General features: G+C 33.4%; 3 protein-coding genes and 1 pseudogene across 4 annotated transcripts in view; 1 reads left to right on the top strand and 3 right to left on the bottom strand.

The window, feature by feature from the left end:
- LOC148194012 (uncharacterized) overlaps positions 1 to 7,821 on the bottom strand; it is an 8,584-nt gene extending 763 nt beyond the window's left edge. The window contains exons 1-10 of the mRNA XM_088097089.1: positions 6,151 to 7,821; positions 4,712 to 4,748; positions 4,163 to 4,668; positions 3,897 to 3,960; positions 3,667 to 3,786; positions 3,530 to 3,617; positions 3,299 to 3,404; positions 2,701 to 2,856; positions 1,051 to 2,619; positions 328 to 699 (exon numbers count right to left, since the gene is read on the bottom strand). Of these exons, the coding sequence (XP_087953215.1) occupies positions 328 to 699; positions 1,051 to 2,619; positions 2,701 to 2,856; positions 3,299 to 3,404; positions 3,530 to 3,617; positions 3,667 to 3,786; positions 3,897 to 3,960; positions 4,163 to 4,668; positions 4,712 to 4,748; positions 6,151 to 7,821 (4,689 nt within the window). The remainder of the gene's footprint in view (positions 1 to 327; positions 700 to 1,050; positions 2,620 to 2,700; positions 2,857 to 3,298; positions 3,405 to 3,529; positions 3,618 to 3,666; positions 3,787 to 3,896; positions 3,961 to 4,162; positions 4,669 to 4,711; positions 4,749 to 6,150) is intronic.
- A 33,194-nt stretch (positions 7,822 to 41,015) lies between these two features.
- Positions 41,016 to 50,715, bottom strand: HCAR (coenzyme F420 hydrogenase family / dehydrogenase, beta subunit family). 2 transcript variants are annotated; one of them, XM_047321362.2, is made up of 19 exons: positions 50,557 to 50,715; positions 50,371 to 50,458; positions 50,055 to 50,139; positions 49,488 to 49,599; positions 48,039 to 48,123; positions 47,885 to 47,926; positions 47,703 to 47,781; positions 46,833 to 46,884; positions 46,673 to 46,735; positions 46,419 to 46,516; positions 46,196 to 46,231; positions 46,050 to 46,111; positions 45,884 to 45,911; positions 44,988 to 45,067; positions 44,504 to 44,573; positions 44,370 to 44,427; positions 44,132 to 44,196; positions 43,950 to 44,044; positions 41,016 to 41,399 (listed from the first exon to the last, which is right to left on the bottom strand). In XM_047321362.2, exons 1-19 carry the CDS (start codon positions 50,663 to 50,665, stop codon positions 41,309 to 41,311), a joined length of 1,398 nt encoding a protein of 465 aa, XP_047177318.1. In that variant the 5' UTR covers positions 50,666 to 50,715; the 3' UTR covers positions 41,016 to 41,308. The 2 variants fall into 2 exon arrangements, with proteins under 2 accessions (XP_047177318.1, XP_087951738.1); XM_088095612.1 differs by lacking the exons at positions 41,016 to 41,399; positions 43,950 to 44,044 and having other exon boundaries at positions 44,156 to 44,250.
- Positions 50,716 to 50,880: 165 nt separating this feature from the next.
- Positions 50,881 to 53,077, top strand: LOC124844425 (protein HEAT STRESS TOLERANT DWD 1 pseudogene; annotated as a pseudogene).
- Positions 53,078 to 54,785: 1,708 nt separating this feature from the next.
- BLI (protein BLISTER) lies at positions 54,786 to 70,912 on the bottom strand. The gene is made up of 13 exons (XM_047321363.2): positions 70,460 to 70,912; positions 67,788 to 68,481; positions 67,174 to 67,643; positions 65,759 to 65,878; positions 65,293 to 65,358; positions 63,457 to 63,567; positions 61,649 to 61,725; positions 60,637 to 60,704; positions 59,604 to 59,708; positions 56,564 to 56,742; positions 56,326 to 56,394; positions 55,798 to 55,953; positions 54,786 to 55,494 (listed from the first exon to the last, which is right to left on the bottom strand). The coding sequence occupies exons 1-13, from the start codon at positions 70,535 to 70,537 to the stop codon at positions 55,414 to 55,416; spliced, it is 2,274 nt and encodes a 757-aa protein (XP_047177319.1). The 5' UTR covers positions 70,538 to 70,912; the 3' UTR covers positions 54,786 to 55,413.
- Between the last annotated feature and the right edge of the window lie 1,177 nt (positions 70,913 to 72,089).

The following is a 72,089-nucleotide window of genomic DNA, read 5'->3' as shown; positions in this document are numbered from 1 at the left end:
CCTTTGCTTGGTTCTATTGATTTAACTTCTTGTATGGCTCAATCATAGTCTCCAAGATTTATTAATTCCTACAAACAAAGTATAAGTGCTTTAGTTAAGAGAAGAAGGATTTTTATAAGTAACCTTACATAGAAGTAAAATGTTAGGTGATCCTTCTTCTTCTTGAATCTTCCTTGTCATTGCTCTAGTAAGAGGTCCAATGTGATTTCTTGATGGTTTTCCATCAGACCCTCCCTCTTGAAAAAGATCTGTCCTCAGATCTGCTTCATCCTGTTGATCATCTCCTGTGAAAGGAATTAAATCACAGATGTTAAAAGTAGGACTGACACCATAACTTTCAGGAAGGTCTAATATGTATGCATTATCATTTATCTTTTTGACCACCTTGAATGGACCATCTCCTCTTGGACTAAGTTTGGATTTCCTTTGAGAGGGAAATCTTTCCTTTCTCAAATGAAGCCAAACTAGGTCTCCTTTTTCAAAAACTATTTTCTTTCTCCCTTTGTTGTTGTATTCTGCATATTTTTGAGTTTGTTTTTCAATTTGGATTTTAACTTTCTCATGTAACTTCTTAATAAACTCCGCTTTAGAAGCACCTTCTTTATGAAGAAAAGAAGATGATTCTGGAAGAGGTAGTAAATCAAGAGGTGTCATAGGGTTAAAACCATAAACAACCTCAAAAGGAGAAAGATTAGTAGTCTTGTGGACTACTCTATTATAAGCAAATTCAATATGAGGTAGATGTTCATCCCAAGATTTGTTATTTCCTCTTAATATTACCCTTAATAATGTAGATAAAGATCTATTTACTACTTCAGTTTGCCCATCAGTTTGTGGGTGACATGTAGTAGAAAATAGAAGTTTAGTTCCAAGCTTTTCCCATAAAGTTTTCCAAAAATGGCTTAGAAACTTCACATCTCTATCAGACACTATAGTTTTGGGTAATCCATGCAATCTCACTATTTCTTTAAAGAAGAGTCTAGAGATATAGCTAGCATCATCTACTTTGTGGCAGGGTATAAAATGAGCCATTTTACTAAAACGATCTACTACCACAAATATAGAATCATATCCCCTTTGAGTTCTTGGAAATCCTAAGACAAAGTCCATACTTATGTCCTCCCAAGGGGTATTAGCTATAGGAAGAGGTGTATAGAGTCCATGAGGCATAATTTTGGACTTAGCTTGTAAACAAGCTATACATTTAGAACAATGCCTTTGAACATCTACTCTCATGTGTGGCCAATAAAATTTACTTTTCAAAATGTTTAGAGTTTTATCAACTCCATGATGGCCCATGAGTCCTCCTCCATGACTCTCTTTGATAAGAAGTTTTCTAATGGATCCTGGGGGTATACAAAGTTTTCCTTTATTAAAAAGATACCCCTCAGAAAGATAGAATCCATCAAAAGGCTTCTTAAGACATGATGAATAAGTGGATGCAAATGTTTCATCATTTTCATATAACTCTTTTATGTCATCAAATCCTAATATTTGGGATCCTAGGGTTACTAATAATGCATGTCTTCTAGATAAAGCATCCGCAACAACATTAGTACTCCCCTTTTTGTGTTTGATGACATAGGGAAATTGCTCAAGATATTCCACCCACTTTGCATGTCTTTTGTTTAGCTTTGCTTGCCCTTTAATGTACTTAAGAGATTCATGGTCAGTGTGTATGATGAATTCTCTAGTTACCAAGTAATGCTCCCAAGTTTTTAAAGCTCTAATGAGGGCATACAACTCTTTGTCATATGTAGGATAGTTTAAGGTAGGCCCCCTAAGTTTTTCACTAAAGTAAGCTATGGGATGTCCTCCTTGTATTAAAACAGCTCCTATTCCTACTCTAGATGCATCACATTCTAGTTCAAAGGCTTTGGAAAAATCAGGCAAAACTAGAATAGGTGCATGTGTTAACTTGTGTTTCAAAGTCTCAAAAGACAACTCTTGCTTATCACCCCAAATAAAAGGCATATCTTTCTTGACTAGCTCATTTAAAGGAGCAGCTATGGTGGAGAAGTCTTTCACAAATCTTCTATAAAAACTTGTTAACCCATGAAAACTTCTCACCTCTCCTACATTTTTAGGGGTTGGCCATTCTTGTATAGCCTTGATCTTCTCTGGATCAACATGTACACCTTCTTTTCCCACTTTGAATCCAAGGAAAATCACACTTTCTTGACAAAAAGTACATTTGTCAAAGTTGGCAAAGAGATTATGTTCTCTAAGAAGAAGCAAGACTTTTCTGACATGGTTAAGATGTTCTTGAAGGTCTTGACTATAGATTAGGATATCATCAAAGTAGATCACTACAAATCTGCCTATGCATTCCCTAAGCACATGATTCATTAATCTCATGAATGTACTTGGAGCATTGGTCAAGCCAAAGGGCATGACTAACCATTCATACAAACCAAACTTGGTCTTGAAAGCAGTTTTCCATTCATCTCCTTCATGAATTCTTATTTGATGGTATCCACTTTTAAGATCAATTTTGGTGAAGAGATTTGCTCCATGTAATTCATCCAACATGTCATCTAGCCTAGGAATGGGATGCCTATACTTGACAGTTATGTTGTTGATGGCCCTACAATCTGTACACATTCTCCAAGACCCATCCTTTTTAGGGACCAACAACACAGGCACAGCACAGGGACTTAAACTCTTTTGGATCCACCCTTTGTTCAACAAGTCATTAACTTGTTTCTCTATTTCTTTTGTTTCCATAGGGTTGGTTCTATAGGCTGGCCTATTGGGTAGGCTTGCCCCAGGTACCAAATCTATTTGATGTTCTATTCCCCTCAAAGGTGGTAATCCACTTGGTACCTCTTTGGGAAATATATCATCAAATTCCTTTAAAAGTTTTTGCAACCCCTTTGGTAGAGAACGAAGTTCATGAGTGATTGAAACAAATGCCTCTTTGCAATAAAGAAGGAAATGAGGTTGTCCAAGAAAAAGATTTTTGGAAATATTCAAGGTTTGAGGTTGGACAACTTCATGGGCTGAGGCATGGGTTACCAAATTCTTTCTTTCTTTCTGTCAACACCCAATTTCGTCCGGATGAATAAATAATATAGGTCTTTCTTTTTTATTGCATCTTATTTTATTTTATGTTTTTTTATGAATTTTATTATTATTTTATTTTGTTTTTTTATTAGTTCATTTGATTTTCCATATAAGTATTTAAAAAAAAAAAAGAAAAAAAGCAAAAAGAAAAAAGAAAGCAGAACCCGCCACGTACACTGCACCGAATTCAGAAAGAAAAGATTGGGAAAAACGGTTCCTCCCTCACGCACACTGGCAGATGCTCCATAGCTCTCCACTCCTCTGCTCCTCTAACCCGTAACCACCCAACAACATTTCCTTTCACTCCCAATTCCCCACCTCCAAGAGATCCATCACCTCTGACCAATCTCCAACAATGAATACCACGGCCTAACCTCCAAACGGCCCATCAATCTTCATCCCTTCATGGCACTGACCCCTCTCTACTCATGATCCCCATCTTCATCTAACCATTCTCCATCACCTCCAACAACCATCATCTTCATAAAACTCTTCATTCATCTCCAACCCCACGGCCACTCCAATAACATCCCAGACACCACGCCTCAGTGCTAAAAAAAACACCATTCCCCCAATCTTCATCACCTTCATCTCAAACACCATCTCCAACATCATCAACACGTCCACGGCCAAACACCCATCCTCCATACTCACACTCACAGCCCATATCCCTCACATCATCCTTATTACCATACGGCCCATCATTTTGATTTTCTTCTTCTTCATTTTCATCACTCACGGTTACTCGAAATTCCCCAACCATGGCCTAATTTCAAACTCCTCTCTACCCTTTCCCATACTCTATCAACACCGAAAGAACCCCTTATCACCTCCAATCCAATTATCATCATCAACCCTGACTTCTAATACCAAAATCCCCCAAATACCTTTTTCCTGCAAAGAAAAGAGAATCAATCCAAGCACTCAATCAATACACAGAGCATAATAGACCCATATGCGCACAACACACCATAATCGTTCCCAATCCAGTAGACAAAATATCAGACAATACTGAACCAATCAATAGTTGATAAAAAAAAAAAAGGGGATGGGAAGAAAGAATGATGCCGCGACGGCCTGCGGTGGTTGGCCTCACTGAGGGTGGCGTCGAGGGGCGAGAGTCTCTCTCGCACGCGAAGAGGCGGAGAAGAGAAGGAGTTGGCGGAGCGGAGTTTGGGCTGACGCTGGCTCCGGCGTGCGCGTGGTTACCGGCGACGCCACGAAGGCGGTTCACGGTGGTCTGGTTCGAGGAAGCTTGGCGCGGCAACCAGTGGAGTCTGTGTCGGCGATCAGCGCACTGGTGGCGTCCTAGTTTGCGGCTGGCGGCGGCCGATTTGGCGGAGGCGACAGTGTGCGTGCGGAGGTGACCCCCTTCATCGGAGTTCTTGGCTGGGAGAAGAGAGATTTGGTTCGTAGTGGGCATATGGAAAATGGAAGAATGAAGAAGGTATGAACAGACCCCTAATGGGATTTTGAATAAAGAGTCTTTGGACCTAGCTATTGGGCCGCGTCCTTTTCCTCCTGCCACATGCACAATTCCATTCACACCCCCACTGCCCACTCGCACCCCTGTTCCGTTTTGGGCTTCAGCCCATTCTGTTTCTGCAAACAAAAATAAAAGAAGAAGAATTGGGCCTGTGCACACTATTTCGGGATGCGCCTCCAGTTTCACCCTTACACCCCTGACAGATACAAAGTTGGAGAAAAAGGTTTTGGCCCAAACTAAAGAGCCTCAACTTTACGTCGCACCTCTGGTTTTTAATCTCTACACCCCTATTCTTGTTGGGCTGTTTCTCTTGCTTCATTTTTATGCTTTTGTTTCTTTATTTTTATTAGCATTTGTTTGGTTATTAGTTTTTACTGTATGTAACCCCTTTATATGATAACCCCACTCCTAGATCTTGTCTTTTATTTTTTATTTTGGTTTATTTGCTGCATTTTAAACACGAAAAAGACGATAATAAAAAATAATAATAAATAATATTAATAACAAAAAAATATGTTTTGAAGGTTAAGCACACGTGTGATCGCTCGCATCGTCCTTGTGCTAAAAACCTTTCCTCTTTCTTAAATAAAAATTACAAAAATCTGTTTCAAAAGTTAAGCACACGTGTGATCGCTCGCATCGTCCTTGTGCTAAAAAAAACCTTTTCTTTTCTTAAATAAAAATTACAAAAAGTATGTTTTAAAGGTTAAGCACACGTGTGATCGCTCGCATCGTCCTTGTGCTAAAAACCTTTCTCTCTTATTTAAATAATTAAATAATGATATAAGTACTCGTGCGATCGTTCGCATCAGCCTAGTACTTAATATCTTCAATCTAAAAAATTTAAATAATGATATAAGTACTCGTGCGATCGTCCGCATCAGCCTAGTACTTAATATCTTCAATCTAAAAAATTAAATAATGGTATGAGTGCTCGTGCGATCGTCCGCATCAGCCTAGCACTCAATACTCTTAAGTCTTCCTAAATAAGTAGATAACGGTATGAGTGCTCGTGTGATCGTTCGCATCGTCCTAGTGCTTAATATCGTTATTTCTCTTTTAAAAAATAATTAAAAATATTTAAATACCATTCTAAAGGTATGAGTACTCGTGTGACCGTTCGCGTCGGCCTAGTACTCATTACCTTCTTTTTCTCGAAAATGTCAAAAACAAAGATATAAAATTTTCAAAAACTAAAAACATCAATACTCTCAAACAAACAAACAATCTTTCCGCTAGAACTACGTAACCCTGATTTCTCATTTTGAATGAGAATACGTAGGAGCAAGGTCAATCCTTGTCGGGCCCAAAAAACTAAAAAATATGTTTTGTTTATTTAGAATTTTGATTTTAGGGGATAATTAAACATTTTGAAAAACCACATCATATTCGTGCATTTAGTTAAAGGTACTGCCTTAGGGCAGGCGTTGTGGGGTGCTAACACCTTCCCCACGCGTAACCGACTCCCGAACCCAATCTTTGGTTTCCGTGGACCGTGCTTTATCGTTTTGAGGTTTTTCCATAGTTTTCCATAATAAACTATGGTGGCGACTCCAAATCTCTTTTCAAAACCCGTTTCTTTTTGGATCGTCGTCCCGCCGCGATTCCGGTTGCGACACTTTCTTATTTTCTTTTTTCTTTTCTCCATCCATCTTTTTCTTAAGAATTATTTGGTCCTCTCTTACTTGTGAAGGTGTAAGAGGACACAAAATAATTTTCTTTCCCTTGTGTTGAATGGTGATTTTGTTGGTGACTCCATCATGTAAAGCTTGTTTATCATATTGCCAAGGTCTTCCAAGTAATATGTGCCCAGCTTCCATTGGTACTATATCACAAACAATTTGATCTTCATATTTGCCAATGGAAATAGGTACACTTACTTGTTCTTTAACTACTATTCCATCATCCTCTTTGATCCATTGAAGTTTGTAAGGTTTAGGATGAGGAGTAGTGGTTAAGCCAAGCTTCTCTACCATTCTAGAACTACAACAGTTGCAACAAGAGCCACTATCCACTATCATTGAACATGTCTTTTCTAAAACTTTGCATCTTGTGTGGAATAGATTCTCTCTTTGTGACTGTTCTAATTCTACATGTTTACTTTCCAGGAGTCTCCTTACCATAAGTAAGTCACCATCACAAGGTAAAGCTTCTTCTTCTTCAGAAGTGGATGTTTCAGACTCACTATATGAAGAACCCTCACTTTCACTCTCATGCTCAAGGATGTAAGTTGACCTTCTATTGCGGCACTCAGATGCATAGTGCCCTTTTTCCCCACATCTAAAGCACTTAGTCTCCTTACTCTTATGATCTCTTGAAGGTTCTTTGACTTTTTCTTTTCCTCTCTCTCTCTCTCTTTCTTCATATCTTGGCTTGGTTTGACTACCCTCCCTCTTATACTCTTTCTTATGGTAAGAACTATGAGGGTAATCTTTCTTGGTGGAGCTTTTCCTCTTTAGTTGTTGCTCTACCCTCACACAAAGTTGGACTAACTCATTGAGATCATTGTAAGGTAAGAGTTCTACCTTATCTCTTATGTCATAATTAAGTCCACTTTGGAACCTAGCAATTGTTATCCTTGGTTCCTCTCTTATCCCAGCTCTTAACATGAGTAACTCCATTTTTTGCCTATATTCTTCAACACTCATGTTTCTTTGTTGGAGTTTATGGAGCTTGTCCATTAACTCCCTATCATAGTAAGCTGGCACATGCCTTCTTCTTAAGGCAGACCTTAACTCATTCCAATACCTAATGGAAGGTAGGTTTCTCAATCTCAGATCTTTGACCAAGGCTGTCCACCAATATAAGGCATAGCCTTGAAAGCTTAAAGAGGCCATAGTTACTCTCCTCTCATCATCTATTTGGTGACACTCAAACAATTGCTCAACTTTCATCTCCCATTCCAAATATTCTTCCACATCATCTTTTCCATGGAAAGGAGGAAGATCAATTTTGGGTTCCCTTGGGTGATGCTCTCTCACTCTATTATTTCTCCTAGGAGGTATTTGATAGTGGTCATCATTATGATGACTGCTATAATGCTCAGGCTCACTAGGTGGAGAGGATGTATCTCCAAGGTATTCTCTTTTTCTATGTGTAGACCCTTCTTTCTTTTTACCCTTGTTTTGATTGATCAAAAGTTGACCAATCATATCCTTGAGCTCACTAATCTCTTTGTCCCTTTGTTGGAACTTTTGCTCAAATTCCTCTTTTAGTTGTAAGCTCTCACTTTTAGGTTTTACACTTCCTTGGACACTAGATTGACTCATTCTTGACAAGTGGATAGAAATTATTTTCACAAGGTTTTCAAAGACTTGCACAAGTAATGAGTGAAAAGATTTTCACAAACTTTCTTTGTTTTTTTGTGAAAATTTCTAAAGAGATTCTAGAGGCAAAAGATGTCTCTAAGTAGCTCCCAGGAAGAAGAGGTGAGTCACAAATGGACAAGCTTAGAAACCAAGTTCTTCCTTAGCCAAAGTTTCCTTAGAGTTATCTTTTACCTTAGTTTCTAAGTAGAAATTCTTCAAATTCTTTTCAAATGTTATGAAATGAACCTAAAACCAAAGAAAGGTTGACTAAATGCTATGCAATCCTATATACCACGGAGACTTAAAAAAACAAAAAAATTAAGCAAGAAATTAAAGAAAGCAATAAAGATGCAAGAATGTAAATGCTAGACGGCCCTAAGTGAAAGTGCAAGTGACACTTGGAGCCCCTTGACACACTTCCACACTAAGAAAACGAAATTGCACTATTACAATGTTTAAATGTGATCTTGGAATTGCTTCAAGAGCATTTTCCCAAGTCACTTAGCCAAGAAATGAAAATCAACTTTAAACAGCAAAGGTTCCGTGATATGTGGTGTAAACAAACTTAAAAGAAGGCCTAAAACTAATGTAAGCTTCACTCTCTTGCTGCTGCAGATTGCTACTCCAAAACAGGTTGCACTTCAAGCTTTTCTGGTGTATGTTTTTTAGCTGCTGGAACAGTAGAGTTACAGCTGCTCAAAAGCTCCCTTTTTGTTTCCACTTCAGCCCCCTTTTCACTTCCTAATATGCTACCTCAGTAGGTGAAGGTTTCTGCTTCTGGATGCCTCACAATAGTTACCACAGCACCTCAAGATTCCACTCAAAACACACCAAACAGAATTAGCAAACTGCACCAGAATTTCAAACCAGATTTTTGAATGTTTGACAATTTGGAAGCCAAGAATGGGTAAATCAAATGGGGACAGGGGTGGAATAACAGAAAGCACTCAAAAGGATCCTAATAAGGGTACTAGAACAGATTAAGAAAGCAACAAAAACAGAAATAGCAGATCACAAACTCATCCAGACCAAACTGTTTGATATTTTACCAAAGTGTTTGTTAAAATGCCCCAATGAAAACCAGATTTTGTGTTTTGGGGTTTTTAACTGCCAAAAACTGGATTGCACGATTCAACAGGCTTTTTAACACTTGTTCTGACTTATTTTGATCATTTACTTTCAATTTAAAATAATGAACCAGCTCTTACTACAATCCAGAAATGAATTTGAACAAGAATGACCAAAACAGTAGCTGGAAAATGAATTCTGCACTAGAAAAAGTGGATTGAAATGGTGGTTTTAAACCCAAAATTGATTGGAAGTGATTCAGCAGTTCAATTGATGCATCAAACAACTTTGTATCTTCATTTTAAAGATGTTTAAACATTGAAACAGCTAGAAAACAGATTGCAATGTGAATTCACTGGTGCACTTCCATTTTAAAGACAATTTTAAGGTTTAAAAAGGCAAATCTGCATATAGGCTAGAAAATGACCAAATGAACAGTGCAAACAACTTTGGAATGACAATTTAAACTTGCTCAAATGTTGTAAATGCACAGAAATAGCAAGATTCAACAATTCACCCTTGCTATAGCCTATTTATGCAGAAAATTCCCACCAAAACTGCACCAGATTTAAGAAACTTGTGGAGATAAGGTTGGACAGCACACACAATGACTCCAGAGAATGTTATTACACTGAACTAAGCTAGAATTAAAGTGCTTAGTATGAATAAACTCAGACTGGACTAAGTAAAGAATGATAGCACGGTGAAAAGCTAGAACAGAAAAAACTGGACAGCAAAGGCTTCTGGTTTTTAAGGCAACCAAGCTATGCTAGATGCATTTCCTTGCTTTTAATGGTCTGCCACACCTTTAGCCACTTCCAATAACAGCAAACAAATTTTTTCCAAGCAGCAGAATCAAATAAAATCAGCTGAAACAGATTTCAAATTTTAAAACCAGATTTGAATTTCTTGAGCAGATTTGAAACCAGAATTAGTTTCTAGTGCTTTTGCTTCTATCACCAAGGCTAGAACATGTTCTCATTGCCTTATTTGGTTGATTTAAAGCTTTTATAGCACTTGAACTCAAGCAAAACGAATTAAATCAGCAGAAAAGAATACCAAAGCAGTGACAGAAATTAAAAACTGCAATATTCACTTGCACATGACCAAGACAACACTGAAATTGAAAATTAAAGTTGGAAATGACTCAAACAAAGAAAATTCACCGTTTAAAATAAAGGATAAACATGATAACAAAATGGAAGCACACTTAACAATGATTAAACACAACAAATTAAGAAGAATAGAACCAAAACAAAATGGAAACAATGCTGGAACAAAAACTGGACAGAATGCAAAAAACAGGACAGAATGCAAAAACAGAAAACAGAATTGGAATAAAAATGGATGAAATAGCTTAGCTCTTGGTGCGTGGACAACCTAAGCTCATGATACCACTTGATGGAATCCAATTCCCAGCTGGAAACGTGTAGGAAGAGGCTCCAGACCAGAGGAAACCAGTAATGAATAATGGTGCAGCGGATGGATGAAATGATGCAGTGTTTGAGGTGTTTTAATGGAGGAAAGGTGTATGGGTGAAGCCTCACAGCTCAGAGGGCCTTCCTGCAGAGGAAGGAAGCTTGAGGAAAGGAGAAGAAGTAGTAACTTAAAGGTGACTTAAGAGCACAAAAGCTGGAAAACCAATTCTGCAGCATATCATTAAGCCAATACAAAGAAAAGGCCCTCTTATTTATAGGTAAAGAGGAGCCTAATTTCTGATTTTAATTCCCTCCTAAATTCAAATTATTCAGATTTATTTTGATCAAGCAAAGTCCACGCCTCTTTCCAGCTCAGCCAGCAAGGTGTATGCTTCCTTCCAATTCACCCAATTCACGTGGAACATGCTGGTGCATGCCGTAAGCACCTCCTTTTTGGCTCCTTTGCTTGGTTCTATTGATTTAACTTCTTGTATGGCTCAATCATAGTCTCCAAGATTTATTAATTCCTACAAACAAAGTATAAGTGCTTTAGTTAAGAGAAGAAGGATTTTTATAAGTAACCTTACATAGAAGTAAAATGTTAGGTGATCCTTCTTCTTCTTGAATCTTCCTTGCCATTGCTCTAGTAAGAGGTCCAATGTGATTTCTTGATGGTTTTCCATCACCACCTTTAATAGTAGCGGTGACACAATCATCATCGTGATCATTCTCTCTATGCTTCCCCTTCTTGCCTTTGTTGTCCTTTTTTCACTTAAAACAATATTCCCAAATATGCCCAATTTTATTACAATAATAGTACTCTATATTCTTCTATCTTGAATTGAATTTGCTTCTACTCTTCTCTCTAGCACCTTTTAGTTCCTTTTTCTGATTTATCCCCCTACTTTCTATGACAAACATATCAAACTAAGACAAAGAACTATGCGTCTTTGATAGTGCTAAATTTTACCATTATTTAAGCATCATTTTAGTAGCAAAATCAACTCCTTTCTAACTTATAACTTGTTTAATCCTCTTCTTTTGTCTTGTTTTCTGAATAATTGTGTTTTTCGCTACTTTGATGTAATTTCATCAATAATCCCTTATTTTGTAGCTAATAATGAGCTTGGAAGAGTCTCCAACAATGTATAGAGCTGAACCAAAGCAAGCACATGCAGAAACGCTCGTCCACCAGCAAACGAACGCTCGTCCAGTGAGCTGAAGTGGACGTTCGTCCAGCTAGCAGAAGTGGACGCTCGTCCAGCTACCAGAAGTGGACGTTCGTCCAGCTAGCAGAAGTGGACGTTCGTCCAGCTAGCAGAAGTGGACGCTCGTCCTGCAAGCAAAAGAGGACGCTCGTCCAGGACGTTTTGAAGAGGACGCTCGTCCAGAAGACGCTCAGCGGACGCTCGCCCAGCGAGAAGAGGACGCTCATCCAGAGAAGACGCGAGAAGAGGACGCTCGTCCAGGACGTTTAGAGAGGACGCTCGCCCAGCAGAAGTGGACGCTCGTCCACTTTTAGTTCCAGAGAGTTTCACGCCCGGGCGTGAGAAATGGGGCGCCCGGGCGTGACTTTTAAGAGAGTCTCACGCCCGGGCGCGAAACAAAGCGGGCGCCGGGCGCGATTTTTACTGATGTGGCAGACAGAGCTTATTTAACCCAGAAACGCGAAGGGGTTTGGGTCTTTGGTTCTTTTGAGGCGCGATTTCACGTCTGGAGCTCATGGAGGGCGCGAGGAGCTTGTGGGAACATCTCCTCCTCTTCCTTTGGGTCTCCTTCTTCTTCCATCTTCCATGTTTGTAAGCTTTAGGGTTCTCCGTGGAAATGGAGAACCAGATTCATCTTGTTAGGGATAGTTGTAGCCTTTGAATTCTTGTGTAATTGTTGAATGATTTGATTATATATATGCCTTTTCTATCAATTGCTAGTATTCTTGTTTCCGATCTTAAAGCTTGCATGTAATGGGGACGTTCATGACTTGATTTTGGGGTTTTATGGATTGTGGGGACGTAAGATGAAACCTTGAACTGTAATAGGAGTCCTTGTGGTTCATTGATTCTAGGGATGGAAGATTATTCACATGTTGTCTTAAGATCCTAGTTCTTAATGCGGGTTTGCTTGTTAGATTGTCCAAGGGATTGGAGTTTGATAATGAAAACCTAGGCTCTTTCACCTAAGGGATTAGGGCTAGAGTGTTTTAGTGGATTGACTTTAGTAAATTGATAGAGAGGAGATGAAATTGGTTATACACAAGAGTGCATTGGTGAAAACTAACCTTAACAATATCATTTCATACCATTTTTAGTCTTTTTCATTTCCAAGTGCCTTCAATACCAAAGTCCAACCTTGCAATTCTGTATGAATTTATGTTTCTGCACTTGTTTGTAAATTGATGTTATGTTGTGGAGTCTACATGAGTTGTTAATCGCACAATTCTTTAGTATTACGAGTCTCTTGGGAAAACGATACCCGGTCTTACCGGTTTATTAGTTGAACGATTCGGTGCGCTTGCCGAAATCGCCTAACAAGTTTTTTATGGCACCCTTGCCGGGGAACGAACCCGAGTCCCGACAACGCCTAACAAGTTTTTGGCGCCGTTGCCGGGGACTCGTGTCAATACTAGACTTTTGTGAGGTTTCTAACTTATGTAGACTTGATTTTGTATATAGAACTAACTCTTTTGTTGTAAATAGATTTTCACTTTTATTTGGGCTAATTTGTGGCTTTAGCCTAGTTGTGTCTAAGTGTATGCAGGGAGATGTTCACATAAGGAGGACTGCAGCCTCAAAAGCATCATGAAGACCCTGAGATTGAAGGAATTATAGGACACAAGGAGACAACTATGTTGAGCATCACAAACTGCCCCAAATTCTTCCTCCCTTGAAGATGCTCCAAGTGCTAAGTGAAAGATGAAGAAAGGGAGAAGGAAAAGAGAAAGACTAGTCACCACCACCATTTGATGAGAGACAAGGAACTCAAGCCTAGCAAGCCAAAGTTGATCAAGAGGATTGAGTATTTAAAGATGTCAAGGTAGTGGAAGGGATAAAAAGAAGAATTCAAGCTGTGAGAGTTGATTTGGTGACTAGAAATTGGTTCAAGAAGAGTTGGTGGAAGGAGCACACCAACAACAACATTCGCACTTCATTGAGTAATTCGTCAAGCTAATGACGTTAAACAAGCGTTTTTGGGAGGAAACCTAGTTTTCTTACCCTTTTTACTTGTGTTTGTGTGATTTTTGTGTTATTTACATTAGTAACTTGTGTTTTGCATGTTTGTGTAGTTTTGCATTGTTGTGATTTTTGAGTTGTGATGTTGTTTTTATGGTTTGTATAAGTGTATTAGGTTAGTTTTAGCTTGTTTGGTGTGTGAGTGCATTGAATGAAGGTCTGGAACCAAAAATCACATGGTGAGTGGCCAATTTCGCAGAAATCTGCATTATGCAGAAAACTGATATGGCGCCCAGGCGCCTCCTATTGAGGGGCGCCCGGGCGCGAGCTGCATCAGGGCCATCCTGCACCCAACTGACTGAGTGGCGCCCGGCGCCCTCTGTTGAGGGGCGCTCAGGCGCGAGCTGCACCAGGGCCATCCTGCACTCAATTGGCCGAGTGGCGCCCAGCGCCCCCTGCACCAGGGGCGCCCAGCGCCAAAAATTCTGGTTCTGCACTTTTGTTTTTCTTGATTTATGATGAGTTTCCCATTCTTTTGCACTCTTTCACACACTCCTTTTGTTGTGTTTTTAAACCTTTTTGTATTTGTGTACCTTTGGGAAGTTTAGTTCTAAGACTTCCCTCTATGTTCTTGTACTTTTGTCTTTGTTTGTTTTGGCTTTCATTGTCTTGTTTCTTTGCTTTCTTTTGCATATTTGTTTTAGTATGTTTTATGGATTCTTCTCTTCAGTTGTTGACTATGGGATACTAATTTTGCTTTGAGCTTTCTTGTTACAGGATAAGATCTTCCTTAGGAATTAAAGAGTTTAAAACCACCATTGTGAACCTTTGAGGCATGCGTGAGTTGAGCAACCATATGACTTGAAGATTTTGCTGCTCGTGCAGCATGGCCTGGGGGCCAGGCCCCTACTGATGGGGGAGTTGGAGCAGTTGTGGAGTATAAGCTACTGCTGGAGGAAGATGTTTCAGATGGAAGTGAAGCTAGTGTTCTACAGTTGTGAAGTTGCAAAGAGTCCATTTTGATCGGTTTTTCAGTTTTATTTTGAAGTTTTATTTGCTTTCAGTTTTTGAATTTTGATTTCTTTTTTACTTGCCTTGTGGATAGTTCTTGTGCAATTGTTCTGGTGATTTGAGTGAATCATTTGTTAAGCTTGAATTGAATGCAAATCTCTTGTGCTTGCTCTTTATCCATGAGAATTGTTTTGAAAATCTGATTGAGATTATGTGGTTGAGCTTGATGAACAGAGATTGTGGTTGCTTGTATCTGTTTAGATAGATGCTTGTTTTTAATTGTGATCAATATTCTTGGCATGATGTTTATCAAATTTTGGAACCCTGAGTAAACCTGTGAGATGTTGTGCCTCAGAGTTTATTGCTGAATGCTATTACTTTGGAATCACAGTTGATTTTGCCTAAGTTTCTCTATTTGAACTAGTTACTTGCATTTTAGAAATGATCAAGGCCATCTTGTTCTTCCACCTCTTCTACATTTTGAACCTAAAAGCCAATGCTAAACCTTTGAACCTTAGAAAGAAAACTTTCTCACCACTGGAACCTTAAGCTTATTGAAAAATCCTTAACCTCCTTACCTTGAGTTGAGATGAACATATATGTTAGAATGAGGAGAATGGTTTAAGTTTGGGGGAGTTCTTGTCAAAAGGGGAGCATTGAGAAAACAATAAGTTGAGTTAAAAAGAAAGAAAAAGAAGAAAGAAGAAGAAAGACAAAAACATGAATTCAATGAAAAAGAGTTGGGAAATAAGTTGAGAGTGGTTTATTCAATTTTGGAGAAAAAGAGATATTATGCTATATCATGAATTAAATTGTTTGGTCTCTTATCTCAAGGTGCTTTATTGTCCAGAAAAACCAATTTTTCTTCTTAGCCCAGCCACAATACAAGCTTCAAAAAGTCCTTGTGATGTAACTTGCTTGTTAATGTGTTTGATATTGTTGAAACAAAAGGCATAGTTGATTTGTGTAACATTGTGATAGTTGAGAGTTAGACACACATCCTTATACACCATTGTGCTTGAGTGAAACACTTTCCTTGGTGAGGATTGGTTCCATGCATTCAATGAAAACATCTTGCCATTTTTGTTGATCTATCAATTGCATCTATCATGTGATTTTGAACTGTTAGCACCATGATTGAAGTTTAGCTTGCTAAGACTATATTGTCTCTTGAATGTAATTTCTAAGTTGAGCAAGCATGATTGATTTTGTTTATTTGATTGAAACTATGCTTGAGTTGCTAGACCATTGTGATTGAATTGTTTGTTAGGTGAAGTACTTTTGCTTGAGGACAAGCAAAATTGTAAGTTTGGGGGTATTTGATAATGCTAAATTTTACCATTATTTAAGCATCATTTTAGTAGCAAAATCAACTCCTTTCTAACTTATAACTTGTTTAATCCTCTTCTTTTGTCTTGTTTTCTGAATAATTGTGTTTTTGGCTACTTTGATGTAATTTCATCAATAATCCCTTATTTTGTAGCTAATAATGAGCTTGGAAGAGTCTCCAACAATGTATAGAGCTGAACCAAAGCAAGCACATGCAGAAACGCTCGTCCACCAGCAAACGAACGCTCGTCCAGTGAGCAGAAGTGGACGTTCGTCCAGCTAGCAGAAGTGGACGCTCGTCCAGCTACCAGAAGTGGACGTTCGTCCAGCTAGCAGAAGTGGGCGTTCGTCCAGCTAGCAGAAGTGGACGCTCGTCCTGCAAGCAAAAGAGGACGCTCGTCCAGGACGTTTTGAAGAGGACGCTCGTCCAGAAGACGCTCAGCGGACGCTCGCCCAGCGAGAAGAGGACGCTCATCCAGAGAAGACGCGAGAAGAGGACGCTCGTCCAGGACGTTTAGAGAGGACGCTCGCCCAGCAGAAGTGGACGCTCGTCCACTTTCAGTTCCAGAGAGTTTCAAGCCCGGGCGTGAGAAATGGGGCGCCCGAGCGCGACTTTCCAGAGAGTCTCGCGCCCGGGCGCGAAACAAAGAGGGCGCCGGGCGCGATTTTTACTGATGTGGCAGACAGAGCTTATTTAACCCAGAAACGCGAAGGGGTTTGGGTCTTTGGTTCTTTGGAGGCGCGATTTCACGTCTGGAGCTCATGGAGGGCGCGAGGAGCTTGTGGGAACATCTCCTCCTCTTCCTTTGGGTCTCCTTCTTCCATCTTCCATGTTTGTAAGCTTTAAGGTTCTCCATGGAAATGGAGAACCAGATTCATCTTGTTAGGGATAGTTGTAGCCTTTGAATTCTTGTGTAATTGTTGAATGATTTGATTATATATATGCCTTTTCTATCAATTGCTAGTATTCTTGTTTCCGATCTTAAAGCTTGCATGTAATGGGGACGTTCATGACTTGATTTTGGGGTTTTATGGATTATGGGGACGTAAGATGAAACCTTGAACTGAAATAGGAGTCCTTGTGGTTCATTGATTCTAGGGATGGAAGATGATTCACATGTTGTCTTAAGATCCTAGTTCTTAATGCGGATTTGCTTGTTAGATTGTCCAAGGGATTGGAGTTTGATAATGAAAACTTAGGCTCTTTCACCTAAGGGATTAGGGCTAGAGTGTTTTAGTGGATTGACTTTAGTAAATTGATAGAGAGGAGATGAAATTGGTTATACACAAGAGTGCATTGGTGAAAACTAACCTTAACAATATCATTTCATACCATTTCTAGTCTTTTCCATTTCCAAGTGCCTTCAATACCAAAGTCCAACCTTGTAATTATGTATGAATTTATGTTTCTGCACTTGTTTGTAAATTGATGTTATGTTGTGGAGTCTACATGAGTTGTTAATCGCACAATTCTTTAGTATTACGAGTCTCTTGGGAAAACGATACCCGGTCTTACCGGTTTATTAGTTGAACGATTCGGTGCGCTTGCCGAAATCGCCCAACAGTCTTCCTTCTCATCTTTTCATCAAGAGCACCGCTCTTTTCCATATGAAAATAAACAATGTCATTCGGAATTGAGTTTGTAACTAAGACTTGAAATATCTTCCAAAACTCTGGTAGAGTACTCAATAGCCATAGTCCCAAAACTTCATCATCAAAGTTTATGCTCATTCTTGACAATTGATCTAGGAGCCCTTGAAATTCATTTAAATGATATAAAATGGAAGAATTCTCCTTATACTTGAAATTCATCAAGCAAATCAACAAATATAGTTTATTATTGTCTTGCCTTAGATAAATAAAGACTCAATCTTTTCCCACAAAGTTCCACAAAGTTCTAGTAGGTATCTTGTAACATCTTAAATTTATACTACAATAATTCAGTATTTTAACACTTAAAATTCTAGAATACATTACATTTCATATACAATTAATGTATTAAAGTTATATTATTTATATCTTCATTTTTTTACAATATATATATATATATATATATATATATATAAATATAAGTGAAACTAATTTCTTGGTAGGAAGAGATTAAGTCACTAATAATTCCTGCAGGTAAGATGCAATGAATGAAGAAGATTGACTGTAAATTCTTGGCTCAAATCTTAGAAGATAACTTAGGTATCCTATAAAAGGGGTTGATAGCGGAGTGGAAGGAAAAAAAAAAGAAGATGAAAATTATTTAAATATATATATGAAAATAAAACATTAAACCACTTATATTGTTATATAAATAAAAGACAAATTAGCTAACTTATGGATACAATGATTTTCTTACAAGAAACATAAAAAACTTTGAACTGAAGATGGTTTACAAAAATTAAAATACCAGCGTTATACCCTTTTAAAGACTTAAAAAAGTTATTATTTAATCTAATACATTATGATAAACTAAAATAAAATCATTTTCCAACTAAAACTTCTAAAATATATCAATATTTTATTATAATATTGGTTAATATTTTATTATAATATAATATGTTATTAAAAACCAAGTGTCAAATGTTTGTTATTTATTAACAACGTCAAAGAAAGATTTTCTATAACATATAATGACCAAAATATTTAAATTAAATCAATGTGAAAAAACTATTTGATTTATTTACTCCCTTATACATACATAGATGAGTTTCAAATGCACGAGAAAAAAAAAACAAGAATAATAAACACAATTAAATAAATTTTATAAATGAATGATAAAAATTAAACTATAAGTTAAATATTTTTTAGTCTTTAAATTTGGACACAAAATTAAACTTTGTTATTGTCTCAAACTTTGATATATTTTGGTTTTCAACTTTAAAAATAAATTCAAATAGTTCTTTTAATTCAAATGCATTAATTTTTTTTACGTGTCAAACACATCTTAGGATGACGTTTAAGTTGTTTTTAGTCCCTCCACTTTAACATAAAATTCTGTCTAAAAACTTTGATATATTTTGATCCCCAAATTTTAAAAATAAATAGATATATTTCTTTAAATCGAATTACATTAAAAAAAAATTTACGCATCAAATATTTGAGTTGTTTACACTTTTTAACATTTTCTCGCTTAAATGTCAATTGGAAAACACATTTGACTTATTAAAAAAATTTAATGTAATTAAATTAGATAATATATATTCATTTTTAAAGTTTAGAGACAAAACATGGACTAATTCTAATTTTGTATTTAATTTAAGAGACTAAAAATATATTTAATCTTTTGAATGTTTCATTTTTTCTTTAATCTTTATATATGCATCTTAAATTTGGCATAGACATATAACATATTTTTTATATATAATTTGACTAGTTTCGTTGAGTGATGTACAACTCTATCAACCATTACGTACAGAAAGACAACTTGCATGGCCTTCAATGGCTACCTTACCTTATCAACTTTAAAAAATGACTACTTTTAAGAAAAACCACAAGCCCACATAGACATTATCCAAACCCGTTATTTTGAATTATATCATTTTCATGTTTATTGGAAATACATTTTGTTATTTTTCTTTATTCCTTTCATTTCATATATTATTTTTATATTTTTCTTAAATATATAAAAGTAAATTTTTATGCTTCTTTTTCTACCACACTAAACACTATCTTGGTGACAAGTGAAAGAAGATAAATGTCAAAAAAGATTTAATTGACTAATATCTCACTCAATTCAATTGTATTTTTCCTTTCTCATTAATTTGAGAGAAAATGTGAGAAATGTGTTAAAGTAGAATGTAAAATGTATACTGAATAAAAATAAACATATTGAGCAATATATATTTCTTCATCATATTTTTAAAAAAAATTCATTTCCTTGTATTTTTACAAAAATATTACATTAATTTCCTTTTATTTATTATACTAATTTTAAATAATTCATATATGTATTATTGTGTGTATGGAAAGAGAAAAAGAGTAAAATAGAAAATTTCGTAAGTATTTGATTGAATGAAAAAGTTATTGAATTTCTTGATTCCTATAAAAAATGATTATTTTGGAAATATTTGGATGGTAGTTAGTTAGGAGAGAGAGAAGATCTTGTGCATAATTTGGCAAAGCAAGAGTGTGATGTGAAGTTTGTCATTTATTCCGTACTTGGAGACACCATAATCATCGTCTCCTTTCTTTGCCTTCCTTTCTATCAATCAAATTATCTCAACCAATCAATTCCTCTATCTCTCATCCATATGTCTTCTCCTTTTAGACATTCTCCTATTTCTTTATCATGGATAAATATATTTTAGAGGATGAACTCAATTCATTCATATTTTATTCTATGGTTATTCCGATTAATGAATTAATTTTCTAGTTATATATAGTTCAATTTTTCTGTTCTTATAAACTATTACAACTTAATTAAAGTTAGTAAGACAATGGTAAATAAGAAAATGATGAATGAGATACATAGAAAAGAAAAATGTAGAAATAACGCTATAAAAAAATCATTAAATAATAATTAAATTTAAAGACCAGAAATATTAATTATTATATTGATTAAATTAAACTATTTTATAAATTGAAAATAAAAATAATCGATATTTGAGTTAGTTTCTATTATTAATAAAAAATATAATTAATATACTATATGGTGTGGACGATCAGTATCGGGCATTGTGGACGATCTACCGAAGGCGACCAACACAACAGAAAATAACCTATCGGTAGGCAGTTAATCGCATTAATATGCAATAAAGGTGAGTAATTCATATATCGCGAAGGGTATTTATAGCTAATTAATTAGTATCAAGCACATTATGCTGAATATAAGGAGGTTAGCGAATGATTAGGCACAAGATGTGTGGCATTAAAGGGCATTTAATGACGCCCAATGGGCCAGATAATTACAAAGCCTATAAATAGAGCACTGATAACCAGTTACATTTGATTTTTCTGAGATTATTGAAGACCTTGGAGGACACTCCACTAACTTGAACGTCATAGTGTTTTCTTGCAGGTCGCACTGGAAGAGAGGAGACACGTGGAGCAAAGACCTCGGACCCGCATTAAACATAAACAATTAATATGAAAATTCGAGTCTAAATTATTTTTTAGCATCACCAACCAAGATTTTAATTTTTTACTATTAATTTTAAGTTATAATTTGAAAAAGTCAATGGGTAAAAAAGTTGTCAAACCGTTACATAATGTTTAGATCTCGATTATTTGCTTGAACCAACATTTTTAATTGTTTTATAAATTAAAATAACAGTGTAGTGCTTTGCGTCACTGTTCATAATTCCATGCGATTTGTTTCTTTCAATCCTTCAAAATGTTTATCCAACATAAAAATCACAATCGCGTAGCAGGCCATGATAGTCGAATGTATTTAGATTTTTAATTTAATCATTTTAAAGTCCCTTCAGTTTTTTAAATAGGTTTCTTTTTTAATTTTTTTAATTGGGTTCTTAAAATAAAAAAATCATGAAATATGTGTAATTAAAATAACAGTTTCTAAAAATTAAAATTAGGAGATCACGAAATTAAGATTCATTATCTTTAACATTTTCTCGAATTAGAAACCCTAGCAATTATAGGGTTCCTGTTTTGATTGCTTGGTTTTTTTTTGCAAGTTTGATGCTTAGGAAAGAAGATGAAACTCGCGATGAAGGGGATTAATTTTGTCGGTTCGCAATTGGGTTTGGAACATTTTCTCGAATTAGAAACCCTAGCAATTCTAGGGTTCCTGTAACTCTGTTTTGATTGCTTGGTTTCTTTTTGCAAGTTTGATGCTTAGCGAAGAAGATGAAACTCACGATGAAGGGGATTAATTTTGTCGGTTCGCAATTGGGTTTGGAAGTACGATGACAGCATGATTCAAAGAAACCAAGCAACTCACAATGTGTGAAGAAGATTTCGCGATCTGTGTGATGAATACGAAGGAGTTTTGCGATTTGGGTGCTTTTGCGTTTTGGATGCTTCTAAGCTTCTGGGTTGAAGGAGATTGACTTGAGTTTCTATAGGTCTGGAATTTGGGATTTGTGCGAGAAGGGAGAAGAAAAATCGCCCAAATGGTGGCGCGATTTTAGGGTTCCTGAATTGGGGATTTTTCTAAATTTCTACACGTTTAGACTCGCTGCAAAGTTCTCATGGTACTTGTGGTTTGAGTTGCTTCTTGGCGCGAGGATGAAGAGAAAACGAACCTAGTTCACAGTGATGGCGCATGGACGTTGGTTGGCATGATGGTTCTGTATATGCTTTACGGGTTTCACGATTGTGTGAAGAAGATGAACAAGTTTTGCGATGGTGGTGGTTGTGTGGAGGCGCATGGAGGCAAGTGGTGACGTTTTTCGGTGGTTACCATGGACTGTTAGGATTTCTGATTTGAGAAAAGGTTGAAGATAATGACGTGGCAGAATGTGGTGACAACTCAACTTAATGTGATGATCTGCATCTGCCACATCAATTAATGCTTACACCTCACAACTAGGGATGACAACGGGTCGGGTCGGGCACAGATAGTGCCTACCCGCAACCTTGCTCGAAAAAAAAAATCCACTCGCTACCCGACCCGCTACCCGCACGGATACCCGCTTAAAAAATATCTGCGGGTATTTTAAAACCCACAGATACCCGTGGATATCCGCGGATACCCACAAATATTTAAAAAATATATATTTTAATAAATTATTAAAATAAAATTTAAATAGAATTACAAAAAATATAAAATATAATATAAATTAAATTAAATATAAATTTTAATTCAATTTTAATTAAATTTAATCTTGTAAAATATAAATTAATGTTAATTTGAATTAAATTTAACTTAATAAAATATAAATTAAATTTTTTATTTTTATTTTTTACGGGTAGCGGGTATCAGCGGGTACGGATAGTATAATACCTGCACCGGACTCGTTTATAAGCGGGTATTAAAATATCCGCTACCCGCGGGTTGCGGGTAGTAAATATCCGCGGGTATCAACTATCCGTCGCGGATTTTATCCGCGGATATCCGCGGGCGCAGATTTTTTTGTCATCCCTACTCACAACTCAGCTTAAATTTAACCTGTTAAACCAATTTAATGGCAAAGAGTCAATTGCACTGACTTTTTCACTTTTAGAGCCCAATTGAGAAAGAAAATAATAGACTTATTTGAGAAAACCCGACATAATTAGGGACTATCAGAATGATTAAACCAATAAATTAATACCAAATATTAACTTTAATTTATTGTAATTAAGAGGCCTTAAACTTAATAATATTCTCTCTTGTATTCAATTATGTAAAGTATGTAATTTATAAGTGATAATGATTTAAAAGCAGTGAATTTTCATTATTTTAATATTTAATAGTTTTAATATAAATAGTTTCTTTATGAACGAATTTTATTTTAAAGTTATGTGACTTCTCTCTAGGGGTTCTTCAATTTGCGAGATTGAAGAACTAAGATAGTAAGATTAATCCTTGCAATGAGCTTTTCAATTTGAACCGACCAATTTCTTCGTTTGTGTAAGTTGTGTTTCAACTCTTTTTCTTAGTCTTTTTATGTTATTTGTTACATGTGAGTCTTCTTTCACTTGCATGCGTCTTTTTAATCATCTATACAAGTATATGTTGATCAGTGATTCTAATGGTGTGTTCTAATCATATTTGTGTTATTCATAGGTATAAATAGCACATCTTATGAGCTTGAAGGGTTTTTGGGTTTCTTAGAGCAAAATCGTATGTTTCTCAAGTAAAGAAAGCTAATTGCATTTCTTTAAGTTATAAATATATTGAAATGTTGTTTTGAATGATTGAATGTATGATGATGTTTGATTTGATGAACTTGATTTGTGTTGGATGTTTGTTATATTGTTGTCTTGGTTGAATTGATGTTGATATAGAAACTTAGGATCTGATCATTTGAGTCACTTGGTATCTGCCTTTATATTAAAAGCTATTTTTGACCAAATTACTAAAACGGAAATACCAATTTGACCACTTTAATAGGTTTTATTTTTCCTCAATCATAGAATTTTGTTTGTTGTTTTCTGATACGGCGCTAAGCAGTGGTAGATTGACTTTGAGCGCTAGTTCATTTAGCATGTTTGGGAGCATTTTAGCTCTAGGTCATTGAAATATATTGAAATGTTGTTTTGAATGATTGAATGTATGATGATGTTTGATTTGATGAACTTGATTTGTGTTGGATGTTTGTTATATTGTTGTCTTGGTTGAATTGATGTTGATATAGAAACTTAGGATCTGATCATTTGAGTCACTTGGTATCTGCCTTTATATTAAAAGCTATTTTTGACCAAATTACTAAAACGGAAATACCAATTTGACCACTTTAATAGGTTTTATTTTTCCCCAATCATAGAATTTTGTTTGTTGTTTTCTGATACGGCGCTAAGAAGTGGTAGATTGAATTTGAGCGCCAGTTCATTTAGCATGTTTGGGAGCATTTTAGCTCTAGGTCATTGAAAGCTAGTTTTGAACTAATAAGCGTTATATATTGTGAATGGTGTAGCGTTGAGCGAAACCAATGTGTTGTTGAACGCCCATTTTTGTGAATGGTTTAGCGTTGAGCGTATTTTAGAGCATTTTAACTTCAAAGTGTTGAGCACCAAAAAGTGTTGTTGAGCACGACTTGTTGCTAGAAGAATGGTGTTCAGTGTCATGACTAGCGTTGAGTGTTATCTTTTGCAAGAAGTCTAGTGTTTGGTGCCACTTTTGAGTGCCAGTGTGTATCTATGAATCTTTTTGTCTTCTTTGACTGTTTAAGATAGATTTAAAATTGACTTTATGTATGTGTAATAGTATTATGATGATCTATTGAGGTGATGATATTTTGTGGATATGTGCGGTGATGGTGTTGTGAGAATTTCAAGAACAAAATATTTGTAGTGATGTGATTGTGTATGCATTGACATTAGGAGTCCAGTAAAGAGGTATCCTAATATACTACAAATCATTCAACTCATATAGAGAGAAATCGGGTTGGGGGGGAGAATGACAGGAGGTCCTAGCCATTGGACTGTTTTGGTCCTAGGTGCGAAGAGGACTAAGTTGAGTAGTAGAGTGATAATCTCTTTGATAATCTCTTTGAATATGACTGTGAAGAGTATAAACACTACTACAAGTGTAGGCCGATACCGAAACCCAATGTCAAATCCATGTATCTAGATAACTAAGTCTAGTGTCAACCTTTTATGTGTGTTTATATGAGTTATGATATTTCATAAATATTTAGTTTATATCATATATGATTTAATTGTTTTCTTGTGGTGTATCTTGTGTATTCGTTTATTTCTTTTGCGATGATTACCTTATTAATGTGAGTAGATGATTAGGCATTGAAACATTTTTAGTGAACGATGGTGATGCTGCATAGTATTCTACATTGGTAGATTAGTAGTTTCTTTTAGTTGGTTTAGATGTTTTTATTAGTAGAGTTCTTTTGTTTTTAATAACTGTAGTAATATCATATGTTTATAATTTTAGACAGTTTATTTTGAAACAATTTATTTTGTTTGATAAATTTTGTAACGTCTTGTTTTACCAGTTGTAAGCCGTTAAAATTGAAATATTATATATTAAGTAAATTTTTAAAGAATTGAAAGAAAATTAATAGATCGAAATTTTGTATCAATACAATTTTTTCCTAAATATTGTACTAAAAGCAAAATGTTTCAATATTTATTATACTTAATACATATTTTTATCCCATATATGTTTTGGAGAATGGATAAATACATTTATTTCAAAATTATTTTAAATTATTGAAAGTTTCTATGAATCCTTTCCTGATTTTAAATATTTTATAAAGTGATATTTAAATTCTATTCTATTCTATATATATATATATATATATATATATATATATATATATATATATATATATATATATATATATATATATATATATAATTGTTTTAAGTAATGACAGAATTGGAAGCTACCTTTGTTTCAAACAAGGAAAGACGAGTTACTCACATTTCATTTTATGGCCAAAACCGAATTAAAAGGTAATTAGTTGTGGTAATTCTAAGAATTCTCACTAAAAAAAAAGATGTCCAATATCATTTAGAGTCATTCCGTTTGAATACATAAAAAACAAAACATAAGCCAAATGAAGGAGTAGGAATACCTAAAATATAGAAGATCATAACATGAGCCATAGATTTGGATTTTTGTATACTCACTTATGTAATACTTCATTGTGCGATATAATATATATTATTTCTATGTTATGTGTTTAAGGACACAAAGGTTAAAGTAGATTTTTTTATTAATCAAAACTTCAAATTGTACAAGTTTTTTACAAAACATATAGCTTTATGGATGTAGATAATATATATATATATATATATATATATATATATATATATATATATATATATATATATTTATTTATGGGGTTTGCTAACTTGCATACGCTTGGTTTTGTTTTTCAGTTGGTACATTTTAGCAATGTGTACCGAGTTTTAGTAGACAAAAATACCCTAATATATCATGGATTCTAAGTTTTAAGGTTAAGGCTATTTTAATAATTTTAATTTTCAAAACTAAAAAAAAAAAAGAAACCTCCAAACCATTGCTCACCTATCTCATTTTTCTCAACCCTTTCTCTTTTATCTCTTTCACTCCAAGATTTTCTCTGTCATCCCTACGCTAGTCTCAATTGAAAAAAATCAGAAACACTCGTCTAACCATCAACCAATCCATAATGGAATCGCTACTTCCATTTTCAATGTCAAGTTTTTTTCTCCTAAAATTTTCTACAATCCCTAACCTAACCGCCTCTCATAGTAATAATGAAGAAAATATCCAAACACCAAGTAGGGTGTTTAAGTGTATAAGAAGATAAACTACTAATTCTAAAATTGAAAAACGAAATTTAATAATAATCAGAAGGAAAAATATATAACACAGCACTTCAATAAAAAATCAACATTAACATCATCAATTATTTTGTTATTAAATTGGAAAACAAATGAACAAACAGAGAAAAAACAACAAATTGCGATGTTGCGGGTTGTTGTGTGTGGGTGAGGGAAAGTATGGAGATGAGGGAGAAACAAATTGGATAAGTGAGGAAGGTAGATTAGGGTTAGACGAGTGTTTCTGATTTTTTTCAATTGGGACTAGGCTAGGGATGACAACGAAAATGTTGAAGTGAGAGAGATGAAAGAGAAAGGGTTGAGAGGAACGAGGGAGGTGACCAAGGGTTTGGGAGTTTCTTTTTTTTTAGTTTGATAATGAAAATTATTAAAATATCTTTAACCAAAAACTTAGAATCCATGATATATTACGGTATTTTTGTCTACTAAAATCCGGTACACATTGCTAAAATGTACCAACTGAAAAACAGACGTAGGCAAGTTAGGAAACCCCTATATTTATATATATATATATATATATATATATATATATATATATATATATATATATATATATATATATATATATATATATATATATAACTTTCATGTCACACACAGCTATGTATATATATTGAAATTATTATGGAACATAAATAATATTTATAATGTCGCTGGCAATTAGTTGTTATTCTCATAGTGACTTAGTTGTTATTCTCATAGTGACTTAGGTTGTGGTTGAGATAAACCTGTTATTCTGAATGACAATGACATTGTCGAGAAAAGATAAATTCTTATTTCAACAAAACATAACATGCAAATGTCACGCTACACATGTATATAATTTTGCCAACAACTCTATCATGTATGAGAAGAATTTAAAAAATGCAAGGTGAATTATCTTTATTCTTGCAATGATTGTTCAGAGCATGTTGATTCCATTAATTTTCCTCATAATTAAGGATTCCCAATAATTGGGACAGACTATATTTTATGAAGAAATACACTTGTTTTCCTTGCCTTTTTTTTCCTACAGTTAAAAGAGGTGAAGTATTCTTTACCTAGCATTATAAACCCTTGCTTTGACTTATTGTTAAACATGGAAGAAAGGTTTATTTTAGAACTTTTTTCGAAATTCTATGTTAATAAGGTTTTTTTTAATATGTATTTATAGATTTGTAGAACTCTAGTGCTAATGCTAGACAACCAATTAATATTTAATTTATAATTTATTACTTATTAGTAACTAATTATATATATATATATATATATATATATATATATATAAACAAAAAGTCTCTCCAATGTGGATTTATAATGTTTATTGTGTTATAATAGTAAAATCAAAAGGGTAGTGTCATATTCATAAATACAACACATTTAAAATTTTGAAAAATTAAATTGTGAGGGTTTTCTTAGAAATTGTCATGGAGGTTTTAAAAATCGCAATGATTAGACAAAGAACGATGATTAGACAAAGAACTATCATAGAACTAAAAATTGTTATTCGATTTAAATTTTTTAATTATATATGATTTCTTAGTGTAAGATTCTCTAATTGAGCAATAAACTCATGGTAGTTTCAATCCTTGTAGTTGAAAGAATATTCTTAATATTGTTATTGGACGATTTGAACACCCTGAACGTATTCGTACTACTGGATATGGTGTGAGGATTCGATCTTACTTTGGAGCCTCATTACAAAGTCAATCTCATTCATCCACTTGCTCCTCCAGACGAGTATATGAAGATAATGAAGTGTGTGACCTTGTTGAAGAGCTGTGGGAGGAGATGAGACAAGAAAGTGAGGAGTTGAGACAAGAAAGGGAGGAGTTGAGACAAGAGCAAGAACGAATGAGACAAGAACAACAAGAGATGATTGATGCAATTAGCAAGTGGCTAGAAAGCTTACTAGCCTCGCAAAGGAAACCCACTATAGTACAAGTTGAAATTTCTCCCATTCTTAGAGTTAGCACTAATGGGAGTTCTTCAACTACAACTGAAATGAGGGTGATATTGGCTTTGGTTCTCAATGTGTGTTGTACACGATAATTGATAATGTATCCCCCCTCGATTGGTGGCCCACAGGAAGAACTTTGAAAGTTCAACCATGTTACATGATTAGTCTCTCCCCTCTCATTTGGTACAGGTTATGGTGGAGACATCAAAGGTTCGTATTGTATCAGAAGCATAACAAACCTTCATTGCCTGACCCAAACATCTCGTCAGGATGACACTATGTTACACTTTGGAAAATATCTACACTAATACTTTTACATATGCAATGTTTAGATTCATAACTAATGTCATGTTTTTTTTTGTGTAGCAACATGAAACAAAGTTGCAAGTCACTACAAAAAGAATATTACCTCTCAAGGATCCACTGGCCACATTGAGGGAGGTTGTTGCATCCATAGGTATAGACTTAGTGGAGATTCCATGGGATGCTAGTGTTTTTGGTAAACAAAGTGAACTTTCATTATACATTTACCAATCTAATTTGGAGTAGATCTTATCAAGAAATCAGAAATTAAACATATTTGTTGTGCAATTATGAATGATGTAAGTTAACTTTTAATCATTTTTTTTGTTACATTATACACATTAAAGAAGGTATCAATGTATAAAATTTAGGTACTTGTATGGTTTGTGCTTGGAAGCAGGGAAGGATGACAAATATGGGTTTATAGACCCTCAAGTCACAAAACCAATCGGTAACTCTCCTATAGATAGACGAATGTACATCAACAAAGCCATACTAGATGGAAATAAAAAAAACTTACATTGCTCCATATATAGCTAAGTTAGTCTATCCTTGTTTAATAAGTTATATTACATATGTTTTAACTAATTTTCAATGCAGTCGTCATTGACAGCTGCTAGTTATTTCAGTACCAAATCATACCGCTATATGATTTTGCTCCTATCATAAAATGCTTCATAGTGCATTGAAAAATATAGTAGATACATAAATCTATTTTAAGAAAATCCTACTACTTCATTGACTTTGAACATACAATGTCATGTTTTCTAACATTAAATGTTATTATATTTAGTGCTTTTAATGGTCAAAGCAAAATAATTGGTAGATCAAGTGCCAAACCTTAGCTTGTAGTGTAACGCCACTATTTTGAACTATACTTTTGTCATCTTCTACCTTTGTCTGAAAAGAAATATTGTTTATATAGTACCCACCATATGTAATGACATATGTGTTCGGCCCACAAGATAACCTCAATAAACTTTCAGAAACATGTTGAGTCGCATAAATCTTGTTCTTAAACCATTGTAAGAAGGTTTTGACATGTTCATTAAGATGTCCTTTTTCACTCATTCTTGGGTGTGATGCCTTTATTTCATTAACGTGTTCAAAAATGTAAGGAATCACATCAACAGTGTTGTTTAAGATGTACAAATGAGCTTGGTCAGCTTCTTTCCTACAAACACTTTGAATTCTCACACCTCGAACACCCTTACCTTCACATTTTCCTTCATGCCTGCTCTTGGGAAGACCCACTAGTTCAAAAGTTGGCATATAACCTGAACAAAATTCAATGGCTTATTCTGCAACGTATCACTCTATGATTGAAGCTTCTGGTCGATACTGATTCTTGACATATCCCTTTAAGATCTTCATGTATCTTTCAACTGGATACATCCACCTTAAGAAGACCGGCCCACATATTCGAATTTCTCTGACTAGATGAATAATCAAATGAACCATGATATCAAAAAAAAGAAGGTGGAAAATACATCTTCAATTCACCTAGTAGTCTTATTCCTTCATTTTCCAATTGATCTAAACATCGAGGGTCAACAACTTTCTTGCAAATTGCATTAAAGAACAAACTCAGACGTGTCAGAATACCCCTAACAGAAGAAGGTAATATGCCTCGAATAACAACTCGCAACAATTGTTGCATCAATACATGACAATCGTGAGACTTCAAACCAACTAACTTTAACTCTTGCATAGAAACAAGGTTACTAATATTTGAAGAATAACATTGTGGAACCTTCACACTTCTTAAACAGTTACAAAAACTTTGTTTTTCTTTTTTAGAAAGAGTGGGACAGGCTGGGGGAAGATAGGTGCGTCTTCCTATTATTTGTGGATGTAACTCAGATCGGATTCCCATGTCAGCCAAATCTTGTCGTGCTTTTATTCTGTCTTTGCTCTTCCCTTTCACGTTTAATAAAGTTCCGATGACACTACAAACATTTTTTTTCAACGTGCATCACATCAATACAATGTCTAACATCAAGTTTACACTAGTATGGAAGATTATAAAATATTGATCATTTCTTCCAAATGTTTTTTGCAAAGGTACTTTTATGATGTTTTCCAAACACAATGTCAATGTTTTTGACTTCGTTGTACACCTTTTCACCATTCCGGGATCTGGACACAACCTCATCCTCAACACTTCCATTAAATACCTTTTTCAATCTACGATAAGGGTGATTACAAGGAAGGAATTTCCGATGTCTTGTATATACAGTCATTTGACCATGCTTCAATTGAAGGTAACTAGTGTTTTCTTCACAAATGGGACATGCAAAATTACCTTTAACACTACATTTATAGTGCAAAACAACATTGCACGCAAACGAAACTGTTCTTCAACATGTGAATCAAACACTTCCACCCCTTCTTCCCACAACAATTTCAAATCATCAATTAAAGGTTTTAAGTAAACATTAATGTCATTTCCAGGTTGTCTAGGACCCGATATCATCATGGACAACATCACATATTTTCTCTTCATGCACAACGAAGGAGAAAGATTGTATATCATCAACATAACTGGCCATGAACTGTGTTTGCTACTTAAGTTTCCATAAGGATTCATACCATCAATTGCAAGTGCAAGTCTTAAGTTTCTTGGATCTACACCAAATTCTGGAAATTTTTCATCAATCTTCTTCCATTATGGTGAATCAGCTGGGTGTCGAAGAAGATTATCGCACTTTCTTCCGACAACGTGCCATTTAAGGTTCTTTACATCTTCTTTAATAGAGAACATACGTTTGAACCTAGGTATTATAGGCAAATACCACATCACCTTAGTAGGTGCACCATCATTACCTTTATCTGCAGTGTTTCTGTCATATTTCTTTTTAAAACGGGATAAACCACATGTTGGACAATACTTTAGCGAAGTAAACTCCTTTATGTACAAAACACAATCATTAGGACAAGCAAAAAATAATACTTTACCTATTCGTAATTACGAGGCAAAAATTTTTTTATGTTCAATGGGTCTTGAATATCCAAAGATACATGCTTGTCCTTTATGCTTGTCCTAATGATTTTGCCTCGTAATTACGAATAGGTAAAGTATTATTTTTATCGGTCCATCCATTCCTTGCTTTTAAACTAAACAACTTCAAAGTTGCAGACAAACGTGTAAAGTTCGAGCATCTTGGGAACAACGGTTGCTCTGAATCATTTATAAGAGAATCATATAAATTAGCTCTTCCAAAATTATCTTCACCGACATCACGTATCATGTCCTCTAAATGATCACTCATCCATTCTGCCACATAATCCATTCCTCGTGACGTGGTAGGCTGGTCCAATACTTCTCCATGCCAAGTCCAAACGATATAAGTTCTCATTATACCGAACATGAATAGATGGTCACGCACAATGTCTAAGTCTTGCCGTATTTGATTAAGACAACGAACACAAGGACAAAAATGTGTCCCATTCACAGACTTAGCATTTTGTTCAACATATTGCAAGAACTCCGAAACACCCTTCTCATATTCATTTAACTGATGCGACGTTCATTCATCCAGCTTCGATCCATACTATGTTCGTAACATACTTCATCAGTTTCAGTTTTTTAACTCTCACAAGGTTAGGCCCTACCCATTCAAAAAAATTATTTTTCATAAATTGCTAAGACACATGCAAAGAAGTCTACATCATAAATTTGATAAGATTTCGGCAGCATTTCGCATTGGTCTCCGAAATACATGAAATAAGAGTAGTCAAGGATGACCACAATCAAATATGCATCCGGAGAACAACACAAATACTGAATCGAAATTTTATTAATCTTATCCATAAACTCAACCGTACATGTTATAGCAAATTATGAAAAATAATTTTCCTAAACTGTCCAATCGGACAATTCAAAATTTAATATAAACGATTAAAAGATTAATCGTTTGTGTTAAATTTCAAACGGGAACTAAGTTTTACTCAATGATTTCATACTTATAATCTAACATGCCAATTATAATAATACAACTATCACATGCATATTCAAAAGCCAATAACACATGCATACCTAAAAGCCAATAACACATGCATACCAAAAGGTCAAAAACATGCATACGCAAAAGCCAATAATATGCATACACAAAAGCCAATAACATGCATACAACAAAAGTTTTAAACAAATCAACTAACCTTTTTAGCAAATTAAAAAAGCAATGGAGGGAAATGGAGTAATGCACGCCCAAAATCGTAGGCCAAAAAGAGTAAAAAATGTCGCCTAAGCACATGCCAGAAACTGCACCAAAACGCAACGAAAATGAATTTTAATCAGTTCAAATGGAAGATATTTCATCAAAGAGTAATTTAATCGGAGTAAAAGTAAATTTAAACGGTCTAAAAGAGAGAAAACCTACATGAAAATGCAACGCCTCAGAGAGAAAACGCGAGGAAGACGATGAACAGTAAGCGTAACTCCCTGTGGGTTCGCGTTTTCCTGTATAATAGGTTATAGATGTCGGGCGCTAAGGGGGTCCGACGTCTATAATAGTATAGATGTCGGGGCCCTCACTAATATGATGTCTTTCTGATTTAAAAATTCATATTCGCGGGGCTTATAGGCGTCGGTTTAGAGGGGCCCTAACGTCTAGGTGAACGTTTCACCTACCCTGTCAGGCATATAGACATCCGTTAAGAGGGGCCCCGACGTCTATAATATTATAGACATTGAGGCCCATCCTAAAAGACTTCTATACACTAGTGCAGAAACAACGTATAACATCACGCGTTTAACGTCGAACCACTAAATAGCCAACGTTAAAAATGACTGGTGGCATTTTTTTAAATAAATGCAATTATTAAACGTCGTTTATAATTGTAATTCGATGTAAAAGGATATAAAACGTCAAATTTCCTAGCGTTAGATGTTAAAAGGTTAGTGAATTCAATAAAAATTTGAGCGGGAGATTGAAAATTCATTCACTTTATCTTAGCGCGCGAGACCCTCTTCTCTTCTCAAACTTTTCTTGAACGAAGTTTGACGACCATCACAGATATTCTTTCTTTCATTTGATACAAATGCATGTTAATTAACTACTTTATGTATGATTTTCGTTTGTTTTAACCGATTATTTTCGTGTTCTTGTCCTTCATAGATGCATTCTGCTTTCTCTCTCACGAGTGACGACACTTTATTTCGATGAACCCACCTTTTGAAGGTTAGCTTTCGTTTTCGTTTTGAAGAATTTATTTGTTGAACTTGTTTTTTTTTTTTTTGAACTTGTTTATGGTTGTTGTTTGGTTGAACTTGTTTGTCATTGTTGTTTGGTTGAACTTGTTTGTCGTTGTTGTTTGGTTGAACTTGTTTGTTGTTGTTTGATTGAACTTGTTTATTGTTGGTTATTGTTGTTTGTTGTTGATCAAAGTTCATGCTTTATAAAATACCAAAAACTTGAAATTTGTTGTTTTTCTGCTTTTCAAATATGGGATAGAGTTGTTAAAAAGGATCACAATTAATTAAAAAAAATAAAAAAAATTGATTAACATCGAATATTAACAAAATTCGACTTTAAGTTAACGTTGTATATTGACAAAATTCGACCTTAATTTAACGTCACCCTTTTCCCAGAATAGGAGTGGTCTTGGAATCTCCAAGGTAGACATGTTCTTCTCCATCCCCTACACTAGTGTAAGAGGTAAGGCACTTCTGTTTGCACAGATATGTTTGGTAGCACCAGAGTCTATCACCCATTTTCTTACATTGGTCATCAGATTTACTTGAGAAACGACAACAACAATAATGCCATCTCCTTCGGCTATATTTTCCCTAGGAGGATTGTTGTTTCTCACTCTATGTCTGCACTATAGTACATGATGGCCTGAGTTTTCGTATACAAAACAACTTGTTTTCTTCTTAAAGGTGAGTTTAGATTCATTGGGATGGGATTTAAGAAAATTATTTTTCTCTTTGTGATCAGGTTTTTGTACGTACCTTTTGGGAGCAGCAACAATTCTATACATGTCTAAAAGGATGGACATGCGTTCTTGCAAGTGTCGGAAGTTTTGTCCAAAGGAAACCTCGACTTTGGACACGTCCAGAAGTGATTTTGCGAAGACTGTCTAAGTTCCGGAAACAATCGTTTGGCTCTCCAAAGTCATGTTGTTGATGTCACCCCTAAGTTCTTAAGATTGTTGTAGAAAAGCTAACAAAACAGTTATTCTTAACGCGTGTAGTTTCACTGTTCTTAAGAACTTATCCGCGGTGTATTGCGCAAGTCTCCTAGGATACAACATGAACTTTCCAGAATATTTCTAAGGATTTCAAAACTAGTAAGAATCTCTAAAAAGAGTATAAAAGTAACCCAGAATATTTTTAGAAGAGAAAAGAGCTAAAGAATGAAATTAAGAAGAGAAAAGAATGAAAAAAACTGATTTTGGTGTGTTTTGGAACGAAAGAAGAGTTCCTTAGAGTAAAAAAGAATAAAATCAATAAAAGAAATTAAAATTAATAAATGTTTTAACGTTGAATAGAACTTGTAATTTATGAACATTGCAAATAAAGCTTTTCACAACGTTCTTTCGCAATAAAGATTTTAATGTTGCAATTTATGAACGTTGCACGACAAGCTTTGTCAAATACATCTCTTAGAAAAAGTTTAATAATATGTCTATCTAACTTATACTTGATATCATCAAGTATACAAACCTTGTTTTTACAAAAAGATTTTGAAAAATCTTAAATACATTATTTAATCATCCATATTTGTGTATTTAAAATTTTTCAAACCCAAATAAGAAATATTTTTCACTTTAATAATTTATATATATTCTTACGTTATATTTATAATTCATCTTATATAGTGTGAGAATTTAGAGATGAATAATCATTACTTTTAATAATAAACAATGATATTTAAAATAAATGAAAGTACAATATTTTAAAAGTCAAGATAAATAAATACATGTCGAATGGGAGACAATACAAATTATTTAAACTTTTTTACAATGTGATTGTTTCAAAATCTAAATTATATTTTTCTTGGCATTGGCTTTTCTTTACTAGTTAAAAATACATTTAAAATAGATAACTCATAAAAATAGTAGATTTCTATGTAGCCATAAGATGTAAAATGTATATCCTTTTATAATCATTATGATTATAACTAATCATATTTAACATTTGTTTTATAATTCAACATCAATAGTCAACATAGTGAGTAGAATATGTAGATATTATACATCGGATATGTAGTAAGCAGTGTATAAAATGCATATTTCATATCGAAGGTTAATCAATTGATGACTTTTTTTTTTCACACCAATTCTAAACTGATATAGGATTCCTTATTAGAATAGATGATTGTAGTCTTCTGGAATGAGATCATGGTAGATCTCTCTGGGCCAAGCAAATCACACATTTTGGGCCACAAGGATATCATCAAATTGCTAATTCATCAACTGACTTTGCCTCTCAAACTCACAAAACATTTAATCATGGAAAATGTAAAATATTATCAAATCTAGACTTGTAACAAAATTATTAGCACAACACCTTTTAATGTTTAACTGTTGATAATATATGTATAATGTGTTCGTCCAGAATCAGACAATTAACTAAATGGTATAACCAGACAATTAATTAGATGGTTAATCAGTGGTTCCGCTGAAATTAATCAAAAAGTTAAATGATAGGATTAAAACTATAATCAATATTAAGTATGATTATATTAAGTTTGAATAAAACATTTACTAATTAGAACATAATTAGGTCAGTATTAATAAGAAATATATTTTAAAATTTATAAATATAAGTTTATAATATTGAAGTAGATTAGTTATATTTATTATATATTTACTGTTAATACTTTAATGTTAATGTTGAAAATTTCACATCAATTTGGTTTTATTTTGAATCGATGTGAATTAGAAAAGATTTCAAACATGATTCTGATACCATATTAAGAAGTGAACTTTAAATTTAACTCAACATTACAAAATCAACTTATACAATAGTTTGTATCTCACTTATATATCATAATTTGACTTATTTCTAACTTCGTACTAACTTTAATATAGAAATATTTTTTAGAAATAATTTTTAAGTTGAACAAATAATAAGAAAGATATAGTAAAGAAAAATCCTTAAGCCGGAGATTGAAAACTATTTTAGAAAAGACATGACCTCGACGAAACAATATTTTTAAGTGTATCTGTTTTTATGTTTTGGAAGCAGACATCTAAAAATAATTAGTGTGGAATGTGTTGGTCCACAGATTTCAAAGGAAATAAATAAGGAGTCCTGAAAAGGAAGACAACCCATGATAGAGAGCATTTTCATTTGGATGGTTCTGAGAGAAAAGCAGCACTGTTACATGTCACTGAACAAAGATTTACTATTAGAATTGGAATCCATTAACATTTCTGCACTGCAGCACTGTACTTTTTGTCTCTGTCACGTTACAACTTCCAAGGTTTCTCATAAAAGCTCTGCAGCCACTCAGCTATGAATGGAGAGAGAGAAGCACATGGGTGGCACCACCACCCTTTCCTAACCCATTCCTCCATCTTCTCCTCTCTATTCATTCTAACCATTTATATTATCAAAATTTTAATCTCTCACACCTCTTCTACACATTCACATCTTCATTACAATCTTTTACTTAAATCACTCTAATTCTTACTTCCAATATCAATTAATACGTAATTTTATCCACATGTTGAATGTGAACTTTTATTATGAATTTGATTGTTCTTCCTTCCTCTATAGTATCACTCCATCATCAGTCTTAAATTATTTTTATTGTCATTTGATGAATCTTAAATTATTGTTCTGAATCTTTATATGTGATGCATTAATGAAACAATGTGAGTTTGTATCTTTGACATGAAATCACATGATTCAACTGTTTTTCTTTTCACCAATTCTCATACAAAAATTACAAGATTACACTTAAATTATTAAACGAAAAGAAATAAAAATAATATTGAAATCGTCCTATTTAATAATTTTATTACTCTAACAGTAGTTGATTCAATGTAGTAGTTATTTTATTTATCTCAATTTCATTCTCATTAATTGCTTAAAATTCCTTTTTGTGGTCGTAGAATGAGATACCTATTTTTTGTACAAATAAAATAAATAAAAATAAGAAAATTTCTCATAATATCCTAATAAGGTCATGTTACTATGCATCTTGAATTCTTATAATATCTAGTACTATCAATCTTAGGCTGAGTAATAAAGGTATGATAATAAAATTATGTGTGTGGCAAATTATCCTTTTTGTTATACTTGGATTTTTAAAAAAATAATAATTGCTAATATATTTGTAAATTGCGTACACTATTCCTTTCTAAATTTTGAAATTATACAAACAGAAACTATATTTAATATTTTTCTCACACATATTTTATTTTCTAAATTGTAAAAAAAAAAGTTAATATGATTTTTTTTTCAATAAATCGCAAAGAATGTGACAAAATGAATGATAACTTGAAAACTTCACTACACTTGATATATTTATTATAATATATGTTTATTAATTATAAGCATATTACATAGTATATCATTAAAAAAAGTATACATCATCTTATGCGAAAATTATAATATAGAGAGGTTATATTATACCAAACGAGCCTTAAAACTAAGTTGTTTTTATTATTTTAATTATATTCGAAGCTATGTTTTCCTTCCCTCTTTTCTTAAACAAATTGGCAATTGGATGTAATATATAGATTCATAGTTCAAAAGTTTTTAAATTGTTTTTAGCAATAATATTTGATTAATTTCTCCCAAAAACAATTTGTTCAAACTTAATATGAATTATCTTTCCAAATATCCAATATAATTGTATATTAAGAATTTGAACTTAATTAAGTTTGAATAACTCATACTAGTTAATCCAGGTGTTCAGTGGTAGGTATTCAAAATATAATCTTTTTTGTAAAAGTTTAAATCTTGATTAACCTTAGCTGTATATTTAAATCAGCAGCCGACAAAAGCTATAATTTGAGTGAGTTTGATTAAAAAGAAAACAAATGCAGAAGAGAAAGATATTCTTAAGATGCTCTCATTGCTTAGCCACACGATGCCTTATCATTTCATACATCACCTACATATATCATTTTATAACACTTTTATCTAAAACATTTTTATTGCATAATTTTAAAATCAACTTCTTATAATAGACTAATAATACTCTTTATTAGCTGAGTTTATATTCAGTTCAACTTTACAAAATTAATTTCTAAACTAAAAACTACACTACATTTATATATTATAATTTAACTTTATTCTTAATGTAAGATTTCTAATACGTTATTTCAAACGAAAAATATTAATATCTCAAACATGATATACGAAAATATTAATATCTCAAACATGATATTAGATACTTATAGATAGTTTAACATAGTTTAACATGAGTTTGATAATGATGATATAGGTTAGGTTTCATATATGACTTTCATTTAAGTAAATTTAACATCACAAAATCGATGTGTAAATTATATTTTACTTATTTATATTAATTCAAACTGATTTATATTTGGTGTGAGATTTTCAACTATTAGCCACTAAATAATTAAATAAATTTTCATACTTCTTAACAATTAGAAATAAAAAAAATAGATAAGCTAATTTAAAAAATATTATGATTTTTCTTAATTATGTTTTTATCTCTACTTTGTTTCATCATACATTTAAAACTTGGAAACAATACTAATAAAGCACATAATCCATGTTAAAGTTAATATATGATTGTTAATTGTATTTATTTCAATTTACATGTTAATTAGTATATACTAAAGTTTACAAAAGGATAATGGATCTTTTAGGGTTGGGTGTGCACGTACATTGTTTCCATTTTTGGTATCATGATGCAAGCACAATTATCCACTTGCACGTGTTATGCTTTCCGTATCCATGCATTGGACATCATGTCTTGTGTGTAACTCCAAACCAACCACTTTTACGCTCTTCTAAGGGATCGTTTGGTACACAAACTTTATTATTTCTATGTTGCCAAAATTTAATTCCTACACACCATTTATTATTTTAATTTAATAGAGTAAAATTATGTTGTTAAAAATGGCATAAAAAACAATTATAAAACTCTGTCTCCCCTATATAATGATATAGATTTAATAAAGAGTAAAATTTTCTACTTAAAAACGACAAAAAAACAAGTTATATAAAAATGTATTTACTGGTATAAATTACCTTTGGGTTAAAATCTCCCTTAATCTCTTTTACAACCATGTAAATAGGAAGAAGACTAATAAAAAAATCAATATAATTTCAATGATATGAGTCAGGATAATCTTAAACATATTCTATTGGTTAAAACAAGTTTAAAAAAATGTCCAATTGAGATTCTCTTTTGATCTTAGAAAATAATCACTTACTTTGTATTTCACAAAAAAGTTAAAATACAAACTACTTTTTAGTTCCTTTTTAACTTCAACATTTTAAATAATTTATCTTTCTGATTATGTCATTTTCAAAGTTTTAGATAATATTAATTATTTTTTAAATTAATGTTTGTGTATTAAGTAGAAACGAAATGAAAAACCTCAACTATTTTATTAAAATTTATATATATATATATATATATATATATATATATATATATATATATATATATATATATATATATATATATATATATATATTTCCTAACTTCTACATACCAACTTTACATAAAATATAAGTAGCAAATATATAGGAGTAACAACATAAAATTTAATCATTTCTACAGAAGCTCCAAATTTAAATGAAAGAAACCAACCCAAGTAAATCAACCCATTCATGATGATCTTTCTCTTAAGCAAGATTGTTTTCATGAAAAATGTTTTAGACTAACATTCGAATGGTTCAAATTGGTTAAAGAATTAATAAAGAGCATTCCCAACTCAAAAGAATGGTGGCAGATGAATTTTCATGTTACTTGATCAGCACTGATTTACAATCTGTCATGCAGTTTGGAGGCGAACCAAGATGTATCAAGAGATTTCTTAAAATTGATTTAGGAACAAAGCATTTTAGAATTTGGAGTTATAAGTTTCATATGATGCCACAAAAGAAACAAACTTTTTTTCTCACATTTTACTTGTTACAACTTGCAACACAATCTTAAAAAGCTCAAAATTCAGAAGATTGTTATTAGTAAGTTCGAATTTAAATTTTCATATTTACTCAATACTCTATCCTAAATCTTCGTATGAACAGTACAAACTGCTAATCAGTTCTTTAGCCAAATATAAGCTAAGTTATGATTGATGATCATTTTCATGAATTCAATGTAAAATGAAAACTAGAGACTCCATCACCATGCATGCTTTGAAGTTATCTATGACACTGAGAATCACTTGTTAGAAATCATCTTCTCAATTTGACCATTCTGGTTGTACAGATCCACAATTTTCTTTGCATATGTGGGCATGTGCCTATCAGCCCTGCAAACATTTACATTTCAACAATATAAACAAACTTCATATCCTTAACATCCAAAGGTTCTGCTATAAATTATTCTAACTTTAAAGGCTTGTGGATAATACAAGGACACATAAGTGTATTCTATGTAGATTAACTAAAAAGAGTCTCATAGAATCTGTACAAATCAATTCCATGTAATCAAAGTTAAGGAAAAAATCTGAAAAATACAATCAATATCATTTTTCAAGTTAATCAATGAATATTTTTCATTCTCAGTTTGGCAATGGGAGTTTGAAAAGTGCAAGAAAAAAAAAAGTTAATTTAAGGTCTTGTTTAGACGAGCTTCTCCAGAAAAACCTTATAGGAGAGGAAAATATGAATAAAGCAAATGAAATTGATTTCACTTGTAAGGACCCATAAGCTTCCCTAAGAAGACAACCCATATCTCCAAATATGAGAAGGTTGATACCGAAACCACACATGAGAACTTGTTCCTCTTCTTTTTGGAAAAAATACAATTGTATGTAGGTGGGTTTGTTATTAAGGTTGGGTCAATTTCTGAAATTGACCACCTTAAAGCAAGACTAGGTTCCAAAGGACACACACACGTATACGATCTTCAATATGGTGATATCTTTTCTCATATGGCCCAAATTACCACTGTTTGACTTTTCTTTGTTATTGTCGCCCTTCGTCATTGTCCCCTCCATTAGCTGAATAGTGAAGGAAATCTTCATCGAGCAACCTCTCAGGTTTGTTGTTTAAGGGAAGCATGGGTTAGTTTGTAAATTGTCTTAATCCTTCTATGGTCTTAAACAATCTCCTCACGATTAATTTGGCAAATTCAACAACACCGTACAAATTTTGGATTGAAGCATAGTAAAGCAAATCATTTAGTCTTTTATTGCCATACCTCTCTAGAGAAATGTGTACTTAATTGTATGTGTTGATGATGTCACAAATTTCTCAATTGAAGAAGCATTCATGCAATTATTTTTAGACCAAAGATCTTGGACATTTCAAGCATTTTTTTGGATACTGAAGTAACTCAATCAGAAGAAGGTATTGTTATATCCCACGGAAAATATGCCTTAGACATTCTAAAGGAAACATGTATGATTGATCGTAAAGCACTGTATAATCCAATGGATCCAAAGCAAAAGTTAATAGAGTTATGCATTCTCAAACCTAGAAATATATAGAAGCTTTGTTGGGAACTAATTTATTTTGCTATCACTAGATATGACTTGTATTTTGCAGTTGGAATGGTTAGCCAGTTTATGTAGACTCCTCATCTTGATCACTAGAGTGTTGCCATTTGCTTCCTCAGATACCTTGAAAAGGCTACAGGACAAGGATTGCTCTATGAAGATAAGGGAAATACTAAAATAATTGTGCACTGTGATGCTGATTGAGTAAAATCTCCTATAGGCATCCACAACCAAAATATTGTGTTTCCATTAGAAAAGCAAAAAGAAAAATGTGGTTGCTCGATCTATAGTGTTGAAGCTTAATATAGGGCAACGACATCACTCCCTTATGAACTTGTGAAGGATAAAGCAATCCCTTCAAGAGATGAAATTTTGTGAGATACAAAAATGAGCATGTATCATGACAACTAGACAACTATTCTCATCGCTTCCAATCCTATATTTCATGAGAGCCAAACATATAGTGTTTATTGTCATTTTGTTTGGGAGAAGTTGTTATCCAAGGAAATTTGCACGAAATTTGTCAACTCCAATGATCAACTTGCACATATTTTCACTAAGTCCTTGTGAGGATCTCAAATTCAAGTATAGGTTCCAATCTTGGTGTATTATATGTATGATCTAGCTTGAGGGAAAGTGTCAAAATTGGTTAAAAAAACTCGGTGAAGGGATTAACCTGTCAGAATAAGTTAACTCATCTTCTGCATTACCTATTTGGCACTTACGTGTAGAACATCACATGTTTTTGTATTTCACTGATGTAAGAACACATAAATGCATGAATCAGCTAAAGAGAAAACTGTGCCCTCTTAGACATTTTTTCATATTTTCCATTAAACTCTTCCTCAATTTTGAATAAAGATGTATTTTGGCTGAAGGATTGAAGAATCTCCAAAGTATTAGCTAGTTGTACAGAAAAGGTTTGAAAGCTACATTTGACGTAAATCATTGCTTGATTTGCAATCAACATACAAATAAAATTGAGTTGATTGGCAAGAGAGACAAAACATATATGCGATAGATTGTGATGTCAGTGGAATACGAAAATAAACCAAAATCTCTTTTAGATCAAAGAAATTTGTTTCTAATGAAAACCTTTAAAACTTTTTCACATGGATCTTTTGGACCATTTAGAACAAAGAGTTTGGGTGGAAATTACTATGCATTTGATTAGTTGATGATTACATAGGCTATATCTATTATCTATCCTAAGCTAATTAAGGAACTAAAATCAAACAGAATCTGTAAAAAATATCAAATTCGTCCTAATTATTGAGTATTCATAAAGAAATCTCGACATTATGATCAAATTCAAATCATAGCAATTATGTTAATTAGGTCTCACAATACTCTACATACCTTTCCTTGCCCCACAAACGATTCACGTGTAGATAGTTGCGAATGGTATGATAATCAAGTGAATAACGTGCAAATTCAAGACCCTTAGGACCAATCTGAACATAAAAGCCAGAGCCAAAAGTATTGTTATGTCATGCATAATATACAAGCAATAAATGGATAATCTGCTATGAATCTTTTACCAGGTTTAGTATAAAAGCCAGCAGATTTCCAACAAATTTTGGGGCAGGTTGAGAAGGACCTCTTCCTGATAAAGAATTTCAAAGAAAGAAGTAGTCATCTCTGGCAGTATACAGTAGTACTGATCAAAACAGAGAAGAGAAACTCTAAGCCTAAGATAATGTCATAACTGTCATATTATATCATAAATAGATGAATCCAAAAAATCCAATTTTATCACAAAGAACATGTTATATATACCTAACTTAGCTTCATCATCAGCCTTAACAGTCTCCATGACAAATGGTCGCCTATCCCCCTGAATCAAATGGAAAAAATCACACTCTTCTTTATTTTAAAATAAAAATAATATGCTTAAATGGAAAAGTATTTACAGAACTAATTGTTGGACTAATCTCTAGTAAGTTCTCCACAAGACTCAACATCTCTCTTCCACGTTCATTCCTGTCATATCAAGAACAACATTTTATAAGAAGGTTAACCCTAACCCATTCATACAAGGCCCCAAAATTCCTTTAACAAACACCCCTCCTTCAGAGGCTGACACCTGGCAGCCTAATGAATTCGGTACTCCCCCTTCGTTGGAGTAGGAGCCTCAACGACGTTCTAACTCAAGACGTTGGGTTCGTTTCAAGGCTCTGATACCATTGTTATGAAAAGGTTAACCCATTCATACAAGGCCTCAAAATTCCTTTAACAAAAATATACAAGGCTCAACCCTTCCAAAAAGCAACCCTTCAAGAAAGAGTAATGCATGATTTGGAAAATAAACATTTATGAAATATGAAGAGCATATATACACCAAATGATATTGTGCAAAAGGAAGAGACACTTGCGTTTTTTAGTCCATCAAGTTACCTGACTGTAACATATTGTGGATGTTGTGGCATGCTGATTCCAGAATATTTTGGCACTCCCATATATCCAACCACCATGTCCTGAAATTATTTTTCTACTTTCAACTAAATTTCTTAACATGGAAAAAGATGCACAAACAATGTGAACATCAACCAAAACAAGCCTAATAAGGACAAATCACTGGGCAAAATTGGCAATAAACAATAGTTCTTCATACTTCACACACATAAAACAGAAAGTAAATGGAAGTTTTTTTTCTGCAGCTTCTAGTTATATATTAACAATATCAAATTGAAGGTGTATCAAGCATGAAAAATTGATTCTTAGAACAGGAAAAAAAATGCCTAAGGTTTTTAATTAAAGAATGAAGAGAAGTGAGCTCTTACAAAATACTCTTTTCAAGTCTATCCTAAAGTTTAACAAAATAAATGCATAGATAAAATACAATATCTAATCAATAAGTTGTCATAAGTCATCTCATCCGTTAGACTATATTGCCATCTTAAAATACAATTTGAGATCAAATTTAGGCAATAAAAGGGAAAGTGCAAGCAAGAGTATAAAAGTAGTCACATATGTAATCCTTTATAAAACTGAATATTTAATCAAGTATATTATGGCTTAATATATGATGACAATTTATTATGTCTTAATATTTAAGGAATAATTAACCAAAACCAATTTTGACATATATTTTACAAACAAGAAAAAAGTTTAAACATTTTAGTATCATGGGAAGTGATTAAACAATATATGGCAAAAGAATTTGGTGCATGAACAGTTTGTACTTTGTAGACAACTTTACAAACACTTAGAAGATATTAACATAATCCTCCTTAGTCAAAGTAAAATATGCTTGTCAAAAAGACTAGATGTTCAAGCAGATAAGGACTTACAGCTAGAGCATTTGTATAGTCAAAACAGCTGCAAGGAAAAGAAAAAATTCCCAATGTAATGCAACATATAATGAAAGAATAATAAGAAATTGAAGTATAAAGAAAATCATGATTCCTGTATATAAATTTCAAGCCATCACATTATGCAAAGTAAAATAACAATTACCTGTAACAAGATGGAGCAATAACATCTACCAAATCATTTGCTGGCAGACAGAAATAAGGAACCTGTACAGGATAAATTTTTAAACTGAACAAAGTTTCATGCTTGAGAAACACATGAACAAAGTAAAATAAAGGGGTATTATATACCTCTTCTATATGACCATCCAAATGTTTCAAGTGAACCTGCCAGAATGTTTGAAAAAGCAACTTAGGAACATAAAATAAGCTGTAAAACACAAAGATGTTATGATAAAGCACCATTCTGAACAAATCAACTGGTGGTTCTACAATCATAGATTATCATTTCAAAACCAAAACGTTTATTTGTCCATAACTGCTCTAAACCAGAAAGGATTTTTCAGCTGAAAACCTTGTAATCTTGCATAAACTCATAATGTAGAACTGTTTCTGGTGATTCACTCGCAGCTTTTAGAAACTTATCCAGCCCTTCCCTAGTACCATTGTCCACTGCAGAAAGAGAATTTTTGCAAGTTCATTTTTTTTAAAGCAAGAATTTACAAAACTAAACAGATCCATTAAGAAAATACTGATATTTCTGATTTTATAAATATTAAACAAATGATTCAAAGGGTTATATAGCAAAACACTAGACCTTTTCCATACCGCAATTTGTGCCTAAAACATAGAGCTTATCCAAATTTAAGTGATGCTCCACAGACCTTAATGCTGCAATCGAAGAAATTATTCTGCATTACAACATTACAAGTCACAATGGAGAAAACGATGAAAAACTGCAAAATGTAAATCTTTATAGTAGTGATACCTTGCACCTGGCAACCTACACCACAGAAAAGAAGACGCTTGACACCAGCAGCCTATCCATAATGATAATTCAGAAAGAATAATTATGAATATAAAAGGCAGCCTCGGAAGAATACAACCAATAAATTTTATGACAGCTGAAATTTTATGATAAGCTATATGCAAAAAATATCATGGGCAGTTCACAGGTTGGCTTTTATTTGTATCACGACATTTCATTCAACTTTCTCCAAGTTAAAATTTCCTTTTATACATCTAAGAGACTCTTGAATAAACAACTAGTTTACAGATCTTTCTCGTATAAGAGGCAGAAATATAAGTCACCACCCATTCAAAGAAAAGAATAAATTTTTTAAGAACCAGATGCTCTTGGGCAGTATGTCAAATTAACAAAAACAGGAAGAACAGTAAAACCTCGAAGGAGAAATGGAATACTAGTCTTGAAATTAAATGCAATGGTCTCAAAACAATAGAACGGGTTCAATTCTATCCAAACCCAAGGTCCATAAAATGAGGAAAATACAGTGGATGTAAACATTTTTGTTTCCACAGCTCATACAGAATGTCAAAACAACTGAATCTCACAGAGAAGATTCTTAATACTTTCCTCATTTGTATCTCTCAATATCTCTTATATTTTGAAGGACAAAGGTCAAAATGCCCTCGGCTCTCATTCCCATATATTGTTTAGGATTATTTTATCAACATACTCATTCCCATTTATTTACTAGCCTAGATGATGGTTTTTTCATATTCATAGATAAGTTGATTTGCATAAATAATTTGGTAGAATATGCAACTGAAAATTGTATACAAGATTTATCCTAGATCATGACAAATTCTTTCTTCAATGGAAAGATATTTTGCACACCTCAACAAGAGCCAGGGTATTGAGGTTAGGTGATAATGTTGGCTTGACACCTTTAGCAGCCAACACTTCTTCAGGTGTCCTGCAAGAAATTTGAAGAAATAAACAGTGTTTTAAAAAGAAAAATACTTAATATCATGTTGGGAAATTAACTTGGATCCATTTGACAATAAAAAAATGCAGACCTTGCTAAAACAGGTCTTGGAGCAAATCTGTCATCGGGATCACTATAATAAACAAAGTTACATCAAAGACATTAACAAAGAAAAAGTCAGTTTCAGCAATTAAAAAAAAATAGTATCTTATTTACCATCTAGAATTGCAATTATGTTCTATTACCTTTGCACACAAATGACAGCCTCCACCATCCCTGATTTAAGCATTTCTATTGCAATGGTTGTTACTATACCAGTCCATTGAGCTCCTATTAACAGAAAGAGTTTTATATGTAAAACTTAGTCAAGAAACCTGGCCTAAATCAATGGGAAATAAACAGAACTTTTGTTTATATGCAAAGGCCAAATAAGGAAAAGTTTTTATATATGTCCATATCAATACGTTAAAGAGTACTCTTTTCATCTTTTCGATTTTATTGGAAATGGTTAATATATAAAGAACAAACATCCTCATGAGTCATGACTTCTTGGCTTTCCACAGAAGCATAAAACATAGAATCAGCATTCAAATTGGTCTCCAAATTATGCAATCATTTCGACCCTTTGTTTAATTTACATTACGATTCAGTTATTTCAAATTTGTTTCACATGACTTTATTTACTATTTATGATAAGGTCAATGACATTATGAATTTGAATAACTAAAGGACAAAATGCATGCATAATTTAATCAGCGACTAAATTGCCAGAAACCCATCTCCAAGGACCAAAGTATCATTTTACAAGTAAAGAAAACCTTTATTTCCGATTGTTGTAGTATGTCTGAAAGCCCAGTGGATAAAAATATCAATATATGGGAAAATTCTTTCTTTTTTGTTTTTTTGTATCTATTCTAATTCTCACCGTATTCCTTACACCTCAAAATTACCAAAAAGACTATGTCAAACTGTTAGGTTCCTTTATTCAAGGAACCGAACAGCAGCTTCTATTCTCACTCACACACTCAACAGTAGAAAAGAAACTATATGTATGTGTATTTTTATTTCCTCTGTAATGTGTAGAAAGAAAAATACAAGTATAGATCTCCCCCAAGGAAGCCTCCCTTCCTCCACTGGCCAAAAGGTCCAGTCTAAACCCAAAATAATATCTGATACCCTCCTCAGCAACTCAGCTTTTATTTTATACTCTCTCTCCCTTAACAAACTAACAACCTTTCCCGCTATTTACTTCCCTCCCCTTTTATTCCTTCTTACATAAACTTGCAACTTCCTAACACAAACCGAGTAATGAATGAAAATCATTAGATCTTAACCTGTAAAAGCTTCATATTAAAAAGGTAAAATCCATCAAGTTAAGGAACCCAAACTGAAATCCATGCAAACTACAAATGATAAAAAACCTTAAATAGCATGGCTAGAAACAATTTCAAAGTAACAAGCCGAGTACAGAACCATGATTACCGTGAATCATACCAATTTAGGATTAGCCACCAGAACCACATATCAGAAATTCAACTAGAAATAAGGCATGTTAAAATATGAAAAATGAATCAAAGACCCCTCAATCGAAGACCCTCAAAACTGATACAACAACAAACCCAGGAAGAATGCATAAGTAACAAAGACACACCAAAATGAGAAAGAATCTTCTGTTTCCAACTCAGAAGAAATACCTTCTACAGGGAGAAGTTTCCGAGCATATAAAAGTTCCTCATATACCCCTAAGTACGTCTCATCCAAGTTATCAGTTTTCCTTCCTCTACCATGAACAACGGGTTCCAGTCTCTGAAAGGGAAAACATAAGCAACTTTAGTTCGGCAAAATATTTTTACAAGACTAAAATTCTGGATTCAGTTATATCAGCCTTAAAATTCCCAATTAGAAGCAAAGCATGGCAATAAAAGTACATAGGTAACATTCGAAATAGGCATGTATAATTTGAAGTTCAACCACCAGAGCCAAAATAAGAAACAAATAGCTATTGCCCATTGAAATTTCAATTTGACATGTGTGTGGGTCTGTTTAGAGGAGTTTTTCCATAACTTATTTCTGAGAGAAAAATTGAAATAAGTTTCTCAATATGTTAATTTTAACTTAAGCTTGTTAATTCATAAATGCTCTCTCAGAGGTATCATCATTTGAAACACTTTATAAATCGTAAATTTAAAAATAAAACAAAGGATGGCACATAACTTATGCACTGCAGATATATAAGCAACAGAAGAACGAAAGAGACTTACTTCAATCCTAGACATTCCATCTCCCAAGAAAGCACATGCATTCTTGACATGGGCAATGTAATATGTATCACACAACCCACAACGACTGTCCCAAAAGAAAAATAACAAAACCAAACCATGAGAACTAACAACATGGAAAATAATGTATAGCAACTACAGCATGTTCCATATCATGGTTATGCACTCTCAGTGTAATAGTCTGTTAATCAGAAATCTATGATTCTTAAGATAATTATACATAATGATTTATGCTTAAATTATGTGTAAACTTGTTTACTCTTTGACAGAAACAGAAAATATGTAAGTATGTATATACCTGCAATGATCTTTTGCTGGGTAGATGCCACCTGGTGGGATAGGTTTGGACTTTTTCCTCCAGTCCTTTCTCAAAGAACTATCTGTATCTGCTTCCCAAATGGAAGTAAAGGAAACAAAAGATGGGTAAGAAGAGAATCAGATAAAGCATATTAGAGAAATTGAAGGGTTGTTATGAGGATGGAACCTTTGGATGAAGAAGAACAAATGGAGAGGGAAATTGGTAGAGAGGAGAGTTTGGCATGGAGAGATAAGGTAGACATTGTTGAGTTGAAGTGGAAGAACTGAGATTTCATGAGTGAGAAAGGTGTCTTAGATTGTGCATTGTTGTAGCTTCTGCTCCACTAGTTCATAATGATGTGGTCCCAACATGCCACGTACAAACAAATATCTAACATTTTTTCTTCATTTTACTTTATTTTTATAATATTAATACTTTGTGTATCTTAAGATGATCGTAGTTTGAGAATTTTTTTTTAATAGAAGTAACAATAAACGTTATTTATTGAAATAATTTTATATTTTCAATAAATGTGTTATTTATAAATATTGATATAATTAATTAAAAATAAAGTAAAATTTTACTTAAAACTAACTACAGAGCATCTTTAAATTTCTTTCAAAACTTGAAATTTCAGTTATTTTCACAAAGCCGCAAACCCTAATGTTGTGACCACTACCCACCACCGACGGCGGCAGCACCGCTCCTCCTTTCCATAGCAACAAAGCTAACAGCGTCGCGCTATCAACAGCGTCCGGACGTGAGTTGCGCCTCTCAGCGTCGTCGGCCTCTCAGCGTCGTCGGCTTCTTGGCGTGCGAGAAATTATCAATCCTTGTCTCTTGTGCATCTAATCAACCTTAGCCGACACCTTTTCGTTCCACCTACGTTTGATTTTAATAGCAAAGGCTTCTCCTTCCAGAGTGGGGGACCTGGAAACAAAAGAAAGAAAGAAACGAAAAGAGTCTGTAATAGAGATTAAGAGAAAACTGCAATTGAATATGACTCGCGGCATAAAACACCGGAAGAACAAAAAGAAGGGGTCTAAGAAAGAGGGTGGGTCTTCTTCATCTTTGGCTCCAGAAATTCCAGCTAAGGTGTGGCAACCCGGGGTGGACAAGTTAGAGGAAGGTGAAGAGCTTCAGTGTGACCCTTCTGCTTACAATTCTCTTCATGCTTTTCACATTGGATGGCCCTGTTTGAGCTTTGATATTCTACATGACTCTCTGGGTTTGGTTCGAACAGAATTTCCACATACAGTATATTTCATGGCAGGGACTCAGGCAGAGAAACCTTCTTGGAATTCTATTGGAATTTTTAAAGTATCAAATATTTCTGGAAAGAGACGGGAACCGCTACCTAAACTTCAAACTGATGACTCTGGAATGGATGGTGAGGATAGTGATAGTGATGATGATGATGATAGTGAGGATGAAAATGAAGATGTTGCCCATGGTCCCAGTTTGCAGTTACGGAAGGTTGCACACCAAGGATGTATCAACCGTATACGCTCCATGCCACAAAATCCCCATATATGTGCAGCTTGGGCTGATACCGGTAATGTACAGGTCTGGGACCTAAGCTCTCATCTCAATGCTCTGGCTGAGACCGAAACAGAAGGTGTCCAAGGAGTTGCAGCAGTTTTTACTCAGGACCCATTGCATATATTTAAACACAAAGACGAAGGTTATGCTATAGACTGGAGTCTTCTTGTTCCTGGAAGGCTTGTATCTGGGGATTGTGGTAATAGCATTTATCTGTGGGAGCCTACATCTGATGGAACATGGAATGTTGATAATGCTCCATTTACTGGACATACTGCTAGTGTTGAAGATCTGCAATGGAGCCCTACAGAACCTCACGTTCTTGCTTCTTGTTCTGTGGATGGAAATATTGCTATATGGGATATCCGTTTGGGGAAGTCACCGGCTGCATCTTTTAAGGCACATAATGCTGACGTGAATGTCATATCATGGAACAGGTTGGCTAGTTGTATGTTGGCCTCGGGAAGTGATGATGGGACTATTTCTATTCGTGATCTCAGACTGCTCAAGGAAGGAGATTCTTTGGTAGCACATTTTGAATACCACAAACATCCAATCACATCCATTGAGTGGAGTCCACATGAAGCCTCTTCATTGGCTGTTTCATCTGCTGATAATCAGCTTACAATATGGGACCTTTCATTAGAAAAGGATGAAGAAGAGGAGGCTGAATTTAAAGCTAAAACCAAAGAACAAGTTAATGCTCCTCAAGATCTGCCTCCCCAACTATTGTTTATTCACCAGGGACAGAAAGACCTCAAGGAATTACATTGGCACGCACAGATTCCTGGAATGATTGTTTCTACAGCAGCAGATGGATTCAACATACTTATGCCTTCAAATATTCAGAGCACACTGTCATCAGATGGTGTTTTTTAAGACACACTCTCGTCAAGTTTTCAAGCCAACCGGTTACAAGTTGGATAAGCTGTTTGCAATCACCGTGAATCTACTTGAATATTGGAGAAAGTTTCTTTGTACTCTTTTTTTGCTTTTGGTTCTTATTGTTTCTTCTTCGCCCATGCTTTAAGTTTTGTGGATTATCTACTTCAGCTTGGTATGCTTCACTTGATTTTGATGCAATTTTCGTGTATGCTGTCTAAACTGATGCTGATATAAGGTTAGAATGGAAACAAACAGGCTAATTTAGCCGAATATTTGTTTATATAGTTATATTGGTACGGAATTTTGATAAAAAAAAAAAAGGTTTTATGGTTTACGCTTAAAGTTTTATGCTTAACAAATGAGAGTATAATTGGAGACTAGTGATATTTATTGTTTTAGTTGCTGTATATATTATTTTATCATTATTAAATTGTTATCAGATAATCTATTAATGTTTAATCTCACAGTCGAAATGAATATACCTCGACGTAAGGAAGTGTATTGAAAGTCTCACAATTTAGAGTATATAAATAGGTGCAAACTTCACTTTATAAGTTGATTTTATGGGATTGAGTTAGACTTCATTCTATTGGTACAGAATTTTGATAAATAAAAAAAAAATAAAATCAATTTTGTGAAGTTTAAGTAAGCTTAAAGTTCGTTTCTTAACATGATAAGAGAGTTTTGTTAAAGTCTATCCTAACTATACTTATTGTTTGTTAGGTATTGTTTCATCTGCTATCGAACTATTATCGGACCACTCATTAATGTTTAGTCGCATGCTCAATATGTATATACTTTAGTGTGAGGGAATGTGTTGAAAGTAGCACATCAACAAGAGATAATGTATATACTTCAGTGTGAGAAAATGTGTTGGAAATAGCACATCGATAAGAGATAAGACTAATTTAGAGTATATAAAATAGTGCAAACCTACCATACAACGGTTTTGTAGGGTTGAATTATAGTTAAATTTTACTTTTTAATAAGTAACGTTATTTATTGAAATAATTTTATATTTTCAATAAATTTTTTATTTATAAATATTGATATAATTCTTTAAAAATAAAGTAAAATGATACTAAAAACTAACAAGAGAGCATATTTAAATTTCTTTCAAAACTAGAAATTTCAGTTATTTTCAAATGGGGAAGTCTATATTATAAAAAAATTGAAAGATTTAGAGAGTATAATTTAATTATTTTCATTTTTTTTCAATCGGTGCTATAAAAATATTTAGTTCGACGTATCCGTGTCCTCCTGACAGTGAGTGGAGATGCCGCACATTAACGTATGCGTAAAGATTTCTGACTTAGAAAATAGGATTTTCGTTTTCATTTCTATTCTAATTTTAATTTACATATACCGTATTTTGTTATTCAGGTTCACATTCATTTAAGACTCTACTAACAAATAATTTAACTAATAAAAAATGAATATATGAAAATTGTGAACTACGGGACTTCTTTATGTAAAAGTAAATTCCAAAATCTTAAACGAATAGTCCTTCCTAATGATGATAATAATCTTATAAAAAACATTAATATTTTAATAAATGATTAATTATTAAATGTCCTTCACTTTAGTTTGCGGACTGAGACTGGAAAGGGAGTTCGGAAAGCTTTCCGGAACTACAAAATAATAAAGCGAATGATAAGGTAGAGAAAGGGAAAGGGTACCTATTTTCGAATACGAAGAGATGGTGATTGTAAATTGTTTTTGGGAGTCCTTTTTCTTGATGAATATGAAATATTCTAACATAAATAATCTGAGATACTAAAAATGAATTCCAAATTCTACGTTCTAGAAAATATTCAGAATTTCGGACGTCAGTAATGTTGATTAGATAAATAAATTTTCGGGTACCTTCTCCCATACACTCGTAGCCATTTTATTAAATCGTTTAAAATCTCGAATTTTAATTAGTCTCCTTGTTTGAAATGCAGAATGCACTAAAATTGGAGTACTTGAACAATTTTCACTCAAACTTGAGAAACTCTTAACCTTCAAATAACTAGTAAATGTAGTTCACTGTATATACTAAGGAAATATAATGTTCATAAGTGAGGTGAAGCACTGAAAAATACACACTCCAATTACATGTCAATACAATAATCTTTTGTTTGCCCTTCTCTATCTAGCATATACATTCAACAAATGTTCTCACATCTCATTTTTCTCTAACAATTCATCTGTCTCTCTCACTAAGCTTCTTAGTACGGTCTCTTTCATACCCAAATGTTATATACCCACAAAATTTGGAATTCAATCAGAGATAAAACGGCACAACAGATTTTATTACCATCTTCCAAAATAATTGCAGCCGGATTCACCACCGATCAATAAGCAGCAGCTCAGAAGAGAAAGTCAGTTCTTTTCAAGAATTTGTTGTATAATTCACTCAAAATTTACAGATCACGAACTCCACTCTGTTGAGGAGGTTACAAGAACAAAAAGCAACTCGGTAGACTTTTGTCGACATGTTACTCATGGATCTGGGGTTGAAATGTGCTGATTCTTTTTACCTTGGTGGCAACTGGGAAACAGCTTCATGATTCATCCAAACAGTTGGGTAAGACTTTGGTGACAACAAATATAAGTCCGATGTAGATCCTATCAAAGAAGTTTGCTGGTTCTCCTTCTTGAAGGTCCACCAGGAAACAGCTTCATAATCCATCCCAACACCCTTTCCACAACCTAGTACCAGAAAATCACATCAATTCCTTTTTTTTCATTTTCAAGTTTTCTAAACTCTATAACCTTAACTACTTGATATGGTTTCAGAACAAACCCAACACTTCTAACTAACAGCATAAACAAGGTATCTAATGTTTCATATTTGCACTACTCGAAAGTAGTGAAGCTTTCAATTACAAAATAGTATGCTGGGATTCGTCATCAAAACCTCAAAATAAATATGAGGATTATAAATGACGAGCACTAGACATGCAGACGATAAGATCACATGACCAAACTACAGTGAAAATGAGCATAGGTTACCTCGTCACCCTCATCTGCATATTGGGTGTTCTCATACACAGTGCGGGAATCTGGTTGCTTAGTAGAAATATTTTCATGGACCATGCTTTGAGCAGTCAAAAGCTCTAATCTTTGTGTCTGGACCTCAAGTTTTCGGGACAACTCCTTGTTTATTTCCTTCAATTAGGAAAAGAAACAACATATATTACCAGGTTAGACTAAGACAACCAAAATAACAAAACAGACCAGAATGTGACAAACTACGGCAAAAAAAATTCTGAAAACTTTAGAGAAGCAGCTCCGAAATTTTTATTAGTGTTGCAAATATATGCCTCAATCTGTAATTTGAATTTAAATAATTTAGTTTTCTCGAACTATTATGTTTCACATACAAAGGACGTCGTGTATCCTTTAGATTTGGGATGCTAGCAGTTTGACTATAGGATTACAAGTGTTTGAGTAAGTAAAATAACGAGCTATTCCGCGTGTTACATCTCCCGTTTTAAAAATGTTTTCTATATTTAATACAATGCATTCTAATTGAATTACCTTCATCCTGGAACACTCAGATGATTCCAATGTCAAGGATTTTATCAATTCTTCTTTCTCTAATGCCAGCTACACAACAAAAGGTAGACAGGTTAATGTGGGCTTGTTTGATAACAGTTTCACTCTACTCTGGTAAAATATGGAAGGCAAGATGGATGACAGAAGAAATTCTCCAAATAGTAAACAAAAGAGGTGGGGTATATACCACCCACCGAATTCTCAACAGACCGAACCCTACCTCAGAAATAAGTGCATTAATGTTCTCAATCATTCTCATTTGATCATGAGGAATATTAACAGGAGAAACGCCAAGAGATGAGCGTCTAGTTTCAGGAACTAAGGACGACGAACTAGAGGCCTCAGCAGCATTATCATTGATTTCTGAGTTAGAAGAGTTAGAAGCTGGATCTTCACTTGCTGCATTAAATATAGATATATAAACATAACGAGATACAAATACAGTAAAATACTAAAAGCAATAGCAAGTACTTTAATCAGCATCAGTTGCCAGCCAGTCATGACTCATAACTCAAACAAAAATCCTTGAATGAAGAGGAGCATATGATCCAAAAGAAAACCTAACTAATCTTTCGTGACTTTAACCAAACAAGAGCAAATACCAACAAATGTTACATTCGCCATAAAAATATAAGAAAGAACACACCATTATATAAGCTGGAAAAATCGGATACCAGATCTTGGTTATATTACCCGTGTATAAGACATTCTTGCAATAAGTTACATAAAAGAATGATTTAAAAATGTTAAAAGACTAGTTGCACCTACTGTTAGGCTGTGTTTGGATTGGGGTGTTTACTGTAGACAACGATTGGGAGGCACGAATTGGAGGCGTTTGAATCCAGTAATTTGGAGTAAATTGCAAGAAGGGAAAAGCGGGATGGGTGGTGAGTGGTGATATTATTATCATTTTAGTCAAATACTGTTGAGAAAGGACTAGTTGTTTCGGCTGTCAGAAAAATAGTCTTGTAAAGCTTTATAAAGTTATTTTTTTATATAGTCTGAAAAGTCTTTACATAGGTGCAGGCTCTCCTAGTCTCAACTGGTCGTCCTATCATCCATATCGTATACTCCTTTTCTATAATATATATTAAATTACACTTAGTCCAAGAATAAGTGACACCAGTCACTTTTAATTTGGAACATGTTTTTAACTTTACGTTAACAGTCCAAATTTAGTGCATAAAATGCGACTTGTGATGAAGCACGAGAGCTTTGTTTTCCACTTCCTACCTTTGTCTTCTCCCTAAGGCTGAGCAATGGTGACAGGTACACTCCCGTCATACTTATTTGCCGTTAATTCACCCAGCTCACCATACCGCTGTCGGCTAATGTCATATTTCACAGTAGCACATGTACACAATTTAACATTTCATATTTTTAACTAAATGTTGAAATCATGTCTCTTTCACTAACTGATGCTTTTTTAAAATACTCTATTTTATGATGTTCATGCCTAATAAAATATGATTCTGAACACTGTTTATTTCTAGTTTTTGTAAATAATTTGTAACACAAGAAATATATTTTTGCAAGTTCTTATTGTTGAAACAATGTAACTTCGTGCAGAAATTGTCTTGTTTAATGATAACATATATTTGATAATTGTCCAAGACAACAAATTGAACCCATTAATGTTATGCATACAGATACAGGAACTTCCTTCGAAGAGCCAAATTCTTCAAGTGTTGAAGAATTTAATATCAAACCCTGTGTTGGGATGGAGTATGAGTCTATTGAAAAGGTGAGAAATTTTATAGTTCATTTGCCAAGAAGAATGGTTTGGTATATGTGTTTGATCAGGTACTGCACAACCTGTGGTCTTGGTTTGTTGCAGTAAAGATCAACAAAAAGTGAAAAGATGCGTGGATGAAGAAATCAGGATATCATTTGTCAAATAAAGAATGTGCTCCGCTTTTTGAAAAGGTTGTCAGTCTCTGTTTACTATTCAAGAGGTGGACATTGAAAGCTATTGGGTTATTAAATCATTCAATAGCGATCACAATCACGCCAAGCTTAGCCCCAAAAGTGTACTATATGAGGTGTCCTAAAATGATTGTTGCTGCAAAAAATCTGGTGGAAAAATCTGAGGAAGGATTACATCAAGGAAAGGTAGCTACTATTTTGAACAATGGTGGCTCATCATTCTCTAATAGAGATTGTTAGAATCATATCAGAAATCTTCGAAAGACAAATTTAGATATCGGAAATGCTAAAGTTGTTTTCAATTAAGTGAAAACAAGTTGAAAATCCTAACTTTTTTTATGTAATCCAATGTGATGATGAATCTTGAATGGTAGCTTACCGACAACAGGAGATGCTACAAATGATATAACATATTAAGCATTTCATTTGCCCCATTTTTGGATTGAATAATCACTGTCATATGTACCCAAGCACTTCAGGAACTAACCCTGAAAAGCTAACTATTATGGAGGTAAAACCAAACATTTAAATACTCCATTGAGCATCTCTTCTATTCGACCACCAATGGGACCTCCAGGGCTCAACTCTTGCACTATGTTGAAAAAAGCAGAGATGTGGTGGTTAAGTGTGTGGATAGGATCAGAGTGAGATGATGGCACTGTTGCGCCACAGCACTAGTTTGCTGCACTTGCAACAGTGCAATGAAGCCATACTGAAGTTGTTATCTCGTGGTGACTCCCCTGAAGTAAAATGCTCGGAGAGTTTTATGATAGGGGGACAATTTGTTTAAGATGAGAAGACGGAAGCTTGTGAAAGATGGGTCACGTGAGGAGATTTAGTTATTTAATCTAAACCATTGATTTGAATTCAAATAAATGGTCCAAATTAAGAGCAACATTCTAAATTTACTCCAAAGTACGTAGATCCCTCCCCTTTATACATACATATATATGTTGTATGCATATTGCTGCTGAGCATAGATATTCACTCAAGTCTTTCCAGCAAAAAGACTAAATCTTCAAGTATAACAATATAATAAAATAAAATTAACCTAAGCTAGGTATATTACATCATATATTCATATGCTTGTCTGCATAAGAACTTTTATAGACCTTAGACTTTTTTCTGTTTTAAGCATATTTTATTAGTGGATACTAAGCATTTCATTCTCTCATTCCTACTTAAGAATAATGAAACAAAGAAAACAGGCTTGAGTTGAAGATTAGTATGCAAAATTGCCCAATTGATGCCGAATACACAACATATGTAAATTGAAAAACCATAACGAATACCAAAAACAGACAAAGTAATAGTGCTAACTAAGGCAAACAAACCTAAGTCCTCGGTGGATGTAGAAATATCCCTTTTACTTGTTTGACTCTCGATAGACTTTCCAGTGGTTGAAACCTTTCGCATCTTAGAAAGCAGCAGCTTCTTTTCTGTATCAGGGTAACAGCAAAGCAAGAACACGGGTTTCTGAGTTCATAATATTTCAACTTAAACAAAACTTGTTTGCATTTGATTCATATTAAGAGGTTGCCATGAATGGTTTACTAGGATTTTTTTACCACATCTCCAATATTTTTGTCTTCATAACGAAAAGACAAAAGTAATTCAAACGGACAAAATGAATTAATCACATGATATACACCAATAAAAAGAAAAGGACAAACAAATCAATTCACTTAACTCTATATATTCAGAAAAAGATAAACAGTTAAAAGCCATAAGCATAAAATAATTCCGCAATATGCACTATGATAGATTTCCAAATATAACAGAAAAAACAATAAATGTAAAAACATCAACAATTTAAGTCCTGAATATATCAAAGTAGGCATGCGTTAAGACTTCCATGCAAAAGATAGTATTTGTTTCAAAAACAACAATTTGAGAAAACAAAAGACTACACAGAGTTATAGATATCAGACTTGACCATGTTGAAAAGTTAAAACAAAGGATAAACGGTTTTTTTTATAGAACAGTGTTAACCACCAAGTGAACCTAACTAGGGACAACAGTAACTGTGTAACATTTGCTCTTCAAGTACATAAGATCAGCATTATTTTCAATAATATAAAACCTAAAGACTAAAAGCACAGTACTCAGATTATTGGAATTTGGATAATGAACATTATCCGTTTGTATGACTATAAGCTACAGAGAGAGATGTCATATCTACAATCCAAAAACATTAGTTTTCTATTTTCTATTCTCATTGCCAGTTTATAAGCTTCAAATAATTATAGGCGCCAACCTTAAACACAATCCGGATGGCCAATAATAAATAAAAATTACAACTTAAAATGGAACATCAAAATTTGTCGAATTGAAATGCAGAATAAAAAACAGCTAAAGTCTTGTTACCTTCTTGTAGGGCATCAATAGTGGAGTGCAAATCATGGCGGTCTTTATCTAGGCTAGAAATTTTCTTTCTGCAATATTTATTAAGAATAGTTATTGCCCCAGATGAAATAAGAAAACTATTTTAAAATGCCCAAGAATCAACCAAAAAAAAGGGGAAATTAGGAGCTGACATCATGTCAAATTCCGTCAGAATGAGGTCAATTATATTTAAACTAAAAAATGCAGAAAAAGTTATCTATACAGTAAGAGCTTCAATGTCTAGCTGCCAACCCAATGTTAGATTAGGGCCAAAAACAAAATTAAATTCAGTGAAAGGTAATTTCAACTGTTATTTTCTCAGCCACCAAAAATTAAATGTGGGTGATTCTCCCAAATAATTTCATAAACTTCTCTTAAAACACTAGGAAATTTCATTTTCATATTCTACTAGGAAAAGTAAGAACTTCAAGGAAAAGAAATCTCCATACAAGAAACATATGCATGGGAGGGAAAACCAAGTATGAGAACAATGATTTTCAAAATTATTTCTTCAGAAATAAATTCTACTCCAGCAATTCTGCACCAATTACCCAAACATGCATGAAAAGTGGTGTGAACAGGGATCTTAAAGGCTTAGGCAGAAAATGAAGGATAAGTAATGGCATGCTTTTTTTTCTTTCAGTTTTTGGCTCTAACTTCCTAGCACCAATTCATCTATTCACCAATGACCTCAAATTTCTTTAAATAACTATGCTTTGAGCTTATCCAATGATTTCAAATATTCAGAGATGAGACAAAATACCATCGAATTTGGATATTAACAACCCAATATCATCAAAAGAAATTACATCGACACAAGAAGTTTCAATTGCAAGTCCCACCTGCAAGATTAAATATAAGACCGGATTTCCTAACACAGATACCCTTCGTATTAGTGCTATCTTTTTGGCTGTAATCAATGATTGAACATTCAACAAATCACAATCTTGCCATCTATAGTTCATTTGAAGGAAATTTAAAACCTCAAAAGTACCTGTATGAAGAAATTTCAGCTTGTGCATTTTCCAACTGCTTCTCAAGCTTTAGCTCACTGGACCTTAGTCTGAGTGCCTGACGGGTTTGTTGAACACGACAGATTAAAGCTATAATCTAATATATTTGCTATATATATATATATATATATATATATATATATATATACACACACACACAAAAATCTACCTACATGAGTTCAGATTGGAACACTGACATTTGCATGCCACGATTTAGGGGACAGACATTACATAAACACTGTGCACACATCAAAATATGGATGTGGAATTCCTTCTTTTAACAAGTGATCCATTTTACTTTGTATTGAAAGTTAATTTAATTATAAATTCTAAAATTTGGAGTTACCCTTCCATTAGGCTTCATTAACAAATAAAATATCAGTTCTCCTAAAAAAGTTCAATTTTTCAGAGGAAGTTTATCAATGGTTTTACATCTCTGTTCTCTAAGATACAAATATTGGTAAACTGTTACATGTAAATTTTTTCCACAGTACAAAATCAATTTTTTTCTGATATGTACTCCAAATAATCCAAGCTATTATACTTTTATCTTTTGAAGCCTCCATAAAAAAACATCATTGGATCATCAAACTCAGATCCTATCTGGGATAAGATGAGGGATTGACACTGAACATGAGTTCAAAACATAAACCAAGAATGAACCTCTAATATAAATTTATATCCAAAGAATAAATATAGGAGGAACATACGCAGATAGTAAAATGCAAAATATAATTTTCCAAACTTGTACGAAAATACTTTTAAAGTTCAATTATGTGTGCATATAATAGTTTAAGCATCATCATATATATATATATATATATATATATATATATATATATATATATATATATAAAAGTTTAAAAATTATAAATTTACTTAAAATTAACAACATACTCATCATTAGCAATAAAAAATAATCTTCAAAATTTACTTAAAATACTAGGGCATTTGGCTCCTTTGACTTAATCAAAAGGGGACAAAGTCGTCTGATTAACTGATTGGCAACAGAAAACACATTCGATAACATGGCAAACAGTCAAAAGAAGTTTTTACTCCACTGTTACAAATTAAGATTGAACCTTCCAAAAATGGACATCATTTCTAGAACTGAGGCAAGTGCCCAAATACCCAATTGCTAGAATAGAATTCACCTGCGTGCACAACCAATATGATGCAAAACCAAGCCGGTGCACCCAATAACTTCCACAACAAACACACACTAAAATGTAGGGGTGTTGTTTCAATTCAAACGTCAGTTTCAGGACAGTTTGGCTCTTGGAATTAAAAAAGTTCCTATGCTATTTCAACTGGTTCCTAGAATAGTTTGGATCTCTAGATTCTATGGAATTTTCACAATGGGACGCATGCCAAAAAGAAAAAGGTTTTGATCAGGAAAATTTTATCCACATACGTGTTATCTTCTGTAAGTTAAGTGAATTTTGAATATGTTGTATCTAGATTGAAGCATAATGAAAAAGTCAATAGTTAACTTATCAGTTTCATTGATTCAATTCATTTCATGATAATTCCTTCAACAAATCATTAGAACATATATCAATAACACTATTTCTTAATTTGTCATTTCTATCTGTTTTGCATAACATTTTAGTCGTCAATTAATTTCAAATGACAGTAAAGTAGTAAATCAAATATAAGAAAATGCCAACATGATGTATATTAAAAAATTTCAAAATAAGTTAACAACTGGATTTCAGAGAAAAATTGGGAAAAAATACATTTTATCCTGAAAAGAATAAAAGGCAAACATACCAAGAAAAATCAGTACCTTCTCCTCTAAACCAATAACTTCAGATGCTAATAATTTTGCACGCTCATCAGCTGCATTACATTCTAGTTGAGCATTTGTATACTCACTCTTGAAAGCCTGAAGCTCAGCCTGTTGACATGAAAACAGTCTATTTTCAACCAAAGATAATCAATAATCAATGTGGCAGAAGTTAAACCAAGCTTAATGCACTAAAAACTTTAGCTCCAAAATAGGACCACAACAATCTTAGATTTTGGGAAAAACACCACACTGCAGAAATAAGTGATGGCACTTAAAAGAAATATATGAGTAAAGGAGTTCGAGGGATTTTAACTTAGATATTTCTACTGATTCAGATTTATATATTATAAGGATAGTTAGCTTACAACGGCTTTTGCAGAAATTAAGGAAAGATGACAAAACAAGAGAATCCCCTAGGATACTACTAGGTTTCAAATAGATACAGAGCAACAATTCTTGCATGAAAGATAATATAAACTATTCTAACACTCCCTTCAAGCTATATATAATTGTATATTCCAAGCTTACAGTGCAGTAGTTCTTGCTTGAAAGATAATATAAACTATTCTAACACTCCCTTCAAGTTAGAGCACACATACTTTTTCTCCCTCATGAGTCATAACTACCTGCATAACCCATAAGCATCCAAACATTTAGTCAAATACTCTTAAAATCTTTATCAATGCCCCACCCCTGGAAGGCAACCGCTGTCCTCCTTTCTTAGAAATCTTTCAGAATCAACTTTCACGGCCTTTTTGATTTTTTATTTCCTTATGGGAATATTTTTTATTTTTCATCATTTATATTAATTATTTACTTCTTTAGTTAAAAATTCTTTTCAATTCTTTTTTTTTAATATTTATACCTTTTTTTAACTCTTCCTTCTCAATTATGTTTTATTCAATACTTTTTAATGTCTATGCTTCTTTTTCTTATATTTATACTGCTTTATAATTATTCGCTTTCAATAATTATACTGCCAATTTTTTCAATTCTGCTTTTTTTAGCTTATTCTTTAAATATTCTTTATTCAGTTTATTCCATATAGCTTTCTTAATATGTAATATACATACACATACATATACAAATTTTATTTGGTCTGCCATGGCTTCCACCATAAGCCGCCATGCCATCAATTATTAACAATTATGATAACCACAGACACTTAATAAATAAGAAAAAAGACTATGGAAAGCACGGAAAAAGATTCTATAAATAAAAGGTAATTGATGACCATGAACAACTTTCGTTGTTTTAGCACCTTTCCTAAATTTGTGGTGACCCAAATAATCCTCGGTGGTGCACCATTTCAGGAAACCAAGGATATAAAGTGAAATGGAAGGGTATCAAGAAAGTGAAAACACCTATCGTGTATACCAAATTATATCATTCATATTCCAGACAAAATGATACAAAGAGCCATCCAATTAATCCAATCATAAACTTTCTACTTACTGAAAACATGGGAAGGAATCACAATGAGCTCACTAAGAAGCTCAATTCAACAAGCTCTGTACGCATCGCTTAATTCGATGCTTGATTATCTCTGCATCAAGTTTTATATGAGGCTAAGTATACTATCTCAATTAAGCTTAAACCCCCTAATATTGCCGTTCAAAAGACTATGAACAACTTCATGGATATATAAAATATTTTTTAATTTTTAATTTATAATAACTACAAATTTGTAATAATAATTAAATTTATAAAAATATTTCCAATATATGATCTAGTAATATAAATAGAAGCAAATGCGCAAATGAACTTGCAAAAGTACCAGCACAGCCAAAAAATTATGCAACTAGATAACCAATAGGAAGTGTTGATACAAACCAGTTGGGCTTTGATATCTTCTTGTAACTTCTCCATATCTGATCTTAATTGGTTGACAACACTTCTCTACAAAATCAAGGAAACAAAAAATTGTGACTGCTTCATATCCATACAAACAACTATCTTACCACAAAAGTAAACATGATGCACCAAGTTAAATTCAAAATAAGGTTTGAAGTGAAACCAAGATAACAAAGATCAGAGTACTACACAATTAGCATGTTTTAAATTATTAAAATTAAATAACACAAATGCAATATCACAATATGTGCAATGGAAAAACACCTTTAGTTCTGAAACACTGAAGCATATTTTATAACTATAGTAACTAATAAAGTTGTCACTTACCATTAGTTTAGATTTTAAGAGAGAAATAGATTAGAAAGTAACGTAAAAGAAATAAAAACTGCAAAAGTGTCAAAGTTGAATAATCCTCAAAATTATATACTGCAATACATGGGCAAACCTGTTGATTATAATTATCAGTTAGAGTTGAATTTTCAGTAGCTAGTGACTCAGCTAACACTTGAGAAGCCTCAAGAGCACGTTGCAAGGAAAACTTCTCTTTTGTTAGATCTTCAATATACTACAAAACAAAAGAGAACAAAAATATAAACAAATATAACCTTTATTTTTCCCATATATAAAGGAGCGGAAAACTAAGATGTCTATTACATGAGTGCATTTTCACTACAATAATTTCAATACCAACTAAAAATTACAATTTACAAATTCAGTTAAGGCATAACAATTACAAACTTTTGAGAGTTGAGGGACATATAAAAGACCTACCAACCAAACAAATATGCAAAGCATAAAGTATGCCTACCCACGGAAGAAATGATAAACAAAAGTAAAAAAGATAAGATACAAATATACTCAGCTTCTAATGCTTTTTATACAACCAATATGCATAATTTCAGGGTTGCATGTTCAACACTCAAATAAAATATTTTTACACCCACAAACCAAAGAAAGAATCAAATCATAGTTGACATATCAAAAGTAGGACCCCACACTAGTAAATAGTGAGGTTACATCCCTAGTGTGTGACTGATACAAGACCAGTTAATAAAGAAACAAATTATAATATTGAGCACCGAAATCAAACACAAGACAGCACTAGAATTTGCTGTTCTAGAGACAAAAGTCTCCAACAGAGTATTCTCTGTCCACAAACTGCAAATAACTTCACATTGGGTAATTACAAAACCTACTACAGATGGAAAGACCTCGTACATAAGGTTATTTTCAACATATAACTGCCACCTGAAGTTTCTAGTACAAACTGTTTTCTAAAGTGGTTATTTGCAACACCTAAATGTCATCCTGAAGTTTCTAATAGAGAACTATTTTATAATAAATTTGCTACTACATGACACTTTAGTTTCTAACACATATTCATAATAATTAAACTACCTCCAATACGTTAATGGAACTAACTTGGATATAGTTACCCACAAATAATAACTAATATTCTGCTGCTTGAATGGGTGAACCAATCTGATGGATAATTTGTATCCACATTCCATTAATTTAAACTAGACAAACATCAACATCACAATCACGTATAGAAATATATTAGTTCTAACCTACTGACATTTCATTCACCATTTAAGTACAAAATCATAAAAAAATCCTCCAACTCTAATAAAAAGTAGGCACATTTTAGCTTATATTTAGCGTATACATATTCCCATCAACCAAATGCTTGTACAAACAGACATTTGTAACTAGTAAATTAAACAGAAAACTCAATAAACAAAACAAAATCATTTTTTATACTAATTCATCAAAAAAGCATACACAAAGTAAAGCACTAATCCATCGTATAACAGGCTCCAAGAGAGTATTATCATGACCATAACTAGCAGAAATCACCTGTTCTAAAGCAGCAAAGTCTTCATTTTTTGAAGATGAGTAATACGCATTCTTCTCCATGCCATTTTCCTTAGCACTTAACAGAGTACCATGATTATCATTATCAACATTCTCAGTTCTAAAATTTGGGAAAAGTGGCACACTTTTAGTCTCTTCAGGTGGCTTAGGGAAATAAGTAGAGCCTGGTATATCATTGCTGCTTGATTCTAGATGGTTGGACATAGAGGAACTTTGCTCTGATTGAGGAAATGGAGAGCCCAAAGAAGTTTTGGTGACATTTAGAGAATCAAGAAAAGATGGACGTGACCTCCTAGAACTAGACTCCACTGGCAATGGAAGTATTGGTCTATTATAAGAGGAACTTCTTGCTTCCAAACCTGTGGAATTAAATTTTGGCATATTTGCCCCATGAAGACTAGGCAGATTATTATCAGAGCTACTAAACTTGGAGCTGAAAGACTCACTGAAACCTGAAATAAAACATAGATTATGCACAACTACGTCAGCAAAGAGCACTAATGTGATTGTCAGGTTGTATGGATGAAAAAGGTAAAACAAGAAACAAATTACAAAAGTTTGAAACTATAAAAGGAAATTGAAAAATAAACTGTTACCTCCAGAAAGCGAATTATGTGAGTAGCCACTATCTAAAGTGCTAGAATTTGTCAGCTTGATTTGCTGTAGAACATCAACAGAGTTTTGAGGTATGCTTTTTGAAGGAAAATGTGAAGTGAGATTATTAGTAACAGCATATTCCTTCAAAGAGCTGCTACTCTTGTTTGACTGGTCATCATTCATCCCATGTAAACTAAATTGACTAGCACTACTATCGAATTCTTGACTTTCCTGCGGGTGTAGAAGAACACTTTGGTGGTTTGTTGCCCCTGATGGAATTCCATATATATCATTCACATTATTTGTCTCATTGTTTTGACTAAAATCCGCAGATTCGGTAACTAAAGCATTATATCTACTATATTCATCAGTATTGGAATTTGCCTCCACCAAATTTGTAGGTGTACTAAGATCATTCCTCACAGAAGAAGTTTTATCAGCCAAAGACCCTTGATTACTACTTTGGCTAAACAAATTCTGATTCTTGTCATTACCAATCCCCAAAGTTGAACTGTCAGTAACAGCTCCTCCCACACCATCAGATGTCGTAACTCCATCAAACTCGTTAATGCGTACATTTTCAACTTCAGAAGATTGTTTTTTATTCAAGTTATCATCAGAATTGTTAACTTGGCTAGAGTTTGAAGTCTTCTTGGCTCGCTCTGCAGCTTTCTTTTTACGAAACTCCTCCAGCTGCAAGACCAAAAAATCCAAAATATTTGAGATTGACAAAATAAAAAACATAAAAAAGAGAATAGCTTTTCAGAAGTAGTACAAACTACAAAGTAGCACAACACAATAACTAGGAAGTAATAATGAAATGAGTAATCAAATTGCATTGAAAATATAAGGAATCTATTAGATATAAAACCATTCATCTGTGTCTTCATGTTGAGCTTAGGCGTGATGTATTTCTTGACAAGGTCTCAAAGCCTCTAATTACAAGTTAAATTACATGGCCCGATTCATTTAATTACAAGTTAAATTTCAACACAGACTGAGGTGGACCAATGAATTGCCCACACTTCAAGCCCAGAGGGTTATTACTTAAGGCGAGGTGTCAAATATAAAAAAGCACATTCATGAATCTTCACCAAACAATTTTAAGTAGAGATACTGGGTTCTTAACAGAATAGGGGGATTATGCAGAACTATCACAGTGACAGTGACATGTCAATATAGAACCTCTAAGTAAAAGTTAGAGACAAAAAACACCCCTTTTCATTCAAAGAACCCATGTAATTAACTGAGAATTCTGAGAACACTTCTATAGTACGACAGCCGATTTCAATAACATTCCAAAAGGAAATAATATTCTAAACCAAATAAAGGACTGAATCACTTCAGCAAAACTACATAAAGGGACTAGAATTAAATTAACTAAATCAAGATTTACTGAGATATACTACATCTTACAAAGCATGTAAAGTCCAACATTTAAGACAAAAACATAACTTGAGGCATTTAGCACCCAAAGGAAAATCTTTCATAGGAAAATTATTAACATACAATATTAGTATTCAGTAAATGGCTTCCTTGGTTGTATGATAAACTAACTAGTTTATTCTTTTATATGGTATAATTTCGTAAATTCAATCCCCAAATGCACATGGTAAATTATTATATGCTTGAATTATTTACGTTTACTGAAGCTTATTTTAAAATAGGACTCTTCAAAAAAGGGAACCGGGAAGAAGGATAAGTATTATAATAATGTAATATTATTATTATTATTCAGCAAACATCTTCCCTGGTTGTATGATGCAAATCAAACCCAAGAGTCGGTGCAAAATAAGCTGGTGGTTAAAGAAACAGACCTGGCCACGAATGAAACTAGCTAGTAGATATCAAGTAGTCCAGTCCTAAACAAAAAGCACAAGTGCGGCTGAGTTTAATGCAATAATGTATGAGTAACATACAAAAGAAGGATAAGTAAATCCTTAGAAGGGAGAAAAAGTTACTCTTACAAGATAATTATCACTATCCCCAAAACAAAAGATAGCAACTAAGGTTTTAAAAGAACGGCCTGCCACCGCAGCTTTGGCTGCAATGTCATGGTTTTTGGTTTGAGTATCCGCAACCACAATAACAGCCACATTTGTCTACAATTTCCACCAATATCAAGTCAGATGACTGAACCATGACTATAATTGAAAACCGTGGAAGCAGCCTAAAAAATATCATAGGCTTTGTAAACCCAAAAAATGGATCCTCAAAAGCTACTAGATCCCCAAGCTCCATCCAACAGACCCTCCTCTTGCACAAACTCAGAAACAACCACCCTCATTATTCTCTGCTCCTCCACTACCTTAAAAGAGTGACAAGTAATGCGTCATTGAAGATCACAAGTTCCAGTTCTTTTCAGCTCCCCTCCGATCATTTCACTATTCCCTTCCCTTTACCATCCCAATCACGATCAGTAAAAGAATCCAAAAGCTACAAAATGTTCATGACATACAAAAATAAAAAAAATCCATCCATGTCCAGCCAAAAAAATTAAAACCCTATACCGAAGTATCCACATTACTCCCACGTGCACAAATGTGCGACATTATAACAACAGAAAACACAGCATTAAGCAAATCAACAACACATTTCCCAATCTCAATCTCCAACAAGTCCACAATCAGGACAAAACGAAACTGCAAAACCAAATCAACCAAATCCATACCCGGCGCTTGCCAGCTTCAAGATGCTCTTGCTTCCGCGACGACGCGGAGGAGTTAGGCAGCACCTGAGCCGATGCCATTAGAGAACCACGAACAAACGATCTAGAACGAAAAAGAAAAACGCAGAAATTCAAAACCTCAACGCGTAAAACGCCATCACCCTCGCAACCCCAAACCCTAGCATCAGAAGGAATTTCCCAGATCGCGGAACTGAGGAACAATAACGGTGCAATGAAAGGAATTCATAAAAATTGGGAAATAATTTCAAAATTTGAGAAAATAAAGTTTGGGAGAAACAAAGGAATCGAAATTGCGTGCGGTGTATTGCGTTTCGCGGAGGGTGTCCGATCTGATCAGAGAGAGAGATTTGAGTCTCTCTCTTTGTCTTGGATTTGGGGTTTTCTTTGTATTTTTTGCTTCTTATTTTTGTTTATATATTTAATTTAATTTTTGGCTCTGGTTTGCAACGTTTTTATTATTTGAGAAGATGGAGGCAGGCAGGTGATGGAGGGTTTGAACTAATTTGGGTGCCTCGCTGGGAATGACCAAAAGAGGACATGTGTCCATGCCATTTTACTTAATCCATTTCTAATGTAAGAAACTTATTTCCTCCAATTTTCTTATAACAACTCATAAAAGTTTTGAAAAAAAATATAAATTAAAAGAATTATAAAAATTTTATTGCATAAATTTTGTAGAGGAAAATTGTTTTTATTTTTTAATTCATACAAAAAATTGTTGAAATAAAAATTTTAATTATTTTGCAAAAATAACATGTGACAAATTTTTATAAATAAATAATCAATTTCATATAATATATTTTATTTTTAATATAATAAAAAAACTAATACAGAAGTTTTAATTATATTTTAAATAATTAAAATAGTTAAATAATTAAAGTAATTAAATACGTATTGTGTTCATTTATTTCAATTATTAAAAAAATATTGTATTAAAAAGGAATGACATAAATACTTATTTATGATTGTTTATTTAAATATTTTTAAATAATTTTATAAATGAATTTATTCATGAAATATGGTTAAACTTTAAGAATGTTTTCAAGACGTGATTTACCAGAACTTTGTAAAGGAAACGTTTCGTTATTATTTTAATACGAAAATCTAGTATAATTTCTAAACTTAGCTTTGTATTTTAAATTTTTTAAAGGCTTAATTACCTACTTAGGAGGTAATTTTCTGTTTAGTACCCGGTTTTAAAAATGTAGGCATTTGGTACCTATGTTTTGAAATTTGTATCAATTCAATCCTATCCGTTATATTGTAAGTAACGGCGTTAAATGTTAAATGATTGGAAAGGCTTAATTACCTACTTAGTTTTGAGGTAATTTTCTGTTTAGTACCCGGTTTTAAAAATGTAGGCATTTGGTACCTATGTTTTGAAATTTGTATCAATTCAATCCTATCCGTTATATTGTAAGTGAAGATAATGTTGATGAAAGGGATACTACAATTGGGTGGCAAAGGAGAAAGATTATGAATTTGGAAAAAGCACAATCTCATAATCTTTCTCCTTTGCCACCCAATTGTAGTATCCCTTTCATCAACATTATCTTCACTTACAATATAACGGATAGGATTGAATTGATACAAATTTCAAAACATAGGTACC

This window comes from Vigna umbellata, chromosome 8, assembly GCF_029865625.1.
Source record: "Vigna umbellata cultivar VRB3 chromosome 8, Vumbellata_1.0, whole genome shotgun sequence".
Lineage (NCBI taxonomy): Eukaryota > Viridiplantae > Streptophyta > Magnoliopsida > Fabales > Fabaceae > Vigna > Vigna umbellata.
Note: the sequence above shows the minus strand (reverse complement) of the source record. Positions and strands in the feature narration are given on the sequence as shown.

What these genes read in the sequence shown, in the direction of transcription:
- HCAR (XM_047321362.2), bottom strand. Translation starts at nt 50,665, where the DNA reads ATGAAATCTCAGTTCTTCCACTTCAACTCAACAATGTCTACCTTATCT. An exon ending in AGTTTATGCAAGATTACAAG is followed by an intron (nt 46,232 to 46,418) that starts GTTTTCAGCTGA and finishes ACATTCTGGCAG; the next exon opens with GTTCACTTGAAACATTTGGA. An exon ending in CGTTTGTGGGGCAAGGAAAG is followed by an intron (nt 41,400 to 43,949) that starts GTATGTAGAGTA and finishes AAATGTTTGCAG; the next exon opens with GGCTGATAGGCACATGCCCA.
- BLI (XM_047321363.2), bottom strand. Translation starts at nt 70,537, where the DNA reads ATGGCATCGGCTCAGGTGCTGCCTAACTCCTCCGCGTCGTCGCGGAAG. An exon ending in ACATAATTCGCTTTCTGGAG is followed by an intron (nt 67,644 to 67,787) that starts GTAACAGTTTAT and finishes GTTTTATTTCAG; the next exon opens with GTTTCAGTGAGTCTTTCAGC. An exon ending in TATTGATGCCCTACAAGAAG is followed by an intron (nt 59,709 to 60,636) that starts GTAACAAGACTT and finishes ACCCTGATACAG; the next exon opens with AAAAGAAGCTGCTGCTTTCT.